General features: G+C 26.6%; 4 protein-coding genes and 1 non-coding gene across 9 annotated transcripts in view; 4 read left to right on the top strand and 1 right to left on the bottom strand.

Annotated features, from left to right (window-relative positions):
• Positions 1-1,807, bottom strand: part of LOC117168680 (histone-lysine N-methyltransferase trithorax) — a 57,886-nt gene extending 56,079 nt beyond the window's left edge. Inside the window, exons 1-2 of the mRNA XM_033354352.1 lie at positions 1,535-1,807; positions 1-95 (exon numbers count right to left, since the gene is read on the bottom strand). The exon at positions 1-95 is cut by the window's left edge and continues 712 nt beyond it. Coding sequence (XP_033210243.1) covers positions 1-95; positions 1,535-1,699 — 260 coding nt within the window. The 5' untranslated portion in view covers positions 1,700-1,807. The remainder of the gene's footprint in view (positions 96-1,534) is intronic.
• Positions 1,808-6,676: 4,869 nt separating this feature from the next.
• Positions 6,677-15,522, top strand: LOC117169206 (electron transfer flavoprotein-ubiquinone oxidoreductase, mitochondrial). 3 transcript variants are annotated; one of them, XM_033355453.1, is made up of 3 exons: positions 6,677-6,717; positions 7,153-7,215; positions 13,172-15,522. In XM_033355453.1, the coding sequence occupies exon 3, from the start codon at positions 13,224-13,226 to the stop codon at positions 15,021-15,023; it is 1,800 nt and encodes a 599-aa protein (XP_033211344.1). In that variant the 5' UTR covers positions 6,677-6,717; positions 7,153-7,215; positions 13,172-13,223; the 3' UTR covers positions 15,024-15,522. The 3 variants fall into 3 exon arrangements, with proteins under 3 accessions (XP_033211344.1, XP_033211345.1, XP_033211343.1); XM_033355454.1 differs by lacking the exon at positions 6,677-6,717 and adding an exon at positions 6,754-6,794; XM_033355452.1 differs by lacking the exon at positions 6,677-6,717 and having other exon boundaries at positions 6,987-7,215.
• Positions 15,523-19,819: 4,297 nt separating this feature from the next.
• LOC117169484 lies at positions 19,820-58,941 on the top strand. 3 transcript variants are annotated; one of them, XM_033355888.1, is made up of 10 exons: positions 19,820-20,014; positions 23,793-23,968; positions 26,863-27,044; positions 27,120-27,366; positions 31,294-31,492; positions 31,593-31,824; positions 39,481-39,625; positions 39,745-39,995; positions 45,117-45,519; positions 58,426-58,941. In XM_033355888.1, exons 2-10 carry the CDS (start codon positions 23,840-23,842, stop codon positions 58,723-58,725), a joined length of 2,088 nt encoding a protein of 695 aa, XP_033211779.1. In that variant the 5' UTR covers positions 19,820-20,014; positions 23,793-23,839; the 3' UTR covers positions 58,726-58,941. The 3 variants fall into 3 exon arrangements, with proteins under 3 accessions (XP_033211779.1, XP_033211777.1, XP_033211778.1); XM_033355886.1 differs by having other exon boundaries at positions 39,451-39,625; XM_033355887.1 differs by lacking the exon at positions 19,820-20,014 and adding an exon at positions 20,305-20,559 and having other exon boundaries at positions 39,451-39,625.
• Positions 58,942-62,892: 3,951 nt separating this feature from the next.
• Positions 62,893-62,965, top strand: Trnak-cuu. Its single transcript has one exon. It is a non-coding gene; the product is annotated as a tRNA-Lys (tRNA).
• Positions 62,966-70,729: 7,764 nt separating this feature from the next.
• Positions 70,730-72,089, top strand: part of LOC117169199 — a 74,158-nt gene continuing 72,798 nt past the window's right edge. Inside the window, exon 1 of the mRNA XM_033355440.1 lies at positions 70,730-71,081. The gene's annotated coding sequence lies outside the window, so the exon portion shown is untranslated. The remainder of the gene's footprint in view (positions 71,082-72,089) is intronic.

Here is a 72,089-nt window from a genome sequence, read left to right as displayed (position 1 = left end):
TTCGCAGCATTTTTTGCATCCTTCTGCTGTGTTTTTATGTACGACGCAGAAAGCTTAGCCTCTTTGCTGCTAAAACCGTGAAACGGTGGATGTTCCTGAAAAAAGAAAGGTTTATTTACTTCAGATAGAGTAGATTGAAATTTGTTTCCTTGTTAAAATAAAATTGAGGAGGCTCTTAGAAAGTGCATTTACAATTTACTTGGAAAATGTCGTAAAAAGAGAAACTGAAGAATTATGCAAATTTATTTAAAATGTTTAAATTAGCAATTCAAAACGGACAATATTGTTAAGAACATTAGTCATATTTCAATATCAATGTCCAATCTAAAATTAGAGTTAATATAAATATTATGATAAAATTTTATAAATTCCACGAAGTGTTTATCTGACTGCAAATACCTCAAAATTATGTTTTCCAGTTTGAACAATCTCGGAGACAAGCCTTTTTCACCTGCTTTTATTTTTACTTTAAGAAACATTAGATCATAAAAAAGCGATAAGCTTGGTTATATAATATAAAATATATTTGTGATACATAAGTCAAGATATTTGCTGTCAAAAGTTGCAATAGCAATCAGAAACAATTTGGGATTTTGCCATTTTCAGAGATGTGAGTGCCAAATTGCTCAATTTAGAAAACACAATAATCTGATATTCATGTGTAAAGAATTCAATGCAATTTAGATTTAATTACGAATGTCATAAATTAAAATATAAATAAACAATCATATAAAAACAAATCAGATTTAGTGATTAATTTTTTTTAAATCTGTATTGAATAAATTACAACATACATTTACGATACAATGTAATTTTCACCAACATTAATAACATTTAATTTTTTTTTCATAATTATTTATGTACTTTTAAAATTATAAAGATGATAACTGACTATATTTATCAAAACAAAATCCATATAAATTTTTACACTCCACACAATTTCACAAAAAACCTGCATCACCAAATTTTAAAAATACCGCTTTATTTTGAAAAAAAAAACAAAAACAATCCTCCAAAAGTGACAAATCACTTCAACAATAGAACCGATTTTGGCGCATTTCGTAACAATTATCAATCGCTTTCAACAAAGGCTGACAATAATTCCGGTAACGTAAACAATAAACAAAAAAGCCGACAGAGCTTTTTTTAGTAATAAAATCTAACAACATCAAATCCGATCCCTCGAAAAAGGCCTTGGAGGTTAGGAACCTTTTGGAACATAAATTTCCTTCGTAAAAATGGAAAAGGGCTTTAAAAATAAGTCTAACCCGACACCTTGGAGGTTCGAAGACAAAGTTTGAGAAATTGGAAAGGTCGGCGTCCAGATTTTTTTGTATAAGGTTAACCTTCGTCGTGAACCGAATAATCGAGTTTTTTCGCGATCGAATCGGCGCCGTATGCGTCCCTCTGACGCTCTTAAAACGCACAACACAAACAATCTTGAGCGACTTGAAAAAATTTGTTCCAAATTACCAAGAAGCATTCTTCCCGATTTGCGCGGTATGCGCGACATACAGAGAGAGGCGCGAATTACCTTTTCGTTGTCACCGAACGTCTCGTTGAACAGGGAAAGTCCGTAATAGATGTTCTCGGCGACGGTTACGGAATCACTTTGAGTCGCTTCTGGCCAAGCGAGAACCTTGATCCGCTTCCTGGTAACCGTCTTCGGCGGTTTCCCGGGAAATTTGGACCTTCCCATGTTCACTTTTTCTCAACGATCAACCTTCACCTCGCAACTAAATTGTGAATCCATTTTACGCGATTATGCTCGCCGAGGCACACGAACCGAACACGAACGAGCACTCAACTACTCTCTTCGACCCTTGTGTCGGCAGGCCAGGGTTGGCAGGTTATGGCGAACTTCACATTTCTTACGTAAAATGCGAAACTAGCGCAAAGAACGGAAAAAACCCACTACGCATTAATTATCGTACAAATCGGTACAAACTAGTACAAAATCACTTTTTTTTAACAACTAAACCTTAAAATTACAAAGTTAATATTGATAATTAGGAACTTCACTTAACCACCAGCTAATTTATGAATGTATTTGGAAATTTGTTTTTATATTAAAAAAATATTAAATGAAATAATAATTATTTATTGCCTGATTAGGCATACTCACTTCGTCACCAGTTAACTTTACTCTTTGTAGAGTGTTGAAGGTCGAAAATTTGACTATTTTCTAGAAAAATATTTTTTTTAATTAAGAAAACTATTCCATTTTTGGTATAAAATTTATCATTTTAAGTTGAAAATATATCTAATTAGTCGAAAATTCATATATTTTGAGGGAAATTAATCCTTGTGGTTCAGAATTCCTTTTTTTTGTGAATGATTTGATTGCAAATTTGTGTACTTTGTTGAAATTTCGTCCTTTTTGTATTAACTAAATTCGTTTGGTCAAAAATTGAACCGTTTGGTTGAAAACTAATATATTTTAGTTGAATATTCAACTGCTTTTGTTGAAAATTCATGTTTTTTCATCGAATTCAACTGTTTTAAATTTTTAATCAAAATCTTTTTGGATGAAATAACAACTATTATATTTTTCGTTGAAATTTCATCTTTTTGGTTGAAAGTTAATCTTCTCGGTTGAAAATTTAACTGTTTCTTTGAAAATGTATGTGCTTTAATAAAAATTGGTTCCTTTGGTCAAAAATACATTTTTTGGAGAAAATGTAACTGATGAAAATTTAAACATTCGGTTTTTGGTAAAAAATCAATCTTTTTTAATTAAAAAATTTAACTATTTGTTTAAAAATTCTTATTTAAGTAATTCATCTTTTAATTGTAAATTTAACTATTTGCTTGAAAATTTAACTGTTTTGAAAAAAGATAATTTTTTGGGCTTGAAAATTCAACATTTTGGATGAAATTTTTTTCTTTTTTGACTGAAAAATCATTCTACGTTAAAAATTCACCGCTTACTTTTTTAAATTCGTCTTTTTTATTTGAAAATTCATCTAGAAATTTCATCCTTTGTGACAAAACTGACAACTGTTTGGTTTAAAATGAATCTGTTTTGGCCAATTCAACTGTTTTTGAATTAAAATGAAAATATTTTCTTGGTTAAAACATGAACTGATATTGATATTTAAACAAACAAGAAATGTATTCTAAATGAAAAACTGTTGAATTCAACCACAAAAGAATAATTTTTCAACAAACAAAAAACGCTTATTGAACAAAATAGTTGAATTTTCAACCCAAAAAGATTTGGAAGTCAACAAAATAACAAAAATATTATCCAAACTGTTAAATCTTTAAGCCAAAAAGACGAATTTTTTGTTTGCAATCAACTGGATGAATTTTCTACCGAGAGGATTAATTTTCTATAAAAGAGACCAACTTTTAACAAAAAATTTATATTTTCGATCAAAGAGAATAATTTTCAAATTATACGATGAACCTTTAACTAGAATAGTTAAATTTTTAATTGAAAAAACTGATTTTTCAAAACAAACAAAATAAATTTTAAACAGAATACTTTGAAATGATAATTAAAAAATACTAAAAAAAGAATTTTTCAAACTAATTAATAAATCTTTAACTTAAACCGAATTATTTTCAACCCAAAAGTGGATTTTTAACCAAAAAATATAAAATTGAATTTTTGAATCAAATAAAAAAAACTAATTGTCAACAAAGGAGTTGGGTTTTTATCTAAAAATGACGATTTTCGACAAAAATTTTAATTCTTAACCAAATTGTTAATTTTTTAATCAACATAGATGAATTTTCTACCAAAATATTAGTTTATACGAAAAAGACGAATAGTCGACCAAAGAGATGAATTTTCAACTAAAGTGATGAATTCTCAACCAAACAATAAATGTAAAACAAAGTAGTTCAACTTTTAGCCTAAAATACGAATTTACTATTTTACTATTTAATTTACTATTTGCTAATTTACTAAGGCATTTAAATTTTCAAACAAAAAAACCGTTTATTTTCCACTGGACCCTTTTTTTTTATTTATATTAATACATAATTAAATATTTTAATTTGTTGATTTTCCTGCCTTAATACTTGAAACTTTGGAAAGTTTTCAAAGTTTCATGAAACATTTTATTTGTCCTAAGTTTCAAAAAAATTAACAACCCTACATCTATTATTGTGAAATAAAAAACAATTAGAACTATAGGACCTCATACGCATGCTCCGCGCACGTCTACGTTAATAAAATTCCATGAAATTAATTTTTAAATTATGATAATGATATAACAAATTAACGATTATATGTTTGATTGATCATTCAATCACAGTGAAAATACGGAAAAATAGATTGAAGATGAAAAATTATTCCAGAAAGTTATGAAAAAGCACAATATCATTCCATTAAAGATATCATTAGAGTATAGTGGAAGCAATTAAGTATATAGTGCGCCATAGGTATATATTTTCTTACAAAAATAAATTTGTTTAAAATGGTAAAATGGTTTTGATTTTAATGTTATAGTTCAGATAGGAAAATTGTACTTATTATTAAAAAGGTTATAGCTGTATTTCTGTTTTTGTGTAGGCTAAAACATACTCAGAATTTGCTTGTGAAAAATCTTTGAATAAATAATGTATATTATAAATTTGCAAAGTATCGTTGGAAAGTTATTGCAGATACGCTCTTTGTTGATTTCGTAAACAAATTAGGCATATTCATTGAAAAAATGGCCAAATTTTTATTTTAATTATGAAAATTGTTTAACTAACTAATGAATCTTGTAAATTTCAAAAGAATTATTTAAAAAATCGGAAATATAGTTTTACCTAATTCGGTGAAAAAATTGATCCTATTCGTTGAAAAATAGTCCAGCTCTGAATTGGTTTATGAAAATTATTTAAATAATGATCAATTTTTGTAAATATTCAAAGCAACATAAAAAATTGTAATCGGAAAGATATTCTTAGTTAATCTTGTAAAAAAATTAGCCTTTTCATTGCAAAATGACCAAACTCTTAGTTTGTTTATAAAAATGGTTTAAATAATTATTAATTAATGTGAATTTACAGAGCAACATAAAAAAGGGTAATAATCGGAAAGAAGTTCTTAGTTTACTCCGTCAAAAATTGTACCTATTTCTTGAAAAATATTCAAACCCTGAATATTTGTATGAAAATTGTTACGTAATTAATAATTATTGTAAATTTGCAACGTATCGTTGGAAAGAGTAATTGGAAATAATTTTTTTTATTTCGTAAACAAATTGAGCCTATTAGTCTAAAAATGACCAAATTCTTTATTTATTATAATTATTTAAATAACTAATAATTTTTGAATATTTGGAAGGCATCATAGGAAAAAGTTTTGAGAAGGATATTCTTAGCTGATTCTGTAAAAAAATTGAGCCCATTCGTTGAAAAATAGCCAAACACAGAATTTGTTTATGAAAATGGTTTAAGTAATCAATAATTATTGTAAATCGTTGACTCTGTTGATTCCGTAAGCAAATTGAGCCTATCCCTTGAAAAGAGCCAAACTCCTAGTTTGTTCATGAAAATTGTTTAAACAATGAATAAATCTTAGAAATTTGCGAAGCATCATAGAAAAAATTAATCGGATAGAGATTCTTAGTTATTTCTGTAAAAAATTGAGCCTATTCGAAATAAAAAACAATAAGTACTAGATGCGTAGAAGACAAGGTAAATTCTGTAAAAAAAACCATGTAACTAACTTCGATAATTTGACGTGCCCAACCCTGTTCGAACACATACAGAACTCACACTGCTCGTAACTTCGGAAGATTTCGGTACCTCTCGGATCTGCTCGACGGCGACAACGAAACGCGCGGATTGTTAAACGGGGGAAATAAAGAGTCATAGAAGCATGTATGGTGGATAAAAATCTGAGTGTACGACGCTCAGTGAAAGAAGTGGAAAGAAGTTTGCGGGTCGGTAGTCTCACCGGCATTGACTTGAGAAAATAACCTTGGACTTGAGGCCACTGCTTTGTCTCTCGAAAAATTGACCCCTTTAGAGTTTTTTTACGACTGATTTCACTCGATCTCAAGGTCATTATATATGAGATTTTAAAAGGAGGGGTGCAACCCTTATTTTAAAGTCTATATAGGGTGCTCGAGATGAGATGTTACGATAGGGAGAATTACATTCAAAACCTTTAACACGCCCCTACTGCTAACAAGGCGCAGGCAAACTCGTCATGTTTTTATTAATTCATGGCCACTGTCTACGCTTCTTTTTTTATTTCACAACAGACTTTTTTACTTTTGCATAAAAGCGTTCAATGAAAAATTGCCATTTAAATTGGCAAACCCAGATTGAAAGACAAAAATGTTTTATAAGTAAAAATAATCTTTTTATCGTATTAATTAATTTTATAATTGAATTCAATGTTTAATTGTTCATGAAGACAATATATTTTCTTAATTATTTATTTTTCTTAATTATTGATTTAATTAATTATTTTAAAAATTCGTATTTTATCGCATTCAAAAGTACTTTACATTTATTAAATAAATTTTTTGTTTAATTTTGATGAAGAATATGGCAGTGTCTAATACTGAGAATTTCTGTCAATTTTCAATTTCAAACAAAAATCTGATTTCAAAATCAAAATATTTACCTAAAGGTGTACATAGTTTTAGGTGCACGCATTTCTCATTTGAATTACGCGCTATTTATGAAGCTGTCGTACCTAACCTCAAACTTTTTAAATAAAGAAGGAACCGAGGGAATAGCAACTTAATTGAGAGCTAAAACGTATTTATATTAAATTATTAATAATAATCATGATTATACTAAGTAATGAGCTAACTCAATATACTGTTTTGACACAAGTAATTATATTTTATAATTTTAGTGTTGATGGTAAGTTTGAGAACACGTAAATTGAAATATATACGTAGATGACATACAACACATGCAAAAATGCATGCGACATAAAATGTAGAGTGTTTTACTTACACTATTACAATTTATAGTGTTCTCATTCATACTCTCGGCTCTGTCTCTTTTTATTTTTTTGAGTCTCGATTGAGGTGATCAAAGTTCAGTTCGTTGGGTTAATTTAGAATCACCAAATCTACTGTTAAGAACTAATTATTAATAAATTAAAAGGAATTTGAAAATTTTTGAATTCTGTTACTTTATCTCCTTTTTAAGTTAAAAGGTAAAAGATTATTTTTCTGTGCGTAGAGCCAAAAATCAAATTTGAAAGCCGTCAAACTCTCGTACCTGATGCTGGATACAAAAATTTCGGTAAGCAAATATTTTTTTCCGAATTAAGTACAAGGTTGTCGGATTAATATATTATCGCTTATTATCAAACTATGTATTTCTATAATAATAATAATGATATCGATGTTCTGTAAAACAGTTATCAATATTTTGGCAACTGAAATAAATTATCTTATCGTAATCGGAAAAACAACTATGAAATAAATTTCGACATTTCTTTCATTGTTTTGATTATATAAAGTAATCATTTTTACTGGCTGTAAATAATAATTAAGTAACACTATAAAGTGGTTAATTATCAAAGGTTTTTTCTGTTCAAAAAGTAGCCCAGTGGAACAAAGATTGGCACAGAGGTTGCATATGTTACGAAACGACAATTTTAAACAATTACAAATTGAGGGCAATTCAAATTTAATGCAATAAAACCCTATTTATTGAATATTTTCTAACAATAGAAAAACTTGAAGATTCGGGAGCAAAGTTCACATAGACATCGAAAAACAATTTTTACAAGAAAGTGAAACATTTCTACAAATGTAATTTTTTATTAAAACATGTACAAAAATTATCAATAAAATTCAGTTACATACAGGTAGATATTTTTTTTTTTATTTTCTTATAGAAAAATACAAAAATCCACAATACAGTATAAGTTTCCACAATTACAAAACTTGTATAACTTTTTATAAATATTTTCTGTACTATGTTGTAAAAATGTACATGGTAATACAGAATATTACAGGATTTTACATTTTCTAAGTTGGATGATTGACGTCATAAAAACAATACTAATTTTACGTAAACTATTGTAGAAAATTACAAATCTTTACAAAAAAAATTATTGTTGTTGGTTTGACTGCATTTTCAATATTTTCGCTATTTGTGGATAGCTATTAAAAAAACTTTTTTTTTGGTTCAAAATTGAACTATTTTGTTGCAATTTTTTATTCCTAATGTAATATTTCGAACTAAAAATTGAGCTATTCCATGTTTGGTTTAACATTTATCTTCCTTACCTAAAAATTCAGCTATTTGGTTGAAAATTAATTTATTTTGTTAAAAATTGATGTTTTTGAGTAGAATATTAATCTTTTTGGTGGAAAATTAATTTCTTTGATTGAAAATGAGATTTTTATTGAAAATTAATTTCTTTTTAAATAAAAATTTAACTATTCTATTCTTTTTCCAATATTCAATATAATTAATTTATGTAAAAATTTAATTATTAAACGTAATTTATTTTCAATTAAACAAATTAATGAAGCAACCAATTTTCTGCTAAGATGAACATTCATTTGTTTGGTTGAAATTTTTACTCTTTTGTTAAAACATTTAAATTAAAAATCTTTTTTTTTTTTTGAAGATTCATTATTTTATTTAAAAATTAATTTTTTTTCTTACAAATTTAAATATTTTGTTGATAATGAATTTTTGTGTGAAAATTCATTGTTTTTAACTAAAAATTTAACTATTCCATGTTTGGTTCAACATTTATCTACTTCGCTTGAAACTTCAGCTATTTCGTTCAAAATTTCTTAATTTTTTTTAAACTTCGTCTTTTGTGATAGAATATTAATCTTTTTTGGTGACTAATTTACCGTTTGTGATTTTTAATTCCTTTATTTCATTAAAAATTTGCCAGTTAGGTTGAAAATTCCTTTAAAAGTTCCAAATTTGGTTGAAAATTAATTTCTTCCATTGGAAATTAGATTTCTTAAATTAAAAATTAATTTTTTTAACTGTAAATTTAACTATTCCATATTTTGTCGAAAATTGATCGGTTCTGATAAACATTCAGCCCTTTTGTTGAAAATTCAACTATTGGGTTAAAAAATAATTTTTTTAGTTAAAGATTCATTATTTAAGCAAAGAAATAATTTCTTTACTTAAAAATTGAACTATTTGTTGAAATTTTTTTTATGTTGAAAATTCAATTATTTTGTTAGAAATTTTTTTTTTTATTGAAAATTAACTATTTTAACTGTAAATTTAATTCTTTGATTTTTTTCAAAATGTATGTTTTTGAGTGTGTATGACAATAAAGTTAATTTTGCTTAAATTTTTGTCAGTTTTAATCTGCACACAAATATGACATTCTTTGTCCATGCCTTCAAGTGAAATTAAAAATCTTAATTATTTGTGTGAATTTAGACCCATTTTTTTGTTCGAGTTTTTCAAAGTATCCAATCTCCATTGAGAAAAACCGACAACAATGCTTACGAGATTTTCTTGACACACCTATTTTTTAGAGGACATTTAGAAGTTTTGAAAAGATTACAAAATAATTTAAAACTTTAACAGATTTCAAAACATTTAAAATAAAATGTATATTTTTGAATATTTCGAATCAAAAATGTAGAAGCCTTTCAAGAATTTTGAAAGATTTCAACAGAGTATTTTTGATGAAACTTCCAAAAAACTAAAACTTTGGTTGTGTGTTGAAAATTAATTTATAAAGAATATTTAAAAGATTTCCAACATTTTTAAAAATGATTCTATAAGATGATAAGACAATTTTTTTCAATCTTGCAGGATTTACGAAAAATTGTAGAAAAAAATCGAGCTCCATGATAATAACAAAATTTTCATTAGGTTCCTGGAAAATTTTGTACTGATTTTTTAAAAGAAATTTTAAAGATAATATTTAGAAAGATAAAAATTTGCATGTATAAATGAATGTTTCTGGCTTAAAATTGTTTAAAATGATATAATTTTGAAAATTCATAAATTTTATGATTCTTTCTTCAATTTATAGCATTGGAAATGATAGCGTGGATTTCTATATTTTTGAATCTTTTAACTGCACAAAGTATAAAAGTTAAAAAAAAAAACATTTTACAGTGTAACGGCTTTTAATAACAAAATTTCAAAATGAAAAGTATTCAAAGCTTTCATTTTATACCCCTAAATTATTGAGCACTTGAATTAAAAAATTTTAAAACAATCGTTTTAAAATTAAAAAATTTAAAAGTATTCCTCTTTGTGTGCTTTAATTTGCAGTTCATTTAAAATAAATTTGAATAAAAAGATTGTTATCTTCAAACGTAAGGATTTTTGTGTTTCATAATGCTTATTCATTATTGTTTTTTTTTTAATATTCTACCATTATTTTAAAGTTCAAACATAGAATTTTTTTATGTAATAGCTAGCATGTGTATATCTAAACTTAAGATGATCTCATTGCAATATTCTAAATATTTGTAATTCTATGTCGAAAAAGAATGACTTTTTGTCTGCAAAACCTGTAAATTCCTGTAAATTCTTACAGTTGTAAATTGTTGTAGGAAATTTTAACCAAATTAAAATTTGTACAACAATATATAATAAGTACAAAAAAGCACAAAAATTGTCTGAATAATAGAAGAAAGTTGTACTTTCCTGTAATTTTGTTTGTAATATATTGCAATTATTTGTAGATTCCTGTTAAAATGGTTTTAATTTTTTTACTTTTTGTACACATTTTTGCCCCAGGGAGCCCTTTGAAAATTACAAATATTTATGGAAGAAAACAAAATTCGAAGTAAAAAGTAGAAAGTCGACTACGGAAAGTTTGTTTAAACCACGAAATTTTTTTCATTTATAATATTATTCAAATTTAATATCTTTCACAATATTTCACAGTAAATTTGAAATTTTAATTATAAATTGTGTTATTAATTTTATAAAAGATTCTATGATAAAATTGTTTAGCTTAGAATCAATTTAATTAAGATTCTGTTCCTTGAATATTAATGGTCAAGCAAAACAAAATATTGGTCAGGGAAAAATTCATCTTTTTGGCTTGCAAATTAAACTTTTTCGCAGAAAATTTACTTTTGGTAAATGTTAAAAGCTATAAATGTGATATATTGTACCATTTTCAGCAGTTCAAATAAAAAAATGCTCAATTCTAAACGTTCTAAATTTGGAAATGTTCTACTTTTAATATGTAAAATGGAATAATTTTCAATGGTAAATGCCTAGTGTAGTTCAAAATGCCAATTTTCAATGTTATACACGAATTTTAAATCAAATACATAGTAGAATTTTATATTTAAAAAGATAATTTTTCAGTCAAAAATGAAATTTTCAGTTTAAAAAATTAATTTTGTCGAATTTTTACAATTTTTAATTCCTAAGTTTTGAATTAAAATTTTTAAAAACTATAAGTTTATATTTTAACATTTTTCAGCAATTTAAATAAAAAAAGTTTCTAATTTAAAGGCTCTAAATTTGAAAATTGTCCATATTAATAGGTAAAATCCATTCATTCTGACTTTCTAATTTTTTTAATGTATGCAATTTTAAGTATTTCCCTTTAAAATTGTTTAATTTCAAATGCTTATTCAAGAACGAAAGCGCGCTTGCAATTTAATATGCTGCCATTTTTAACGCAATTAATTTGAAAGTTACTTTGTAGGATTTTTGTATTTTTGAGGTCACTTTTTTACCAAGAAAATTAATATAAGCAAATTTATTTATTCAGGCTTTTAGATCAAAATATTTAAAGTTTACAATATTGTACATTCAAAACTATAGAATTTTGGACATTACAAGGTTAAAATTAATAATTTAAGTAACCATTGGTTTTAATTATTTTTTCAACTATATAATACAATTATTTTCAAGCGATGCAGTTTTGAAAGATATAAAAGTAAAACCAAACAATTTTCAATGTTTCGGTATGAAATTATTCTGTTTTAAATACTTTCAATTCAAAGTTGTTTAATTTTAAACGATTCCAGTTCGAAACAATTCAATGTTGAAAGATTCAAGTTGAAAGCAGATTAAGTAAGACGTAAAGTGGTGCAATTTATAGTTTTGAAATATTTAAAAATGAGGAAGTCATGCAACTTAAAAAATGGTAACTGTAATAAATTTGAGAAATTTCATTATTTTTACTGAAATCACTGAAACTAATATCAGAAGTCAGAACGGTTAAAGGCTTCTTCTTTATTTCAAAAATATTAGTTACCAATCATTAATTTCATTTTGTTGTACAATTTCAAAATTTTAAAATTCATCCCTATGAATTTTATACATGAGTCATAATTTCTGAAGTGGGCACGCCATTTTTCATGAAGTCATGAAAATTAAAAAGTGTAGCGCAGTATTCAGTCATACATTCCAACATATTCCCTTCCAAAGTTCCTAGAAAATTCAATTGATTATTATTTATTTTTGGAATTAAATATTTTATGGAAATTTGTTTGAATAATCGATTACACCCAAATACGAGCAGAAAAAAATTTGAAAAAAATACAGACATAACTCACAATAAATGAACTTCAGAACAAAATAAAAAAACTACGTGAAAAGTTCATTTAAGTAATTTCTTAATAATTTTCTTATAAACAAATGCAATTTTTAGTCAATGTTCCATCTCAAATTGACATTTTTTTATATGGTATGTGGTAAATATAATTAACAACATAAAAATGCAAAAACGGTTATGTGATCTCAACGCTAAGTGCTAAAAAAATCAAATTTTCTTTGCGCGCCACATGGCCACCCGGAGCATGTAGAATTTGGTGGTTAATTTTCGTTGACGCGAACGAAAATTTTATTTTTTTTAGCACCTACCGTTAAGATCACAAAACCGTTCTTGCATTTTCATGATGTTAATTATATTTATTACGTACCTCATTAAACAAAATTTTAATTGTAGATAGAGCACTGAGTAAACATTGCATTTGATTATAAAAAAATAATAGAAAATTACTTAAATAAACTTTTTTCCATAGTTTTTTATTTTTTGTGAAGTTTATTTATTGTGAGTTATGCCTCTATTTTTTTCTGCTCGTAGTTTGGGTGTAATCGATTTTTGAAAAAAATTTCCATAAAATGTTTAACTTCAGGAATTTTGACTCATACATTATCAATGAAATACCATTTCATTTTATTTTGATGTGCTTTCAAACGTCAAATTAAAACCTTATATATCCTTCAAAATTCAATCAAAGCTTGAACTAAACTTATACAAAAATTGCTGCTTCAGAATTGAATCTCAAAGGTCTTTCCGCTTTGACCAAGAACCCACAGTCTCCAATATGTCGAGGGTCTACAAACTGTGCTCCCAAGTTTCAAAAAGGACCTACAGCACAACAACATTTCCGAAAATAACAACTCACTACACGGTTGTTCCAAGGGAAAACGATCCACGATGGAAGGAGGTCAACATGGAGAGATACGTCGACGAGACGGATATTCTCATCGTCGGAGGCGGACCAGCAGGAATGTCTGCAGCAATTCAGGCTCGGAAACTGGCTGAAAAACATGGCAAAGAATTACGAGTGACCCTCGTCGAGAAGTCGGCAACAATCGGAGGTCATATCCTCAGTGGTGCTTGTATCGACCCAATTGCTCTGAACGAACTTATTCCAGACTGGAAGGAACTTGGAGCGCCTTTAAAAACTCCCGTCTCCCAGGACAAGTTCGCTTATCTCACAAAAGGCGGACGGATACCTATCCCTGTGCTTAAAGGAATGCCGATGTACAACCACGGAAATTATGTAGTTCGTTTAGGCCACGTTGTTTCCTGGCTTGGCGAACAAGCCGAAGCAGCAGGAGTTGAAATGTATCCAGGTTACGCAGCAGCTGAAATTCTCTACCACGAGGATGGTTCCGTGAAAGGGATTGCTACCAACGACGTAGGAATTGCCAAGGATGGTTCTCCGAAAGAAACTTTCGAACGCGGAATGGAACTTCATGCTAAATGTACCATTTTTGCTGAAGGCTGTCACGGACACTTAGCTAAGCAGCTGATGAAGACCTTCAATCTGAGGGAGAATTGCGAACCCCAATCCTACGGAATTGGACTGAAAGAAGTTTGGGAAGTCGATCCATTGAAACACTCTCCTGGATTAATTGAACATACCGTTGGCTGGCCACTGGATAAAAACACATACGGAGGTTCATTCTTGTATCATTTGAACGAGGATACTCCACTGATTGCAATAGGATTTGTCGTGGGACTGGATTATCAGAATCCTTATTTAAGTCCTTTCAAAGAATTCCAGAGGTTCAAGGAGCATCCATCGATTAGACCGAAACTCGAAGGTGGAAAGAGGATTGCTTATGGAGCGAGAGCCCTCGTGGAAGGCGGCTTCCAATCAATTCCAAAATTGCAATTCCCAGGAGGTTGTTTGGTGGGATGCACGGCTGGATTTCTGAACGTTCCAAAAATCAAGGGAACTCATAACGCTATGAAGAGTGGCATGTTGGCTGCGGAAAGCGTTATTGACGCTATCATTAAATCCGAGACGGAAAGTTCATCTACAAAAGGACTTGTTCCTGAATCTTATACGGATAAGATTAAAAATAGCTGGATTTACAAGGAGCTCAAAGCTGTCAGGAACTTTAGACCGAGCTTCCATTCACCTCTTGGACTTTACGGAGGAGTTATGTACTCTGGAATATCGATGCTCTTAGGCGGCAGGGAACCCTGGACGTTTTCTCATGGGGGTCCGGATCATGCAAAATTGAAACCTGCGAAGGATTGCACTCCTATCGAATATCCAAAACCGGATAATGTTGTCACATTTGATCTCTTGTCATCTGTTGCTCTCACTGGAACAAATCATGAAGCTGATCAGCCTCCGCATCTCACTCTTATGGATGACAGTGTACCTGTGAAGAAAAATTTGGAGATCTACGATGGACCCGAAGGTCGATTTTGTCCAGCTGGTGTTTATGAATTTGTCCCTCTTGATGATGGTTCGGGTGAGAGGTTGCAGATTAATGCACAAAATTGCATTCATTGCAAGACTTGTGATATCAAAGATCCGAGTCAAAACATCAACTGGGTTGTTCCCGAAGGAGGCGGCGGTCCAGCTTACAACGGAATGTAAACCTATTTCTTCGAAGAAAATTTGGTTCCTTCCTTTGAAGGAAGAATTGAAATATCTTAATTGATTCAATCTTAATTGCTATTGCAAATTAAGTATAAAAATAATGAGAGTTTGTGCTTGTTTGTTGGGAGTACTCGCGATAAATTGAGATAAGAAAGAGACTCTAAAACAAGTGTAGTATTGGATTTTAGGATTTTGAAAAGAACGTTCAGTGAGCGAAGAAATTTATATAATTATAGAAGAACCTTATAGTTTTTTTTCTAAATTATTATACATAATTAGCAGATGGTTTAGCAAATGCTTAGGCACGCGGAAATACTTTAAATGAAGTAAAGTCTCTTTTATGCACTTTTCAGTGTGAAAATGCTTTTTTTTGTTAGTTCTTATGTACATATCTATATTTATCAGAAACAACATCATATTTTTTAATAACTTTTTTATACATATTTTTATAAAGTTGTTGTAACTATTATGTAATAGATTGTTTTGTAAATACAAATTATGTAAATATAATTAAATTTTTCCTTGTTTAAAAACCAAAATGGTTTATTCCGGGACGACAAAATTTACAATTTATCAAGCTTTGCAGCGAGTTACTTTTCAAATTTAAAATCTTAAAATTTCACAATTCTTTAGTATGTATAATTTATATATAAACCGTTATTTTCAGTTTTCAAATTTCTTTGCTTTCCTCCCCAGGTTTTTTTCGAAAATTTATTAAATATTTTATATATATTTTTTAGTATGTAGAAAATCAAAAAACATATTAAATATAATAATTTTAAATGTTTTATAAATTTTCGGAAACCTTTCTAAGTTTTGAAATATTTTTCATTTCTTCAAAACTTCTTAAATTCTTAAATATCTTTTTAACTGGCTTAGTTTTTTCTGGCAATATAAAAAAAATTTAATTGACTTAAATTTACTCGAATTTTTTTGTCAATTTGTTTATTTTACAAAATTGAAATCTTTTATGTTAAATCTTCTACATTCTCTTTCGAAATTTTAAGAAATCATTTGAAATGTGTTGAAATATTTGTGAATTTTCAATTCAAATTAAGTTTTTTAAATGCAAAATAATTTTTTAATTTCCCCGTGAATCTTAAGAAACTTCCTATTTGAATATTTTTATAACTTCTAAACCTTCTGAATATCTTTTAAACCGTTCTTTCCAAAAACTTAAAAAAAATTGCACAAATTGAACAAAATTGCGTTCAATTTTTTAAGATTCTTTCAAATTTTTGGATTTCTTCAAAAAAGTTCTTTTTATCCAAAAGTAAATTTTTAAAATTATTTTTGAATTGTTTATAGTCTTCTAAATACCTCTTAAACTTTCTCGATTTTTCTAAATTTTGTAATCTTACGATATTGCAAAAATTGACTTTAAAATCTCTTGCATTACTTTTCAGAATCTTATGAATAATTTAAAAAGTTTCAAAATCTTTTTTAATTTTCTTTTAGAATTCATTAAATAAAAATCAAATAATTTTTAAAATTCTCACGAATTTTAAAAACATTTTCTGATTTTCCTGAAACTTTTCAACATTCTCTAACAGCTTCTATACTTTTCCACGAATTTTTACAAATCTGCATTTTGCGTGAAGCTTTTTAAATCTCCAGTTTCTAATTAGTATTTTAAATTTTTAATTAAATTTCTAAATATCTTAAACTTATTTGAATTATTTCTAAAATTTGGCAATCTTAAAGAATTGAATGATTTTATTTAAAAATCTTCTACATTCTATTTCGTAGTAATAGGAAATCGTTTGAAATTTTTTAAAATCTATTCCAATTTCCTCTTAAGATTTATTTTGAAAATTCTTAGATTAATCTATTTTTTTCAGGTGAAACCATTCAAAATTAAATTTTGCTACACACTTTTTAAATACTACAAAATTAAAAAAAAAACTTGAAATCTTCCTGTTTGGTTTTTGTCGTCACATTTTCAAATATTCAAAACCTAAAATTAATCTTTTAAAAAAACATAATTAAAAATTTAATTTTTTACGCCCCATAAATGGTTGCCCAGTCATTTGATTAGTAATTTTTAATTTTATAGACAATTCAAATTTGTTTAAACATTTGTTTTTTGAGATAATTTTCGAAATGAACGTATTTTGTAGAGGTTATGAGTTCTTTGATCAATGATAACAATACAACCAAATATTTTATTAATTTTATAATTCTTTAAATTGTAAGTATTTGTTCAAGTATAAATTTTACGTAAAAAAAGCAGGAAAAACAGTTCATCTCACCAAATTTTCAAAATTTTTAAATATTTTTAGTACTAACTTGTTTTAAAGAGCAGCCGTACGTGTTTAAATAAATTTAAATTGTTTAAAAATTAGTATGTTGTTAAGCATTTTATTTATACCATTTTTCGAAAGATTTAAATATTTTTAGATGATCATTAATTTAAAATACTAATTTATATTAAATAAATATGAAAGTTAGTTAATAGTTAAAACACTATACGTGTTAATAAATTAATATTACAATTTATTTCCTTAGGCACACTTCTACTTTTAATTAATTATCAAACAAATTGAAATTGTTTAAGACATGTATATTATTTTACAGATTTTATGTGTTTTTTAGCGGTAGAGAGGAGAGAATCCGTTTTTTCAGTTCCATCGGCTCTCAAAATAAATAAAAAAAGGCCATAACGCCTTTTCCCCCTCTCTACTGATCAAAAATACACAAAATTATTAGAGTAAACAAAATTTTTAAACAATTTGAATTTGTTAAAATATTTAAGAGTAATTTTAGAAAACAAAGTAAATCCAAACCATATTTCAATCTTTCAAAAAATGGCAAAAATAAAGTATTTGAACAAAATAAAATATTTGAAAAATTCAAAATTTTTAAAAATTTACGAGTATTCTTAGAAAACAAACAAGTACTTAAAAATATTAAAATCTGTCAAAAATTTGGCGAGATAAAATGTTTCTCTTGCTTTTTTTAGGTGTACTGAATACTTGAATAAATATGTATTATTTAAATAATTATAAAATTAATCTAATAAATTATTTATTGTTATCATTGGCTAAAGAAAACTCATAAGGCCTGAAAAACACGTCCATTTCGCGACTTACCTCTAAAAACAAATGTTTAAACAAATTTAAATGGTCTAAAAAATTGAAAAGTGGCCTGATTCTCGTATCGGAGAGTAAATTTGACCTACGACACAACTCAGATCATTTCGAATTTGTCTATTTTTAATCATTTATTATTCTGATTTAAAAAATATAAATTTTTATAATTCAATCATAAAGTAGAACCGCAAAATTATTTAAAATTATAATTTTTCACTTATGGAACGTAAGAAAAATTAAATCAGGGGCAAAAACTTATTTTTAAAAATTCGAATAGAAATTTAGAAACTTTTTATTAATTTTGAAAGATTTTAGGAGATAATTTTATTTGAGATTTCTTGTTAAATTTTAAATGGTTTATGGATTTTAAAGATTAATTGTAGGTTTTGTATATTTAAAAATGTGTCAACAAAAAAAAACTGGAAAATTTTAGGAAATTTTTTTAATTTTTCATGATTTCAAAAATGTGTAGGAAAATTTCAATTTTGAAGGTTTCAAGAGAACACAAAAAAATTTAAGATTCATGGAAAAATTTCAAATGATTTTTTATCATGAAGAAATGAGCAAATTCAATAATTAAAAATTTAAAAATTTTAGAATTAATTCAAATAAATGGTCATGAAAAGTTATGAAAAGAATTGAAAATTTCAGAGATTTAAAAAATTGTCAGCAAAATGTATATTTTTGAAAAAAAATGTAAAAAAAGTTTAGAAGCTTTTTAAGAATGTTGAAACGTTTCAAGAGAATATAAAAAGGTTTTAAGATTCATAGTAAAATTTTAAACGACTACATATTTTTTTAGCTCTAAAGCATAGTTTAAAAAATTCTAAACATATTAAATGATTCATAGAATTCTTAATAGGAATGCAAGAGATTCTAAAATTTAAATCGTGCAATTTTGCAAGATTACTGAATCTTAGAAAAAGTTCGAGTAAGTTCAAAAAGTATTTAGAAGATTTAAAACAATTCAAAAATAATTTTAAAAAACCTTTTAAAAATTAAAAAAATTTAAATGCAGATATGGGAAAAATAAATTTTTTTAAGAATTTTGAAATGTTTCAAGAAAATTTTTTTTTAGATTCCTATGAAAATTTTAAATGCTTTTTTTATTTAAAAATATTAATTTTAAGCGAATACCTTAAAAAATTGTAAAAGATAACCTACATTTTCAAAGAAGAATCTGAAAGATTTTAAGCAATTTTGTTAAATTTCCAGAATTTTTAGACAGTTTTTGGAAAAATTTAATCATTTTAAAATGTATTTAGAAGTTCTGTAAATATTAAAAAAGAAAAGACTGTAAAATTTTTTTAAGCAAAATGTTTCATATTGGGAAGATAAAAAAATGAACAAAAAATTAATTAAATTTTTTATAGATTCTTTTTCGACAATTTTTATTTTGTGTTAAAAATTATTTTTCCAGTCAAATCGAAAAACTACACGCACGAATATGATAATGAATTCAAATTAAAGCGTTTGAATTCATTTGAAAATTTTGTTTTCACTTCAAACAAAAGTAATATTTTTTCGATATAATTTACTTAATAAAGAAGAAATATATTTACAATTTGTAATTTATATAATGTTCAATTTTTTTCTCATTTTTAATAATTGCGTTTAAAAAATTGTGGCGCTCTCGGCCCTCTTGCGGAAAATGTTGGAACTATCAATATCGTCTGCTACTGTTTCATGTGTTTCGTAAACGCGAGTCCGAGGTTCGGTCTTGATTTTTTAAAAATATTCTTAGCAGTCTTCATTTCACATAAAAACATGTAAATTTTGGATTATTTTACCGAGAAACTTCAATGCATAAGAGAGAGGTACTCTGCCGTATTCTTTCGAATCGAAACCAGTGAAATTGAATGTTTACCCTGACATAACCTCATATTTGTGAACATGGTAAGTTTTCTATTTATGTATCTTTTAAAGACTGCTCTTTTCTCCTCGTGTGTGTCCTTATTATTGAACGTTATTAAAGATGAGTATTTATTATCTGTTTTTCCTAAATATACACATTTCTTAAAAATTAAATTGCAAATTTACAATAAACAATGGAATGTCATCAAATGCATTTGACACGTGCTCGACGCTCGAGATTTAGAATTTGAAAAACTGAAAACATAAAGTAAACTTTTAAATCAAGTAGCATCTAGTCAGAATCAACAATGAATCTGGTAACTAGGTGACGAATAAAGCAGCGATCTGGCGGAGTCTTGGAGACACATCACTGCAGCATATAAGAAATTTAAAAACCCAATCCATTGCTCCAATTCCGCACATTTCCATCAATCCTACGAAACAAAAACTACACACTTTGGCTCAGTCTTTTTTTATGTGGATGCCACTTATAATTGTTCTTAATTTCTAATTCCTTTACGAAGATACATTATGTTCTCGGACAACCTCGTGAAATTCATGTAACTTCCGTTTTCCAGAATTCGAAGGTATTATGCTGTTCCTTTTCAATCTAAAATAACGTTTTATCTTCTTTTATTAAAAAAAAAAAACACACACCCACACAGAAAAGAACTCTTTCATGGAAAATATTCTTAGTTATTCACTAAAGGTTAAGTTGTTGAGTCAAAATTTGTTCTCTTAAATTAAAGAACTGGATTCATTCTCCAAGAAAATGACATGATACATTTCTGATAGATTTTACAGAAAAACTTTTGTGATTTTAAAACGTTGCATATGATTTTCAATTTGCGTAGTTCTTTAAAATTAGCAGATCGATTTTCTCATATACAAAATGTGATTCGCCGCATGTGACATAATCCGAAATCGTACTTTCAATATTTTTTCAATATTTAAAAAATAAAAGAAGTACATTTTCATAGTATTATCGGCAGAATTACATTGCACTAAAATTTGATTCGAATTTTCTAAAACATTTCATTTGCCACGTTTTAAAAGTAGTTATTTCAAACATAAATGTTGACTTTTTCAAATTATAACCCAGACTGTTTGTACTAAATTAATTTTGTAATTTTTTTTACAGTTTTGAGAAAAAACCGTCGAATTTCAGTAATACATTTTTTATTTTAAGCAATTACGTGTTATTTAAAGTTTTACCCTTTCATGATTTTTATTTTAAAAATTAAAAATAAAATGGTTGAGCCTTGAAAATTTTAATAAACAATTTGAAGTTTTTTAATTTCTAAAGGATTTAAATTTGCTTGGAATAATTGAAATTGTGAAGAGTTTAAATATAAAAAAAGTTTGAATATCACAGTTCATTTTTAATGTATTTCATATAAAATTACATTTGAATATTTTTTTAGAATATTTAAATTTTAATGGTTTTAAATTGAAAATTTTTCGTAAGAAAATTCTAAACAAACGCGCAATTTATAGGATAATTAGATGAAGGACTGATTAAAAATCTTTGCAATTTTAAGGTTTTCCCGTTTATTTCCCTAAGAGTTATTTATCTAAAAAAATTAGGAAATTCAATCCATATAAATATAAATTTTTTAAATTACAGTATTGATAAGTAAAAATAGTGGTCAAATTTTTTATATAACAAGAGAAAATTAACCTTAGGGAATGAGTTTGAATTAAAAAAATTAATTATTTAATTAATGCAATGACAAAATTAAAAAAAATCAACAACTTAACCTGTTGTAAAAATGAAGTTTTTGATTGATATTTGCAAATAAAGTTCCTTTTTCCACTTTCAAATACAAATTTTATTAGTATTAAAAACGCCTGGATTTGGCCAAATAAAATTTGACATTAATAAATCTTCACTTTTTATCCTTCGACGGAAACTAAATTTTTAATTAGTTATTTGAATTTGACAATATTGATTTCAGCGCGTTTTTCAAATTTTCCAATAGACTTCGCGGAAAAGCGAAAACAAAGCTTTCGAGATTTTCGTGGCACATCTATTTTTTAGAAAAAGACAAGTGGCAAAAGCGAGCTACGCGCGCTCATTCATGTTTTTCGAAATATCGAAAAAGATATTCAATTTTTGGTCCCTTACAACAGGGTGTCCCTTACAGCCCTACTCGGAAAACTTGGAATTGTCAGGGAATTTTTTTTTCAAATCTAGGAATTTTTTGAGAGCCTGCTCAAATTTTAAAAAAATTGTAATATAAAATCGCCTTAGGCTGAAAATTCATGTATTTTGTTAAAAATTCTTTTTTTTTGTACAAAATTCATCTTTTTTGTATGGAAATTCAACAGTTTGTTATCAATTTTTTTCTCTTTTCATTGAAAAATTTTCATTAATTAAAAATTCAACTCATGTCAAAAAGTCGCCTGTTTTGGTTGCATTGAACTGTTTTTATTAAAAATTAAAATATTTTTTACTTGCAATATCAAATATTACATCTTTCGTTTAGAATTCATCTTTTCGCAATGGAAACTTAATTACTTGCTTGAAATTTAAACTCTTTTAAAAACATTTTGTTGTTGTAAATGATTAATTATTTCATTTGAAAATGTATCTCCTTGGTCTAAATAAAAGATATTTTTTGAAAAATCGTTTTTTATTTTGGCTGAAAAATAATCCTCTTTACTAAAAATTATACTTTTGCATTGGAAACTTCAACTATTTTGTTGGAAGATATTTTCTCTTGAAAATTGATTTCATCAAACTGAATATGTAACTATTTTAGTTCAATATTCCATCATTTTAGTTAAAACTTCACCTCTTTAGTTGGACATCAATTTTTGTAACTAAAAAATTAACTGTTTAATTTTTTCTTAAAAATGTTTGAGTTAGAAATTCGTCTGTTTTAATAGAAATTAATCTTCTTGTTTGAAAATTAATCATTTCGGTTGAAAATTCAAATATTCTAGTCAAAGATTCACCATTTGAGTTAAAAACTCAGTTTTTTAGTTTGAAATTTAACTATTCCAAATAAAGATTCATCATTTTTATTAAAATATCGTCGCTTTGTTTGAAAATGTAACTATTGCCTTCAAAAATACTTTTGTTTGGATTGAAAATTTTTATTATTTTTTTACTTAAAAATGTAATTAGTGCAATTGAATATTCCATAATTTTAATTGAAAATGCACCTCTGGTTTAACATTGATTTTTTAAACTGAAAGATTTAATTATTCACTTTTTGATTGATAGTTTACCTTTTTTAATCGAAAATTGATGTATTTTCACGAAAATTTATCTTTTTGGCAGAATTTAATCTTCTTTATTGAGAATCCATCTTTTTGGTCAAAAATTCAAGTATTTCTGTGAAATATTCATCAGTTTAGTTGAAAATTCATCTTTTTGATTAAAAATAAAAGTACTTTATTAAAAATTAAACTCCTTTGTTAAAAGTTCACCTTTTTTAGTTGGAATTTCAACTATTTACGAGATCATCCACCTTTTATATGGTTAATGTGCAATTATTTTTTTAAGATTGTGGTTTGGATTTTTTTTAAATAACCACGACTGCTTAGATTTTATGTTATATTTCTTGAGCTAAACAAATTATATTTTGTATTTCAAAGTTTTATTTATTACATGTTTATTACATTTGTCATAATTCTGAAGTTTGCAGATTTTTTTTTTAAATAGGAAACAAAATCAAAGCTTGATTGATTCACAAACACGGGTTTCGCGACAACAAATCTTAAATTGTTTCGAGTAGTTTCGAGAATTATTCGAAAATAGCGCCATGCGCTTTTTAATGATTGGATTTTTAAATTGTGTTTTTCTGTTAAGGTGCTAGATGCTCGACTACGTAAAATCGATCGAGGAATCGGAAAACAATGAAGATGCTTACCGGAAAGCGGTTGCAGAGATTAGAAAAGAAAAAGAAGAAAATGGCAGCTTTATTAGAAATCACAAAATTAAATGACAAAGACAGAGAAGCCAAGGCACTTGCTATCAAACAAGCCGTAAGTTTTATTGTTGCTTCAAAATAACGTATATACCACAAATATTGATCAATTTCGACGTAAACAACATTAAGAGAAGCTGTTAAAATTTTTCCAGAGAGTTGTGGAACTTTATTTTTGGTTGAGTTTTTCAATTCTTTTATAAATAAACAAAAGTGATGAGAATAATGTCAATAGTAGGACAATTTTTACAATCGCTTACGTTTCATAGAGTAATAAATTATAAACAAATTATTTGTTGAAAGTTTTTTTCTATAATTTTCAATAATTTTAGTTTTTTTTAAACAGGTTTAAGCAGGTGCACTACTCAAGCATTTGTCGGAAGAAAAAAATCGTTTTTTTTCTATGTAAGTTCTTCTAATTAGAAATTTCATGATGCTTTGACCAAAATTCATAATTAGTTTATAAATTTGATATTTTTCTTTTGAACAAATTCATTATTCGGACATTTCTCGAAAGAAAAATTCGTTTTTTTCAAGGTCAAGACTTTTCAACACTTTTTTTTCATCAACACTAAAAATTAGTTGATAAATTATATGATTAAAAAAAAAATTGAATAAACAAATTAATTGGTAAAAATAAATTTGATGTGGGCAAATGCTTGAATAATGCATTTATTTTATTCATTTAAAAAAATCGTACCTTTTTTCTACTAAGTGTTAATGAAATTACCATGGGATTTGCAATTAAAAGGACTGATTGAAATTGAGAAAAACGAATGTTTCGTGCAACAAATGCCAGAATTTGTTCATTTGTTTATTTGCATTTGTTTATTAGTATTGGTTTAAAACATACAATTTTCCATTATAATATGTTTTTCCATCCAAATTTCTTACAATATAAATAAAAAACGTAAAATTATTGAAAATGAGAAAAAATACTTTCATCAAATTATTTGTTTATAACGATTTATTTGTTTATTACGTTTAATGGAAACTCTTTAACAAATATTAGTTTCTGAAAAGTAGGCGATTGCAATAATTTTCTTATTATTGACGAGTACAGGGAACGTCGAATTCGGTCACAAAATTTATTTAAATCACTTTAAATAACCGCCCAGAATAACAAATTTGACGTTTTAAAATTGTAATTTAAAATTGTGTTATTCCGTTTATATAAGATTTTACGTTAAAAGTATCACAATATTATGATTCTGGCCATTGACATAATATTCTTGTCAGTAATTTAATTGTCTTGTATTTCTATTTCCTTTTTTTTGCAGTTAAAAATTTCCTTATTTGATTGAAAATTTATATTTTGGTGTTGACAATTTGACTCAAATTTTTGTAGGTTGAAAATACAACAATTATTTTGAAAATTCGTCTTTTTGGTTTAAAAATTCATATTTTTAGTAGAAATTTTATCTTTTTTGAATAAAAATACCTGATTAGGTGAAAGTTGACCTTGTTTCTTAATTTTGTTGTTGTTAAAGGTTGAAAATTTAACCATTTTGTTGAAAAAGCTTTTAGGTTGTTAAAAATTAATTTATAAACTGAGAATGTAACTTGTCCGTTTTTTATTTTTATTTTTTTAGCTGAAAATTCCTCTTTTTCGAGTCTAAAATTCAACTGCTTTCAGATGGCTTTCGGCTTGAAAGTTCTACAATCTGTATGAACATTTTATCATTATTTTTATTATCATCTTAGCTGCAAATTATTCTGTTTTCTTTACTTAGTTTTTTTTAGTTGAAAATTCAACTGTTGGTTTGAAAATTCATATATTTGGATGAAAATTCATCTTGATAGGTTGAAAATTCAACTGTCTTGTTAAAAATGTAATTATTTTGTTGAAAATTAATCTCTTCGGTTGAATTATTTTTGGTTGAAATATCAACTATTACATTTGTCGTTGAGAATGCATCTGTTTATTGAAAATTCAACTTTATAGGATGAAAATTCAAGTGTCTTCAAAATAATTAATCGTTTCGATTTTAATATTTAAAAATTTCGTTGAAAATTAAACTGTTTTTTGTATTAAGTTTCCATCTTTTTTTATTAAGAAATTGACCATTTGATTGAAAATTCCACTATCTTGTTGAAAATTCGTCTCTTGATTTAAATTTCACCTATTTGGTTGTAAATGTAACTATTTGGTTAAAAATTTATTTTTTGATGCTCAAAATTCAACTATTTGGTTGAAAATTCATCTTCCTTGATTAAAAATTAACTGTTTTGTTGTACATTCATCTTTTCGAGTTTAAAAGTTAACTGGCTTCTGAAATATTCGATTTTTTGGCTGAAAATTCAACTATTTGGTTAAAAGTTCAAATATTTTTTTGAAAATTCGTCTCTTGATTTAAATTTCACCTATTTGGTTGTAAAGGTGATGGTTTGGTTAAAAATTTATTTTTTCGTTGAAAATTCATCTATATTGATTAAAAATTAACTGTTTTGTTCCAAGTTCATCTTTTCAGGTTTAAAATTGTACTTTTTTCAAAAATATTTGACTTTTTAGCTTGAAAATCTACCCGTATTAGGTTAAAATAGCAACTATTTTTGGTTGAATATGAATATTTTTTGTTTGAAAATTCGAGTATTTGGTTTAAAATTGAAGAATTTTATTGAAAAGTTATATTTTTTGGTCGAATATTTAACTGTCTTGTTCCAAATTCATTCTTTTGGATCGAAAAATCATGGTAAAAAAATTTTTTAATCATTGTAGAAAAGTCATTTTTTATTGAAATAAATAAGTGTTAAATTTTGAAATTTTAATCTGAACGCTGGCCTTTGAATATTTATGGTCAGAGAAAATGAGAAATTGTTTCGGGAAAAGTCAGGAAATTTGGAAACTGAAGTTTTTCGGCCACCCTGTTGTGTATTAGGATCAGAACTTGAAACTTTTTTTTTTTTAGAAAAATAAGCGTAAATTAATTGCAAATTTCGTCTTGTTTTTAGGAAATCAAAGCAAATATGTTGAACAATCACAATAAGTGTAATGGGATGACGAGTGGTCAGAGTCCAAATCGGAAAAGACCTTGCAGTGGGTCTCTAGATAATTCAAGTCCAGAGACTATAAAAGAGAAAGCTGTTGCAAAAAATGCTGAAGAGCCAGATCCACTCACAAACAAGAAACCTAGGTCTTTAAATTGAATGTACTTTAATTTAAGTTTATAGGTTGCAATTACTGAAGATTTTTCCTGATTAATTTTCAGATTAAGTGGCGAAGAGTACGCCTTATTGAAAGAAGAACTGAGAGAACGCAGACAAAGATTGAAATGCATACCCCGTCTTCGTCTCAAAGAAGTTGGAGAGAATGCTAGTTTAAAAAGCGATGGCAACAACAAAGACAGGATTCCAATATTTTTAAGTGATGTGCAACATCTTTTACTTTATTCGCTAATAGGCAATCGCTCTCCCTACTTACCATTCAGATGGTGTATCTTGGACAAAAATACAAGAGTGAGAAATACAAAAAAAGTTATAAATAAAAAATAAGGAATCGTCCATAAATTATGTTTAAAATTTGGATTAAATTTTTGTTTTGGTTAAAAAGTCTACTATTTGGTTGAACATTTAATTATTTTGTTAAAAATGCAACTATTTAGGTAAAAGTCAGCTTTTTTGGTAAACAAATTCAACAACTTTGTTGAAAGTTGAACTACTTTGTTAAAAATTTATTTTTTGATTTGAAGATTGATCTCTTGATGGAAAATTGAACTATTTCGTGGAAAATTTGTTTCTTTTTTTACTGAAAATTAACTTTCTTTTCACCTGAAAATTTAACTATTACATTTGCTGTGGAAAATTTATCTTTTTCAGTTAAAAATTCAAATATTTGTTTAAAATTGATCTTTTTCAGTTGATAATTTATGTATTTTGTTGAAAATTTGTGTTTTAGTAGAAAATTAATCTTCTCAGTTGAAAATTAATCTTTTTCGTTGAAAATTCAACTATTTTGTTGAATATTTGTATTTTTTAGAGTATTTAACTATTTTTGGTTTAAATTCAATTTTTAAAATAAAATATTTGTTACAAATCCATTTTTTGTAGAAAATTCCCCTTTTTGCCTTTGAAATTCAATTATTTGGTAGGAAATTAAAGTATATAGTGGAAACTTGGTAAAAAATTAATCTTTATGGTGAAAATTCATAGTGTTTGTTTAAACATTCAAGTGTTTTGTGGAACTTCTTTCTGTTTTGCTGAAAATTTGTCCTTTTGGGTAGAAAATTAATATTTAAAAAAATTCATCTTCTTGGCTGTGGATACAAACTTTTAATTTAAAAACTCATATGTTTTTCCTTCATTTTTTCTTTAAAATTAATTTTCAAACTGAAAATGTAACTATTCCATTTAGCTATTAAATTAATTGTTTATTGATTAAACTATTTTGTTAAAAAATCGTGTGTTTTTAGTTGAAGTCAACTGCTTTTTGTTTCAGATTGAAATCTTCTTTTGTTGAAAAATCAACTACTTGGATTAAAGTTAAACTTCTTTGACTACTTTGACGACTTTCTTTTTTTTAAGATTCACTATTTTAGTTCAAAATTCGTCCTTTTGGCGTGAAAATGAACGATTTCATCCAAAATTATTTTTTTTTATTAATGGTCATTTTAGTTGTATGTATTTACCTCTGGTTGAAAATATTAAAATATTATGTTGAAAAATCGTTGGGGGGGGGGGGCTGAGAATACATTCCTTCAAATACATACATTTCCTTCAAAAATTGATCATTGCTAGTTAAAAATTTAACTATTTAGTACAAAATTAATTTTTTTCTTAAATACGATTATTTGAAAAATAAACTCTGGCTTAAAATTATTTTTAAAAGAAGTATTTTTTGTTTGAAGACTCATCATTTTAGTTGGAAATCCATATTTTCGTTTGGAAAATTCAACATTGTGTAGCTAATTCGTCTTTTTGGATAGAAAATTTAAATATATCGTTAAAGTTCAACTATTTTTTTTTAATTCATCTCGTTAGCTTGCAACTGTTTGGGTTTAATTTAATCTGTCTTGGTTGAGGATTAAACTTTTTTTGGTGAAAATTTGTATTTTTTTTGTATGGTGAAGATTCATTATTTTAGTTGAAAATTCATATTTTTGGATCAAAACTTAAACTTTTTTTTAATAATTCCTCTTTTTGGCTTAAAATTCAACAATTTGGTAACAAGCTAATTTTTTATGAAAATGTTTCATTATTGTTAAAAATTTCTCTATTTGGTTGAAAATTTAACTACTGTCTTGAATTTTTTTTTGGCTGAGAATTAATTTTTTCAACTATAAATGTGTCCAAGATTAATTGTTTACCCAAAGATTTCACAGATTTTGCACATACTTCTGATAGTCTCAAAAGATTTCATAAAGATTTTACAATAATTCCAATAATTTTTCAGAGATTTCATAAAGATTTCACAAAGACTTCTATTATTTCACGAAAATTTTTAATAGTTCGCAAAGATTTTTAGAGAATTCGCAAAGGTTTTACAAAGATTTTACAAAAATTTTAATGATTTCCCAAAGGTTCTACAAGGATTTCAATAATTCCACAAACATTACCGAATGTTTAAAAAATATTTCGTAAAGATTTCAACAAGATTTAAAAGATTTCAATGATTTCCGAAAGATTTCACAAAAATGTGAATAATTTCACAAATATTACAAAATGTTTTGAATATTTTCGAACGATTTCTAAAGATTTGCAAAAATTGAAATTATTTTCCGAAGATTTCATAAAGATTTTACAGATTTAAAATACTTTGCAAAGATTTTGGATAGATTAAAAAGATTTCACAGATGCTTCTATTATTTTACGAAGACTTCTATTATTTCACAAAGATTTCAATTTGATTTAAAACTTTGAACTAAAATTTCAAATATCTTGCAAAGTTTTCAGATAAATTTCAAAGATTTCAACAATTTCACAATGATTTCAAATATTTCGCGAAGATTTTTAAAGTATTCGCAAATATATTAATGAATTCTCAAAGATTTCACAATTATTTAATATATTTCGGGAATATTTCAGATAGATTTCAAAGATTGAACAAAGATTTCAATGATTTCACAAAGATTTCAAATATTCGTAAATATTTTTAGAGATTTCTAAAAGATTTTTAAAGATTTCTCAAAGATTTTTAATGATTACCCAAATATTTGAAAATGATAAGAAATGTTTAGCAAAGATTTCAAATAGATTTCAAAGATTGAACAAAGATTTAAATGATTTCACAAATATTTCGCATATATTTTCAAAGATTTCCCAAGGATTTCACTATTTTCACTAACATTACCGAATATTGAAAAAATACTGCAAATATTTCGTAAAAATTTTTCAGGAATTCCTAAAGATTTAAAAAATATTTCAATGAATACCACAAGCGATTATTTTTCGAAGATTTCCAAAGATTTGAAAAAATTGTAATGATTTTTCGAAGATTTCATAAAGATTTCACAGATACTTCTATTATTTCACAAAGACTTTAAATTGATTTAAAACTTTGAACAAAAATTTCAAAGATTTCCAAAATTTAACTATGATTTGAAATATTTCGCAACGATTTTGATACATTTTTAAAGACTTCACAATTGTTTCATATATTTCGCAAACATTTCACATAGATTTTTAAGAGTGAACAAACATTTAAATGATTTAACAAATATTTTAAATATTCGCAAAGATTGCCAAAGATTTCTAAAAAAATTTTAATGATTACCCAAATATTTCAAAATGATTAATAATATTTATCAAAGATTTCAGATAGATTTCAAAGATTGAATAAAGATTTAAATGATTTCACAAATATTTTTAAAGATTTCTCAAAGATTCAAATGATTTTCCAAAAATTTCAAAGATTTCAATGATTTCCCAAAAATTTCAATATTTTCACAAACATTACCGAATATTGAAAAAATATTGCAAATATTTCCTAAAGATTTTTAAGGGATTCCCAAAGATTTCAAAAATATAATATTTCAATGATGTCCGAAATATTTCACAAAGATGTAAATAATTTCACAAACATTACCAAATATGTCAAAAATATTTTAAGTATAAACTGAACTGATTTCCGAAAGTTTTCAATTATTTCACAATGATTTCAAATAAATTACAAAGAGATAAATATTTCAAATACTTCTCAAAGATTTACATAGTTTTACAAATAATTAAAATAATTATAATTAAAAGATTTCAGAAAGATTTCTATTATCCGATGAATTTAATCATTCGATTTCTCTAGGAAGGGCATTGTTCCCTGTGCCCCCTAGGGCTCCGCCGCCTCTGAATAAATGTTGTCAAATATCCCAAAATTGGTAACGTAGTTTATGGATGAAACCCCTAGTTTCAATACATTTGTTTTTATTATTTTATCTTCTTTGTTTGATTTAGTTAACACACACAGTGGTCCTTGTAGTGGAAGGTCTTTCTCTTTATCACTTTATGGCATACGAATCGATGTTTCCACACATAACGTCGAATTTAGAACACCAATTGGAGGTCGTTACGCCTGCAGCTTATGGAGGTTCTATCGTTGAGGAACTCGTCGCTGTGCCCCTCACAGGAACCCAGAGTCTCAAATTAATTCAACGTAATTAAGCAAAACAAAAAACTTTAATATTTTCTGCTAAAATGATTGAAAAATAATTGCGAAATAGTTGTTGAAAATGGCATAAATTCTTTGTTTTCAGAATTTGGTTCTCTTGAAGCAGCAATGCAGAGTACAGGAGACCTAGTTAAATTATTGAAAGCAGTTTTTCCAATGAATCCACCATTGGGAGCTGATGGGAAAGCTTTGTCGAGAGAAATGATGTCACAATTGCCACCGCAGGATACATTCTCTCGGACCCAACTTCTTCTCTCGCCTTGGCAACTTGTGGAAGAACAATATCCACTGCCACTTCATGGTGTATTAGCAAATGAGTAAGTGAGAAAAGAAGTATTTATTTCTGAAAGATGATTTGCGTCGATTTTAAGGGACGTTCATAAAGTACGTTTCGAATTTTGGGCTTAGTTTATCCCTTTCCCATCCACTTTCACTCCTCTTTCCCATTAAAAAAGGAGCCCAAAGTCCTCTGTAAACAGGGGACATAGAGAGATTTTTCAAGAAAATAGAGAATATAATACGGGAATACTAAAAATGAATGTAGATACCGTGTTGAATTTAATCCATTAACGTCTAAACGGACGATTTTTTAATGCTTTTTTCAACCGCGATTTTAAATGTGAATCCGATTGTAAAAAAAAAAAATGGACACAAGTAATATTCGATGTAAAATTTTCTGAACTTTTGGTTGGTGTTGTTAGAATTAAAAAAAAAATCATGTTAACAAAGTTATATTTGTTTATTTAACAAAAAAACACGAAATTTTGAATGACAAACATTTTTCATTTCATATTTTTACACAGAAACCGCCATTGGATTTTTATAATTTGTGAATTTTTTGCGTCCATGGAAGCTAACCTTAAAAATGTATGTATAGATTTTTTCAAATTCAAGATGGAAGCATCTAATATGGCTGCTTAAAGCCCAAATTTTTGTGCTTAATTCGATATTTTCCTTATTTTTTTATTGAAAATTTTTTTTTGTGATGAATATTATTATCAAATTGCGTATACAAGGATTTCTTGGTCGCTAGTTACGAATCTGTTATCAGTTTTCACAAATTCAAGATGGCGGGTCCAATATGGCGGTCAAAAATTTCAAAAATGGTTCAATTACTATGAAATTCAGTTTACAGGGTTTTTTGTAGGTCGCTGATTACAAATCCATTATCTGTTACATAAAAGTTTTATGTAAAAAGTTTTTTTACAAACAAAATTGTAACCAAACGAATGAACTGTTGTATTTTATTTTAGGAAGTAACTGTTATAATTTACATATGGATCAAAATAATTTTTGAATCAGAAATAAAAATAATGTAAAAGATGAAAATTTACATCTAACCTATATGACTTGCACAAGAAAAATTACTCAGGATAAGTACACAAATAGGCTCATATTCTTCTTATAAATATGTTTTGACAAAAATGGTATATTCTGTGTAATAGTACATTCAATATGACACAGTATACAATAGTGCATTCAGTAATAAGCTACCCGGAAATTCTTATATACCAGATTTCATCAATACTGAACAATTTTGAACGGCATATTCAATCCGCTATGTTGAATTTGTAAAAACAGATAATGGATTCGTAATCAGCGACCTAAAAAAACCCCTGTAAACCGAGTTTCATAGTAATTGAACAATTTTTGAAATTTTTGGCAGCCATATTGGATGCGCCTTCTTGAATTAGTGAAAACTGATCATGGATTCGTAATCAGCGACCCAAAAAAACTCCTGTATACTGAATTTCATAGAAATTGAACAAGTTTCGAAAGTTATGGCCGCCATATTGGAACCTCCATTTTGAATTTGTGAAAACTGATAACAGATTCGTCACCAGAGACCCAAAAAACCCCTGTATACGCAATTTATACATGGATTTTGAAATTAAGGTTCCATGGACGCAAAAAATTCATAAATTTTAAGAATCCAACGACGGTTTCTGCGTAAAAATATGAAATGAAAAATGTTTGTCATTCGAAATTTCGTGTTTTTTGTTAAATAAACAAATAAAACTTTGTTAATATGATTTTTTTTCAAAATTCTGACAACACCAATCGAAAGTTCAGAAAATTTTACATCGAATATTACTTGTCTCAATTTTTTTACAATCGGATTCACATTTAAAATCGCGATTGAAAAAAGCATAAAAAAATCGTCCGTTTAGGCGTTAATGGGTCAATATGAAATGATTTTAATTCCTATGTGATTTCATGTAGAAATTTATTCCATTTTCAATAAAATAATTGAATATTCAACCAAAAAAGATTTTCTATAAAAATAGATTAATTTTCAACAACAAATTAATTTTTAATCAAATACTTGCACGAACAACCAGATTGTTGGCAATGTATGCTAAAGATACGAATTTTCAACAAAATAGTTTAACTTTTAACGATATAATTAAATTCTCAAGCCAAAAAAAAAAAATTCGTTTACAAAACAGTTAATCTTTCTAACAAATATTTAAATTTTCATGAAAATTAGTTAAATTTTCAACCAAAAATTTGTATTTTTGATTTAAAAAGTTAAAAATACGAATTTTGTACCAAAAAAGTTGAATTTTCGCTTTACTTTAAACCAAGGAGTTTATATTTCAACCGAAAAGAATTTTCTATCAAATAGTTAATTTTTAATATAATATAGTTAAATTTTAAAGAAAAAATATGAATTTTCAACATAAAAGTGCATTTTTAAGTAAATAATTAAATTTTCTACCAAATTGTTGAGTTTTAAAGCCAAAAAGACCACTTTTCTACAGGAAGTTGAATTTTTGAATCAAAAATATAATTTTTCAACTAAAATGATGAATTTTCAGAAAAAAAATATATTTTTAAAAAGTAGCTTTACTTTAAGCTAAGGTGTTTATCTTTCTTTCTAAACAGATTTTAATTTGAAATAAAAAAAAACGGTTGAATTCCATTAAATAAGACAAGTTTTCACAAAATTTGTTGAATTCATAACCGAAACAGAATAATTTATAACCGAACAGTTGAATTTTTGACCAAAAGAATCTGTTTTCAACCAAATAGTTAAAATTTCAAGCGAAAGATACGAATTTTCAACAAAATAGATTAACTTTTATCGATATAGTTAAATTATGAAGCCAAACAGGCGAATGAACTACAAAACAGTATAATTTCAAACGCAAAAATATGATTTTTGAACAGAAAAGTGAATTTTTTTACAAAATAGTTAATTCTGTATGAAAAAAAGTTTAATTTCGTACCAAAAATGTGAATTTTCACACAAAAAATTCATTTTCAACCAAATAGAATAATAACTGCCAAATTCTTGAACTTTTAGTCCAACAAGAGGATTTTTCTACAAAAGAGTTGAATTTTCTACTCAAAAGTTTGAATTTTCAACTAACATGATGAACTTCCACCCAGACCAAGAAAAAATGGATTTTTGTAAAAGTGGTTTAAACTAAGGAGCTTATTTTTCAACCGAAAAAGTTTTTTAATTTTAATTAACAAACAGTTGAATTCCACCAAAAATACAAATTAAAAAAAGTTGAATTCTTAACCGAAACATATTAATTTACAAATAAAAATTGCATTTTAAAACAAAATTTATTTATCCTTTTCAACAAGAATGATAGATTATAAAAAAAATTATTTCGTACAAAATTGTTAATTTTTAAGCCAAAAGGACGAATTTCCTTTAAAATAATTGAATTTTCAACTAAAATTATGAATCGACCAAAACCGATTAATTTATCACCAAATATTTTTAACTAAAAAGGATGCCTTCGACCAAAAATATTAAGTTTCTAAAAAAAATTGGCAACAAAATAAATTAATTTTCAACCAAATAGTTGAATTTTCAACTAGAAAAGTTCAATTCTCACTTAACAATATCAATTTTCAACCAAAAATTGAATGATTGGATTTTTAGTTGAAATTTTAATTCTCAATCAAAAATAAAAATGAATTCGCAAGAAAAGAGATAAATTTTCAATAAAATGATACACTAAAGTGATGGATCTTAAAAAAAAAGAATCTATAACGAAATAGTTTAACTTTCAACAAAGTAATTGAATTTTCTCACCAAAAAAGTGGAAATACTAACAAAATAGTTGCATTTTCAACAAAATAATTAAATTTTCAACCAAACAGTAGAATTTTTATCCAAACGAGATAATTTCAGAACCAAAAATCAGGGTGACCGTTGGACCGGGAAACCAGGAAAACCGGGAAATTTTCAGACACTTTTTGAGAACATGCGTAATTCGAAAATATTTTAATTAAACACTTTGTGTTTCAGATTTTTAGTTGTAAGCGTATCTTTTTAATTTAAAGAATTTCAAAATGCAGTCTTTAAGATTTAAAGAAGTAAAAAGTAAAAGCGTTTGAAGTTAAAAATTTGAGATAATAAACATTTTTATTTTATCAACTGTAAATATAAATAAATAAAATATTTTTTTCATGGATCTTTACTTTGAGTATTAAAATTATAAATTCGTTCAAAGTTGAAGTATTTCCAGATTTAAACTTTAACTTTATAAAGTATTTTCAACTTAAAAAATAACTTCAAAATAATATATTCATAGTTACAGGTTTTATTAATTAAAAAATATTGTTTTAATATAAAATATTCAATTTTCAACCCATTTAACTAAATTTTCTTTAATTGAGACAAAGAATATTTATTTAATATTTAGCAATATTTGACTGTTCATTTGAGGCGAGTAAGTCTAAACCAAATATTTAAAAGTGTACAATTTGAAACGGAATTCTTTGAAATAGAAAGCCTTGAATCGTTAAAATTTCGAAGTACTTTTAAACCTTGAATCTTACCATTTTAATTTTTCTTGTTTAGAAAATTTTAATTTATATGTTAAATTGTCGAATTTTCATGTATAAATAACGATTGAACACTTATTATTCGTAGAGAAATTTTAAGTAATTTGAAAATGAAAATAATTTTTCACTTTGATGAAATATTTTAAGAGCATATTTGAAAAGACTTTAAAAGATGTTAAAATTGCCAAAAAGAATCTGGAAGATTTTAAAGAATTTTACTTAAGTTTACAGAATTTTCTAAAAATTGAATCTGAATCTTTGAATTCCACATAATTTATAAAAATTCGAAATTTTACAGTTCATCTGCATTTAGTTTAAAATTGTTCAATTGAAAATTGTTAGTACCTTCCATTTTATATGTTTTTATTTTGTATGCGCATTTGAATACGACATTTTTCAATTTAAAGACTTTTAAACTTCAATTTTAAAAGTTTAAAATTCAAGAGTCCCACTTTGAGTGCTTAAATTTTTAGTTTATTTTTTATTTCTTCAAATGGAAAAATGCTTGGCTTAGGGTTCGATTTAAAAAATTGTATTGACCGTGAACAACATTTGTGAACAGGGAAATGACCGGGAATTATTTTCGATAAAAACGGCCATGCTGAAAAATATAACAGTATACTTTTATTGGTTTCTATCAAATCAGTTCACATTTAATAAACAAAAAAAAATGAGAAAAAGAACAAGTTTCTTGATAACAAGGAAAATAGGAAGAATGATTAAAAAATGGATAAAGAGGAGAATCGGGGAAAGAGTATAAAATCTGAAAGTGATTTTTAAAAACTTTTAAGTAATTTAACAAAAGTCGCAAAATTTATCATAAGAAAACGTACTTAATTTTATCTAAGTGCGTAACGTTGCTTGAATCAGAAAGAATAGGTACGATTTTAAAGATGCATTTTAATTCGTGCATAAAAGTGTTGTAACGATTTTTTTGTGGGGTTTTAAAGTATTTATTGGAATTAAAAATAATTATTTATCGGGGGAAAAAAAGGATTTTAGATGGAATTTACATATTATCCAGTGAAAAATCACACTTTTTGACAGAAATATTCTTGTGAAAAAATAAAACAATTATTGTTTTGTTTATTGTGATTTTCAAAATAGTATAAACTTAAATGGATTTATTTTTAAGTAAAAATGCGTTGAAACTCACATGAAATAATGAAATAATTGTTTTTTTTAAAGCCTATTTTACAAAAATGTGTTTTTTACTGTATAAGATGGAAATTCTGTCTAAAGCTATTTGTTTTTGATGAAGAATTGACAATTCAATTATTGAAAATTGAATAAAATGAAAATTTTCAACTGTAATTTTTTTTAGGAAATTGAATTTCTCGCTGTTGAAAATTTAAGAAAATTTTATTTTCACCTGTTGAAAATAAAAAAAAATGAAAATTGAATTTTCAACAGGTTGAAATTCAATTGTTGAAAATTGAAGAAAATGGAATTTTTTACTGCTCAAAATTCAATGATCAATATTATTTTATTTTCAACAGTTGAAAATTTAATTATTGAAAATTGAATAAAATTAACAATTGGATTTTCAACTGTAACTTTTTCTTTAGAAAATTAAATTTACAAACTTTTGAAAATTTAAGAACATTTTATTTTCAACTGCTGAAAATGGAAGAAAATTTGTAATTGAATTTTCGATAGATGAAAATTCAATTGTTGACAATTGAAGAAAATTAAAAATTGAATTTTCAACAGTAATTTTTCTTTAGAAAATTAAATTTACAACTGTTGAACATTTTTGAAAATGGAGGAAAATTGATAATTGCATTTTCAATGTATGAAAATTCAATTGTTGAAATTTAAGAAAATATTTTTTTCAACTGTACAAAATGGAACAAAATTGAAAATTGAATTTTCAACAGGTAAAAATTCAATTGTTGAAAATTGAATAAAATTGAATTTAAACTTCTCAAAATTCAGCGATCAGGTTTATTTTATTTTCAGCAGTTAAAAATTGAATAAAATTAACAATTGAATTTTTAACTATAATTTTTTCTTTAGAAAATTAAATTTACAATCTGTTGAAAATTTAAGAAAATTTTATTTTCAACTGCTGAAAATTGGTAATTGAATTTTCGATAGATGAAAATTCAATTGTTGACAATTGAAGAAAAATTAGAATTAAATTTTCAACTGTAATTTTTCCTTAGAAAATTAAATTTGCAACTGTTGAAAATTTATGAAAATGGAGGAAAATTGATAATTGTATTTTCAATAGATGAAAATTCAATAAAATTAAAGTTTCAATTTGCAACTGTAATTTTTTGTAGGAAATTGAATTTACAACTGCTGTACATTTAAGAAAATATTATTTTTAACTTTTGAAAATGGAACAAAATTGAAAATTGAATTTTCAATAGGTAAAAATTCAATTGTTGAAAATTGAATAATATTAACTTAAAACTGCTCAAAATTCAATGATTAATTTTATTTTATTTTCAACAGTTGAAAATTGAATAAAATTAACAATTGAATTTTCATTAGATGAAAATTCAAGTATTTAAAAATAAAGAAAATTTAAAATTGAAGAAACTTGAAATTTCAACAGATGAAAATTCAATTATTGCAAAGTCAAGAAAAATGAATTTTCAAGATTATATTAAAAATACAAGAAAATTGATAATTGAATTTACTATAGATGAAAATTCAATGTTTGAAAATTGAGGTAAATTTTAAATATAAGAAATTTAATATTCAACCGATGAAAAATCAATTGTTGGTAAAACCTACTTTACAAAAATGAGTTTTTTTTACTGTGTAAGATGGAATTCTATCTAAAACTATTTGTTTTTGATAAAGATTTTTTTGCAGTATTCAATTATTGTTTTATACTTCACAAAACAATCGCAAAAACACTCTAATGCAAAAATGAAAATACATATTTAAAATTGTACTTACTCTTTCTAGTTCCAGTTTTTGGCACCAGGTGGCGAAATGGTAGACCACCATTCCCAATAGGAAATTTTTTATCAAAATTTTTATTTTTTGTTCTTCTGATCACCCCCCGCCCCCTTCAAATTGGTAACGCATTTTTGGACGGCCTCTTATTTAAATTTGATGTTTCAATGTAAATAGATTATCCGTCGATTTTTATTTGATGTTTTGGTTTTCAGACATGAGAAAGTTTCTGATCCCTTTTGTAGGTATCGTGATTACGTACTGACGAAGGATTTGTACGTAGAGGCTACTGCAAAATCTCCTATGTTTGGTGTAGATTGTGAAATGTGCAAAACAAGCAGCGGATCCTCGGAACTGACTAGAATATCTGTCGTTGACGAAAAGCTGAACGTAAGTTTGTAATGAATCGATAAAACTTGTAGTGAGAAGTTGGTAATCATTATTTTTAAGGAGATTCCCTGATCATTGATCAAATTATAAGAATAGAAAATTTCACTTCCTGATCGCAGACTGTTTACAACACTTTCGTAAAACCTGAGAATAAAATTACGGATTACCTGACCCGATATAGTGGAATCACGGAAGAAAAATTAAGGGATGTGACAACAACTTTGGCTGACGTTCAGCAAGCTTTGAGGACTCTACTTCCCCCAGATGCGATCCTTGTTGGGCAAAGTTTGCACTTCGATCTTCATGCTCTGAAAATGATGCATCCTTATATTATTGACACGGGTGTCATCTTCAATATTAGTGGCGTCAGGTAAAGTAAAAGAAATATAATTTATTACTAATGATTTATGCAGGATTTATAGTATTTTCTTATGTGGATTTAATTTGAAATTCGTCCTTTTTTGTTCAGAGTCGAACTCTTGTTGAAAATTGGTCTTTTTTTAAATGAATTAAAGTATTTTTTTATTTAAAATTTAAAACTTTTTTTAGTTAAATTCAACTGCTTTTTATTTTTAATTGGAAGTTAATTTCCTTATTTTAGAACTCAACTATTTGGAGGAAAGTTTTTTTACAATACATTTTTTTTACTAAAACTTTTAATGTCTGTTTGAAAATTCATGTATTTTGTTTAAAAAACAGTCCTTTCTTTTTGGTTGATTAAAACGTTTTTGGCTTTAATTCAACTGTTTTTGTTTTAAAATTACAATTGTGTTTTGTTTAATGATCAACTAATACAATTTTCGTTAAGAATTCATCCTTGTTTGTTTGCAAATTCAAGTACTTAGTGGAAAGTTAAACTCCCTTGTTAAAAATTATTATTATTTTTTTTTTTTTTTGAATAATTGTAATTTTAATTGGAAATTAATTTCTTTGATTGAAAACTCAACTATTTTATTGCAAATTATTTTTTTGCTGCATTTTTTCGAAAGCGAGCTTCATTTTTTAAAATTATAATTTAAAATTGTATACATTTTTTTATTTGTAACATTAGCTTTACATTACTGGATTGAACTATTTTCCTGCAAATTCGTCTTTTTTCTTTCTTTTTGGTCTTGAATCTTCGTCCTTTTCGTTGAATTCAAATGCTGTTGATTTAAAATTAAAACCTTTTTTTGGATGAATTCATCTGTTTTTTATTTAGAATTAAAACCTTTTTTTATTTTAAATATCAACTAGTAAATTTTTGGTTCAGAATTTATCTTTGTTAGATGAAAATTCAAGTACTTAGTTGAAAGTTAAACTCTTTTGTTAAAAATTAATTTTTGTTCTTCAAGATTCATCATTTTAATTGAAAATTTAACTATTTTGTTGAAAGTTCGTTTTTTTTTGGTTAAAAATGAATTTTTTTCACAGAAAATTGGAATATTCTATTTTCGATTCCGAATTGATCTTTTTAGTGAAAAATTCAAGTATTTTGTTGAAAATTCGTCCTTTGTGGTTGAAAATTAAGCTCGTGTTAAAAATTCGCCTTTTTTGTTTAAAAATCAGGTTGTACATTTTTCATTGAATATCCTTGTTTTGTTTAAATTTAATTTTTTACTGAAAATTTGACAATTCCAGTTGAAACTTGAGTTATTTTGTTGAAAAAAAAATTTTTTGGTCCACGCTTAATTTTCTTAAATAAAAATTTAACTACCTATTCTAGTTGAATATTTCATTACTTTAGTTTGAAATTCATCTTTTTGGTTAAGGCCATGTGAGTGTAACCTCAAAACTGTTTTCTCATTTTTCTCAAATCTAATGAGAAGAACTAAAAAAAGTTTGTCTGGTTCTAAAATTTATTTTTATGAAAAAAGCCACAATAAAAAATTGGTATATTTGGAAAAATTTAGGACTAGGCAAACTTTTCTTGGTGCCTCTTATTTAATTTTCCAACTTTTAAACTCGATATGGCGTTCCGTGTGAACGTAAGTTGGGTTTGAAAAAAATGAAAAAAAAAACTTGTTGAGTTTACGCTCACATGGCCTTAAGCATGAATTTGTCAACTGCAAATTTATATATTTTATTTTTCGTTGAAAATTCGTATTTTTTTTTGAAAAATTAATCTTTTTGGTTGAAAATTTTTAACTATCCCAGTTTAAGATTAATTATTTTAATTAAAATTTCATCACTTGGTTTGACAATTGTACTATTTTGTGGAAAATCTGGTTTTTTTTATTGTTCAAAATTTAATTCTTCCATTTTTGTTTCAACATGTATTTTTTATGCGTTGAAAATTCATGTATTTTGTTGAAACTTTGTCTTTTTTTTTGGTAGAAATTATTCTATTTCGCTGAAAATTCATCTTTTAGGTTAAAAATTCAACTATTTAGGTTCAAGATCATCGTTTCAGTTGAAAACCGATCAGTTTGGTGGGAAATTAATTTTTTTTTAAACTAAAAACAACTGACATTTTTGGTTGTAAACTGATATTTTTTTTAGTTTACTAGACTATTATATGAGCGCGCATGCGCGCGCTTACTTTTTTACTCATTTTTATTATTTGACCAATTTCCTAACAACAATATATTTGTTAAAATTTTCTGAGCACTTATATTCTTGTTGAAATTAGATTCTGAAAAAATGAATTCAGTGTATCCATGCAACGTAAAACTTACGAGTATTATTATTAGGGAGTGTTAAAAAACTTTATAGACGTTTAGTAAATAAAAATAATTTTTTTAGATGAAGTGCAGATATGCACTTCATTAATATTTTTTTAGTCACACTAATTTTTAAATGACTGACAAGGAAAGAAGTATTAGCAGTTGTTTAGAATTATATAAATATAAATTTTTGTTATTTTCACGAGACAATTAGGAAAGATTTTTAAACATTTCACATGTGTCAAAAACTTAATGTTGAAGATTTAAAAAATATGTATTTTATTGTACAGGAGTTTACCAATTATTAGGTAGATTCGAGCCTTTTCAAAAGATATTTAGGACTTTTAGAATTTCGGAAGAAATAATAAATATTCGATAAATTTTCGGAAATGCTTCCAAGGTTTAAAATATTTTAAATCTATGCAAAGCCTCTTAAATTCCTAAAAATATTTTTAAATAAATCGAGTTTTTCTTGAAATTTTGAAAAATTATTTAAAATGTAAAAAGTTTACCTCAAAATCTTCCAAAATTTCCTACATTTGTAGCAAGTTATAAAAGATTTTTAAATATTTCAGATGCGTCAGCAAAAAATATAGATTTAATAAAAATATATTTTACAGGATTTTACAAAATAATAGGAAAAATTCGAGCCCTTTTAAAATATATTTATGAATTCTAGAAGTTTTGCAGGATTAAAATATATTTTATGAATGTTCGGAAATGCTTGAAATTTATAAAATATTTTTATCAGACTGGAATGTTTCTTAAATTTTTGAAAAGTTATTTAAAATGTAAAAAATGTTCTCAAAATATCCATAATTTTCGTAGGAACTTGAATCAAATTGATTTATTTACTTAAGACCTTTCAAAGATATTTTAATTAAGGGAATGTGATACTTTACCATATAAGTATTCAGTTTTCCACATTTTTTGTCCACATTTTTTAATTTTTCATAAAAACATTAGTGTCCAGACGTTCGCGTTTTTTACGTATGGGTTTCTTTTGTTTAAAAACTTTCACAAAAGTATGCATTTTTTTTAAATCTTCTGCAGTTTAGAAATTTTCTTTATTCTTCTTAAATCTTCGCAATATTTATGGAATTTGATGGTTTAATTTAATTTTTATTTTTCAATGTTACCAAATTAAAACATTTTAGTTTAAAATCATCTAATCTTTTTCAAAATTAAAGGAAATATTTGAAGAAGTTTTAAAATCTTTTTGAATTTTCTCCTAAACATCATTTTTCAAATTAAAAAATCGAAAGAAATTATTTTAGGGACCTGAAAAATGTTGTTCATTCCCCTTAATTTTTACAAAAGTCCTAAAATATCTTATAAGTTTTCATTCTTTTTGAACCGTTTTAAAACTTCTAAATATCTCTTAAATTTACTGAAATTTGTTCTAAAATTATATATTATGGCAAGATGTTGCTTAACAACATTTTTAACTATTTTTTTTGTAATTTTATGAAATAATTCGAAACGTTTTGTAATCTTTTTTGATGTGCTCTTATAACTCATTAGTAAAAAATTGTTTGAAATTTTCACATGAATCTTAACTATATATTTTTTATATTTTAATTAATTATTTTTAATATTATTCAATTATTTAATTAATCGATGGTGCTAATATGTTTAAGAATATCTTATAATATAATTTCTCAAAGCTTCCTTAATTAAATATATTAATGGAATCCCTAGAAAGTACAAAAAAAAATTTATAATAAACTCGAAAAACTGTATACATATTCCGAGCCGATTATGAAAAAAATTCAAAACATTTGAATGGATCCGTACTATGAAAAATTATATCTGGAAGAAATTTAAGATAGAGTTTAAAAATTTTTTTAAGCAATTAATACGTTTTTTTAGATAAAATATATTTAGAGGCTCTGCAAGCCCCATGAAGTTTAACACGTATTTCCCATAAGAAAAAAAGACGTTTTTATTTTATTCAGGATCGTGAATATTAGATGAATCAAGTTTCAACTCAAAATTTCTTTTCACAATTCTTTATGGAATTCAAATGAATAATTATTTTTTAAATATCACCCCCATAAGCCTGTGTATAGGGTTTAAAAAATCCCATAAGTGAAAAATTGGGTTTTTTTGAGTTTTTGAAGCTAAATAGAATTTTTTGCGATTTTTCGAATACAGGTAGTTTAAAATACATAAAATACTACTCTTCAATAATAATATGATGTTTTCATAAATTGTTTAAACCATTTTTGTTGTTTTTAGCACATTTCTTTTATAATAAAGTTACAAAGTCGCGGTTTTCCGAAATTTTTCTATTTATTTTCAACTTTTTATTTAGATCAAGGCAAAAATCAATTAAGTTTGACAGAAATAATTGTTAAAGCAATTTATTATTATTTATACTAATATTCTCTTAGAATAATGCTATAAAGTTGCAGTTTTTTCTAAACAAATTTCACTTTTCGCCAAATTTTCAATTAGGTTGAGGTAATAATGAATTCAATTTGAAAAATCTTATTGTTTAAATAATTTAATTATGATTCTTAATAATTTTTTGAATAATATTTGAAAGTTGCGGTTTTTTTTCTGAAAATGTCCACTTTTTGTTCACTTTTCATAAACATAATTGTTGAAACAGTGTATTATGGTTTGGAACTATCTTCTTTGAAAGTAATGTTTGAAAGTTGCGGGATTTTTTGAAATTTTTCGATTTAATTGACGTTTTCATTAGAACGAAATAATAAATATGATTATTTTAAACAAAAAGACTCTCAGTAACTACTCTAAGGGAAATTTACATTCAATATGATCCACATCGAAAATTTAAAGAATATGAAAAATATCAGTTTTATTATCTTTGATGGCAGATCTCGAAAAACCAAGTTGCAGACTTTATCGAGAGAATTTTTGAGCGAGAGAATTCAGGAAGGAAAGCAAGGACACGATTCCATTGAAGATGCAGCTGCCTCGTTGAAGCTGACACAGCTAAAATTGAAACACAGTATAGAGTTTGGAGATGCGGTTCTGGCCGGTCAAAGAAAGATAGAGGAGTGGAAGTACGAGGCTGAGTTGAAGAAATCGAAGGAGGAGAAATTAGCGGAAAAGGCTAAGATTCGCAATTATGGAATGTCGCTTTTCAGTCACGTAACGAAGGACAAGAAAACTGCTGCCATAATTGGCTGTGATGGAGTAATGAATGAGTATGCACAGTACTTAAAGACCTCCAGTCTTAGTATTATGAATGATAGCGAATTTGACAAGGACGATCAGGTAATTTATTGCATTTACTACTTACTAAATTACGAAATATCATATAGTGGTGCAGGGCTAGCCTCGATTAAGGGCTTACACAATTTTATAAAATGGTGTTTATGATATCAATAATAAAGTACAGAGAATACTTTTTCAAATGCGCAGCATTTCTTCGTCGGCGCTTTTTCTAAAGGTATCCACGGTCGGAAACCTAATTCCCGCAACTTTGGACCTGGATCAAAAAATGAAAGTTTTTTCCATTCTATTGGAAATGGTTAAACTGCGATATGCCACCTAGTGACAAAAATTCGAACTAGAAAGAATAGGTATGATTTTAAAGTTGTACATTAATTTTTGCATAAAAGTGTTTTAACGATTTTTGTTGTCGAGTTTAAAGTATTTGTTGGATACTAAAAGTAAGTCATTATCGGAAACAAAGGGGTGCACATGGAATTTACATCTTATAAGGTGGAGAAACATATTTTTTCTAGATAAATGCCTGTCCAACTGTGATTTCCATACTTTAAAAAAATACATTTTCTGTTGATCAACTGTGAATATAAATTAATAATGATTTTTAAAATTAAACTGTTCTTTAAGATTTAAAAAGTGAATAATGATTAATTTTACAAGACGATTCGAAATCAGTTCTGAATTTTAGAATTTCCAGTTTTTAACGTTAAAAATTATGTAAACTATTTCGATTGTAAAGTCATTAGTTAAACAAATGTAAACGCCCGATTGAAACTTTATAAACTATTTTCAATTTTAAAATAACTTCAAAATACTATATTCATAAACAAAGGATTTTATTAATTTTCAAATATTATTTTACTCTAAAATATTCAATTTTTAAACCATTCAATTTGAAATTTTTTAATTAAAAAAAAAAAAAGAATTACTAAATATTTAGAAATAGCAGACTGTTTATTTAAAATCAGTAATTGTAGTTAAATGGCGGTGTACATGCACCGCCAAACTAGGTTTTGGCAGTTTTCGAAAAAAAATTAAAAGATTTTTAAGAATTTGAAATGGCTTCAGAAGAATAAAAAACATTTCCTATGAAAATTAATCATGATTTTTATTTTGAAAAGATAATTTTGAGTGACTATTCAAAAAGATGTAGAAAGATTTACAAAATTATGAAAAATGAATGTGGAAGATTTTAAGGAAATTTGTTTAATTTTGCAGAATTTAAAAAGAAATTTAGAAAAAATTGGATTCAGTTTAAAGGATATTTAGAAATTCTGAAATAATTTCAAAAATAATCAAAAAAATAAAATTTTTAAGCATTTTAAGGATTTTTTTAACCATTTAAAATGTAAATAATTTAACTATTAATTTAAGAAGTGTTCAGTTCATTAAAAAAATGTAATCGTTCAACTTTTATTTTTTGTGGCTTAAAATTGATATAAATGATATAATTTTGAAAACAAATTTAATTAATTGATTGATTCTTCAATTTAGACTTTAGAGCATTGACAATGATAGCGTGGAATTATATATTGAGAACTGAATCTGTATCTTTGAACTCTACAATTTATAAAAGTAACAAAAATTTATTTTGCAGTTTAACTGCATTTAATTAAAAATTGTTCAGTTTAAAAATGTTAGCAGCTTCCATTTACAATTGTAAATTATTTTTAAAGTTTGAAATTCACAAGAGTTCCACTTTGAGTGCTTTCATTTGCAGCTCAGTTTTTATTAATTCAAATGGAAAAATTCTTTTTAGAGTTCGATTTTTTAAATTTCTTTCACAGTGAAAAATGTTTGCGAACCAGGACCGGAAATTTTTTTCTTGGATTAAAACGATCACCCTAAATCGTGTATTATTCGTATTGTTCACATAATATGGATAAAATTTGTCACTACTTATAGTAATTAAAGTTTATTTAAACTTAAATTCATGGAAACTAACATGAAATAGTGAAATAATTTTTTTAAAACCTATTTGACAAACATGTGTCTTTTTCATTGTATAATTTGGAAATTCTATCTAAAACTATTTATTTGTTATAAATAATTGTTTTTAGTATTCAATCATTGCTTTATGCTTCACAAAGCTATCGTAAAACACTTTGATGCAAAAATTAATGTACAACTTTAAAATTGTACCTACTCTTTCTAGCTCCAGTTTTAGGCACCAGGTGGCGAAATGGTAAATCACGATTCCCAATAGAACAACAACAGCAAGATACGTACGTAGGATTTTTATCTCGATTTATTGACTTTCCGCGACATGGTACACTGCCGTGTATAAGTTTTTGGCCACCTCTTTTTTATGACTGAATAAATTCTCTTAATTTCACTTTAAAAGGTTGATTGTTTTCGAAATTCTGTATAAAATAAGCCCAGGGTGAAGCCAGTTTGTCTAGTTTTTAAGTAGATATTGCAAAAATATTGTAAATTTCAATATTTTCTTAAATTTTCAAAAACTTCCGAAATAGTCAACATTTTCAATGTTCTTGGGCTCATTTGGTAGCTTTTTTTCACCATATCACAACAGATTATAAGTATAAATCGTAAAAATTTTCTTTTCGAATTGCAAGAACTTGAAGTCGTAACAAATAAAGTTGGAAAAATTGCAATATTATTTTTTGTTACAAAAATATTTTCGTACCTTATATGAAACATATAATTATGAAGTTTCTATATAATTTCCTCAAAATATATATTTATTTAACTTTTATTCTGATTTGCCTACACATAAGATGTTTTCAAATTTTTCCGAATTTTTTATTACATCTTCAAGTTCTTGCAATTGAAAAATGTTGATTATTTCGGAAGTTATTGAAAATGTAAGAAAAAATTTAAATTTACACTATTTTTATATATCTACTTAAAAACTAGACAAATTAGCGTAACCCTGGGCTTATTTTATACAAAATTTCGAAAAAAATCAACCTTTTAAAGAGACATTTTCCTAGCTCTGGTATAATTAAAATTAGGAGAATTTATTCTGTCATAAAAAAAGAGGTGGCCTAAAACTTTTGCACGGCAGTTTAGACTTTTGAAAAAAAGTTAAAAGTTGCATGAAAAAATCGTTATGAAATTGTGTATAAAAAAAAACGTTGAATATAAAAAAAAATCCTACTTACGTAGCTGGAGAAAGCAATTTTGAATATATTTTTAAAATTTCGGATCGATCGGCAGCATAATTGAAAATTTGGTCATTTAGACATTTTTTCTGCCATCCATCTTTTGATATATTATTTTTAAGACCCTAACACATTTTTTAAGCAAAAACAATTTCGGTTTTTTGAAAATTCGACAGTGATTTAACCCCTTAAGTTCAACCCAAAAGTACTTGGACATCCAGTTTTTCGTGTGCAAGTGGTTCGGAGATACCCCCCGGTTATTTTTAGAAAAGAAAGAAAAAAATTGTACCTTGCGTTTTTCAGAAAAAAGATTTTTTCTTTTTTAACAATTAAAAATCTAATTTTTATCGAAAACGACGCAAAATGTGAAAAGCAGTTTAGAGTTCAAAATTGTGTAACTTCCTGAAATCTATTAAATTGTACCCTGTCCAGATATACAAGGTATACTTTTTAAAAACAATTTTTGTTCAAATATACAAGATCTAAATCTGGCAAGGGTAAATTTTTATACATTTTGAGAAGCGGAATAATGTTGAACTATAAATTGCTATTTCAACTTTGTTTTGTGTTCAGAAAAATGAGATTTTCAATCGGTAAAAATGAGATTTCTTCATTTATAGAGATAAAAACCTATTCTTCTCTACTTTGAAGCTCAGAAACCTTAATAATCTCATGGAACGTATTCTTTACATAGTCAGTGAACTAAAAGCAAACGTTTTTAAAAACAAATGATATAATTCGTTGAACTAAATGCTATTTTAGTCCATTTCTATCAATTTTTTCCATATTTTTGGAACAATTTATTCAATAAAACAAGATATACAGGATGGGTCATTTTAATCGACGCACCCGAATTTCTCGAATTCTAAGAGGTAAGACAAAAAAATGTTTTGGACAAAACTTGTTCAGGATAAAGGGCGCCATTTATCTGTGCAATTATTTTTGGCCTTGAACTTGATATCCAAAGTCATTTGAAGGTCAAAGTGTTTTTTAAAAAATGGAAACCCCTATTTTGGACATCGGATTCGAAAAGAGCGGGAAATTTTACGTCCGAAATGCTAATACATTTTTTTATGACCTTGAGAAGGTCATTACATGGTTAATTGCTAAAAAAACTGTGGTTTTGATATGCGATTGCATTTTCTGATAGAATAATTGTAGTGAATGTACCTTTATGCGGAATATTCAACTCCAACGTGATAACGACCTTGAAAATGTTGAACTCGATCTTATTTTTCAAGGTCATTTGTAGGTCAGAGAGAGTTTTTTGCGGAAAACTTTGTTTTTGACAACCCTCTATAAAGGATTGAAAATTTTAACGTCAGCCTTGATCCTTTAATTATTGTCATTGTTGTTTTGATCTTATATTAAATTTTTACTTTTATAATGGCTAACTATCCTATCAGAAAACGCAATCGAATATCGCAACCACAGTTTGTTTAGCATTTAACCCTGAAATGATCTTCTGAACTTCATAAAAAAATTTTAAATACTATTTCGGACGTAAAATTTTACACTCTTTTCGAATCTGGTGTCAAAAATAGGGTTTCCCGTTAAAAAACACACTTTGACCTTAAAATGACCTTGAAAATGAAGTTCAAGGTCAAAAATAATTGCACAGATAAATGACCCACTTTGTCCTGAACAACTTTAGTTTAAAACATTTTTTTTTATTACCTCATAGAAACCGAGAAATTCAGGTGCGTTGATTAAAATGGCCCACCCTGTATATCTTGTTTTATTTAATAAATTTTGCCAAAAATATAGAAAAAATTGAATATGTTCCATGAAAATTATTAAGGTTCCTGAGTTAAAAGTAACTGAAATTTTTTTCGATTTGGTTTTAAAGAATGTTCTCAAAGCAACTACGGCTTTGACGATTACATTCTCATTACGAAACTCGCGCTTCGCACTCTTTACTTTGTGTCAGTTTCAAAAATGTTATCAAGATAATTATTAAATCTTGTTTAAATCTACTAAAAACAACGTTTTAAACTTACGGATCTGTTAAAAACAAAAATGGTATTTTTTTGAAAATGATCCAACTTTTTGAACTTTTGTATGATTAAGAAATTTCATGAGAATAGTTTCGAAATACATATATTTTATATCCAGTAGAAATTTGGATTGATATTTCTTAACCTATACAACATTTCCCTCCCCCCCTTTTTTGAGATTTTTCAAAATGTTGAAAAGTATATAACTTTTTCAATTTTCTATCGAATTTAAAAATGTCTTTATGATAATTTGCAAGTCTTTGCCGTGTACCAGAAAATTTGGCAAACATTTCTAAAACTCATAAAATTTTTTTTTGAAATTTTGAAAAAGCTTGAACTTTTTGAATTTTTGTCGAATTGAAAAACTTAGCTAAGATAGTTTCTAAATATATTTGATGTCTAGGGAAGAAATTAAATGCAATTTCCTAATCTATCAGAAATATTTTTTTTTTCTATTTTTTTAAAAATTTTCAAAATCATATAACTTTTCTAATTTTGATCGAAATAAAACATTTTATTTTGATAATTTTCAATTTTTCTACCCTTCTATAAGAAACTTTGACAAAAATTTCTAAAATTTTTTTAAAAATTTCAAATTTTGAAAATGCTCTAAATTTGTTAATTTTTGTTGTAAATGTCTGCTTAACGAACTTAAGCTTCATTTTGAAACTTTTTTTATTTTTACAAATATTAATATTATATGTTTTTTTTTTATTTGTTCAAATACACGAGATAAATATCTGGTGAGGGTATCATTTTAATGATCTCAGGAAGGGGGACGAATTTGAATATTGATATTCAACTAAAAAAGTTAAAAAAAAAATAAACTCTTGAAGTTCGTCAAACTAAATGCTATTTTAGTCGCTTTAATAAAATTTTCATACTTTTTAAAAAGAATTTTTGTTAAAATATACAAGATCTACATCTAGCAAGTGTAAATTTTTATAGATTTTGAGAAGAAGAACAATGTTGAATTATGAATCGCTATCCCTAATTTGCTTTGTTTGCAGAAAAGTGAGATTTTCAATCGGCAACAATGATATTTTTGCAATTTTTGAGATAAAAATCAATTTTTCTCTACTTTGAAGATCAGGTACCTTAATAATCTCATGGAACATATTCTTCACAAAATCAGTGAACCAAAAACAAACCTTTTTAAAAATAAAATTTGACAGTTCGTTAAATTAAATTTTATTTTAGTCGATTTTTATCGATTTTTTCTATATATTTGGAAAAATTTATTAAATAAAACAAGCTATATATCTGGAAAGGGCATAATTTAATATATTTCAGGAAGCTTAACAATTTCAACTCCTAAACTGATATTCATATTTCGCGTCATTTTCGAGGAAAATGGAATTTTTAATTGTTAGAAATAAAAAAATCTTTTTCTCAAAAAAGAACTCGTGTTCTTTCTCAACCTTAAAAACCTGGAAATCTCCTTGAATTTCTCACAAGAAATTTGAATTTTTGTTTTCTTTTAAAACAGTTTTCGAAGGGTTACAGCTCGGTTTTTAAGTATACGCCAGATTTCAAAATGTTACCAGTTAATTAAAAATATTTCAAAATACTTTGAAGCTTTTATAATATTTGAAAGGATTTTGAACATTTCAAAAATATTTTACGGATTTCAAAGACATAAAAAGGATTCATGGGTTGAAAACGGCGTGTAGACAAGATTTCAAAAACTGCAAAACATTTCAAAGATTTTAAACAATCACAAAAGGTTATAGATGATTTCAAAATATTTAAAAAAGATTTCAAACATTTTAATGATTTTAAATGGATACAAAAAATGTCACAAATATTTCAAAGAATTCATCAAGCATTCAAAAGGTTTCAATAAAATTGAGTTTTCAAACGAACACAAAAGACTTCACAAGCAAAGGTTAAAGAAAGATTTTACAAGATTTCAAAGATTTCACAAATATTTGATCATTTTCAGAAGATTTGAAGGATTTTAAAGATTTGAAAAAGGGCAAACCAGATTTCTGAGATTTAAGGGTATTTAAAAAGTTCTAATTTTGTAATAAAATTTCAACTTTTTTCATGATTTTGCATTAATACAAAATATTTCAAAAAATATTTCAAAGATTTCATAAAAATGTCATAAGAGATGTCAAAATAATACAAGAGTTTAAAAGATTTCAAAATATTTCAAAGATTTTGAATAATTACAAAAATTTTCGAACATTTCAAAATATTTGACAAATATTTCAATTATTTCAAATAAATAAAAAAGATTTCACAAATACTTCAAAGATTAAATCAAAATTTCATAAGAGATGTCAAAAGAATACAAGAGTTGAAAATATTTCGAAATATTTCAAAGATTTTAAATAATTTCAAAATTTTTAGAATATTTCACAAATATTTTAATGATTTCAAATTAATAAAAAATATTTCAGAAAGATTCTACAAATATTTCAAAGATGTCACCAAAATTTAATAGAGATGTCAAAAAAATATTGGGTAAAATAATAATTTTGAAGCTAACAGTTGTAGTTATAATAAAACGTATTGAATGTCCAGTAACAGAGACAAGTTCTTCAAAAAGTAACTACAGATTTAATCAAATGATAAAATTTCCAAGTTAAAAAGACTAATTTTTTTAAGACAGTTGAATTTTTAACAATAATGTTACTTGTGAACCAAGAAAGATCAATTTTCAACCTAGGAGGATGACTTTCCGCCATAAAAGATTAATTTTCAATCTGAAAGGATGAATTTTTAACAAAATAGTTGAATTTTCAACCACAAATGATCAATTTAACAACATAATTAAATCTTTTTTAAAATATTAGATTTTGACCAAAACAGTTAAATTTTCAGCATACAAAGATTCATTAAAATTCAATCAAGTATTTTATTTTTCCTGGCACAAAGACACATTTTTTAGAGGGCAGTTAAATCTCTATCTAAAAAGTTCATTTTTAACCAAGAGAGATTATTTTTCTACTTCGAAAAATGAATTTTCAACGGAAGCGTAAAGTTTTTAGGCTAAAAAGTTGACTGTTTTACACAACCGTGGACTTTTAAATCGTAAAAGATGATTTAAAAAAAGATCATTTTCAATCAAGAAAGATGAATTTTTAATAAAATAGTACAATTCACAGCCAAAAAGTTTAACTTTTAACAAACAAGAATAATGTTCTGCCCAAAAAATACGACTTTTTAACCACATATATGATTTAGCTACCAAGCAGTTAAATTATGAATAAAAAAGTTGAATTTTTAACAAACAAGATTATTTTTCTACTCAAAAATACGACTTTTAAACAAAATACATGAATTTAAATCAAACAGTTGCATTTTTAACTTACATTTTCTATCAAAAAGGATGAATTAACGACTCATCCAATATATGGGATAAAGTTTTAACCAAACATGGTACGGTTAAATTTTCAGATAAAATAAAATTTTTCAACAAAAAAAAAACGATTTTTTAACAAACTTGTCAGGTTGTCAACTAAAAAGTTGCATTCTCGACCAAGATGATTGATCTTCTACCAAAAAAGATGAATTTTTAACAAAATACATGAATCTTCAACCAAATTATATAATTTTAAATCCGAAAAGGTGAATGATCTAGAAAGAAGTTTAATTTTCAATGGGAATATATGATTTTGTCAACCAAAAAGTTCATTTTTCAACCAAAGAGTTCAATTTTCTATCAAATTGTTGAATATTTAAGCCAAAAATAGGAATTTTCTATAAATCAGTAGAATTTTTTACATAAAAGTTCATTTAAAAGCAAATAGGTATATTTTCAACTATAATTATGAATCCTTAATACGAAAAATTAATTGGGTTACTAAGTAGTACACAACTTTTAAGTCAAATAATCGATTAAAAAAAATTAATTCTCAACGAAGTATGTAACAGTTTACATTTCAATCAAACGATTGCATTTTTAATCAAAAAGGATAAATTTTCAACCAAATACATGAGTTTTCAACCAAGAAGTTAATTTTTCGACTAAAAAAGATCAATTTTTAACCAAATAGTTCAACTATCTACTGGAAAAAGATACATTTTTACCAAAAATAGAATAGTTTAATTGCCAGTTTAAAAAATGTATTTTCAACCCAACTTGAAACGAATTTTCATAAAAATAGTTTAATTTTCAATCATACAGATGAGACTTCAACTGAAAAATTTTTTTAACAAAGTAGAAGTAGTTGCAGTAGTAGTAGAATTAATAAGTAGTTGAACTTTTGATAAAAAAGATGATTTTTTAAGATTGTTTAATCAGAAAGCATTTTTTGTTTAAAATTAATTTTTTAACTGAAAATGTAATTTCCATTTTTTTAAGATTGATCTTTTTTAGTTGAAAATTCTCCTTTTTTTTGTAAAAAAATAGTTTTCTTTGTTTAAAATGACATGTTTTTTAGGTAAAAATGCATCAGTTTCGTGGAAAATAATTTTTTTTCTGAAGTCATATTTTTGTTTGATAATTCAATTTTCGTAGAGAAAATACGTCTTTTGGCTTGAAGTTTCAGCAATTTAGATAAACTTTTTCTTTCTTTCTTTCTTGAGTGACAGATTTTTGTTTGTTCAAAATTCGTCTTTTTGGTAATAATTTAAAAAATAAATAAATATCTTTTTTTATTGAAATATAAGCTATGACACGTTTTTGTTGGGAATTTGTCTTTTCAGTTAAAATTTTTAAATTTAAATCTGAAATACTGTTTTATTCCGTTTATATACGCTGTTGTCCCTTTTGGTTCCACTTTAGCCCATAGAGTTTATTACACTCAAATTAGAAGATTACAAAAAATCATTGATGAACATGAAAATTTTTGGTCTCTTCAGGTTGTAAATTCAAGTACATTTATTGATTTATTTATTTTTTAAACTTATACTTTGATGTTGAAAAGTCAAACTGCATTCTTTTATATAAAAATCGAACTACTTCCTTTTTAATTTGTCCGTTTAATTTAAAAACTCATCTAGTTTTGTAGAAATTGCATTTATCTGTGTTAAATATTCAACTTTATTTTTGTAATATTCTTCTTTTTAGTTAGAAAACTCATTTCTTGTAGTAAAATGTTGATATTTTTTGTTTATGAAGGCCTTTGTTTGATTGAGATTAATCTCGTTTGGTGGAAAAGTATACTATTTTGTTAAAAATTCGTTATTTTTATTTTAAAATTAATTTATTTTAACTAAAAATTTATTCGTCTTTTTGGGTAGAAAAATAATCTTGGTTGAAAATTAATTTTTTTCAGTTCAAAATTAATTGGTTCCGAGAAAAATTTAACTAGTTTGTAGAAAATTCGTTGTGTTTTGGTTGGAACTTTATCTTTTTAGATAAAAATTCAATTTTGTAGTTGAAATTTGATTTGGTTGTAAATTTAAATATCCTTAGTTGAAAAGTCGCTTTTTTTGAAAAATTTATTTTTAAACTTAAAACTTAACTATATTATTTATGTTTGCACTTGGTAGAAGATTATTCTTCTTGGCGTAAATTTCACATAAATATTTATATTCAACTAGTTGGTGGAAAATTAAACTATTTTATTGAACTGAAAATTTACATTTTTATTGAAAATTCTGATTTCCGAGTAAAAAATTAGAATATTTTGTATAAACCCCGTCATTAGCCCTGAAAGTATTTTTAAAAAGATTTAAACAGATTTCCAAAATTGTAAGACTTTCAACAATAATTCAAAAGTTGAAAAGATTTCAAATAATAAAAAATAAAATTATATACGAAAAATTCATTAAGATTCCTATGAAAACTAAAAAATGGGTTTTATCTTAGAAAATTAATTTTATGAGAATAAATATTCTCTCTTGATTTCTGAAGATTTACAAGATTCTAAACAAAAATTAGAAACTTTTAAGGGATTATTTTTTATTTTGCATGATTGATTAAGGAGTAAAGATTTTTAAAGTTTGAAGATGATGAAACAATTTTTTAAAGATTTTTGGGAAAATTTTTAATTATATTTTTGTTTTAAAATTTATTTTTTACAAAATACTTAAAAAGGGTTAAAAATAAAAACAAATTTGGAAGTATAAAAAAAAGAATTGTTTAACAAAATATATAGTTTAAAAAATTTTTAAATAAGATTTTGACGGTTTTAAATGATTTTTTAAGATCTTTAGATAGTTAAAAAAATATGCTTAAGATTCCTGTAAAAAATATTAACGATTTTTCTTCAAAAAAATATTTACTAAGATTTCAAAACAAATTTTGATGTATAAATAACAATTGAACAATTATTCATTTTTGATAATTTAAAATAAAGATAATTTAATTTCTAGTTTAAAAAGTGTTAATTAAAAAAATTGTAATCTATCAAGTTTTAATTCTTTTCACTGAAATTGCTTAAGATTATATAATTTAAAAAAATTTAATTAGTTGATTCAGTATTTAAATTAGAGTATTGAAAATTATAGCGTGGACTTTTTTTTAACCTTCGATCTGCACAATTTATGAAAGTTATAATTTTTTATTTTGTAGTTTACTGATATTTATTTTAAAATTGGAAAATTATGTTTTGTTTTTTGTCATTTAATTTAAAGGATATATTTAAAAAGATTTGAAAAGATTTCCAAAATTGTCAGAAAATAATCCGGCAGATTTTAACGTATTATTTTAATTTTGCAGTATTTATTAAAAGTTTTAGAGAAAACTCGAATGATATGAAAAATTGTTTAGAAGTTTCAAAAGAATTAAAAAAATGATAACAAATTTAAAAAGATTCCATGCAATTTGAAAGAAAATTTATAAGGTTTTTGAAGATTTTGAAATCAAATTTTGAAACTTTTTAAGCATCTTGAAAGGCTGAAAAAGAAGAAATAAATTTGGCTAAAATTCAGATAAAAAACATTCATATTATTATATTTTACCGATTATCACCAAAGATATATTATTTTTCGCAAGTTTTGCAATAATTGAAAAATTAAGGTTAATACAACACTGAAAATACGTAAAATTAAGATATTTTGTTACAAACACTATCTACAATTATAGTTATTCTTAACTTTTGAATTATTTTTGTGATTAAACGTCATTCTTATATAATTATGTACATCAAATCAGCCTAATTGTACAATATTTAAAAATTCAAATTCATAAGGTTAATATATTTTAAAATGAAAACTTTAAAAAAAGTGAATAATATGTAAGATGTTTCAAATTAAAAACATTGATAGTATAATAATCTTAAATTTATAGATGATGTTCACAGACGAATGATTGCAGATTCATACATCAAAAATTGCAGTCAGATCGTACTTTTAAAACTTTAAAAATGGTAAAATTTGCGATATTTTCAATGTTCACTTTAAAGGTCTTCTAAATAGAAAAAATATAAATTCTAAGCTTTCCAAATTAGAGTAATATATAGACATTCTATAAAGGATCATTGCAAATGGATCCAAACTTTAGGCGAGTAGGGGAAAGAGTAGGACTGTAATTGTGGTGAAAGTCTCGGTTGCAGATTTTCCAAGTTTAACACGATATTTACCCCGCAAATCTCCCACCATGCATCCTGCCTGTAAAGCACTCGATTAGTCCGTCTGGGCTATAGAAAGTCAGTCTGACTACTTATGGAACTTTCAGAGCGTTTCGGAAGCCTAACAAAAAGGATTTACTTCCTGCGCAATATTTACGCCGCAAATCGCCCACCATCCATCCTGTCCGTAAATCACTCGATTTGTCCGTCTGGGCTATAGAGTGTCAGTCTGACTACTTATGCAACTTTCAGAGCGTTTCGGAAGCCTAACAAAGAGGGTTTACTTCCTGCGCAATATTTACGCCGCAAATCCTCGGCGGCGATTGTTCGATTAATCTAAATCACGAATATTTGTTGTAGGTTCGTCTGGTGGTTTCAGAGGGAAATAAAAACGCAGTGAATCGAGCTTCTCAAATTGCAATGGAACATGCGCTCACAATCTGCCACGTGAGAATAAGTGAAGAGCAATTAAAAAATGAAAAAGTGGAAAAAACTTTTCGAGCGGTGAACAAGTGGGTGCATAAGCTTTATCAACATACTGCAGTCCATGGACTTGTGTGCGTCGTTTTTGGTGGACAGAGTAATGCTGCGAATGGGGCTTGTTTTTTGAATGTGAAAAAAAATGTCGACCCGTTGCACAATAGTGTCGGCCGAGCATAGAATTCGCAAATCAAGATCTGCAATTTATTAGGATTGTCAGAAATAAACTTTTTTATCAAAAGAATTTTTTGTAATTAGCAACATTGTTCACAAATATCTTCAGAAAACTGTTGAAACTGGTGCCAAGGAAAATGCAGAGCGTCTTGTTTGAATTATTATGTTTGCTAGCAATGTACAAACAATCGTGTTGTTAATAAACATTTTTATACTGTTTAACACACGAGTTTATCTATTTGATTGAATGATTTTTATTTTGGAATTTAATCGTACTTTCATGTTAGGATATGTGAGAAAGATAAATATTTTACAAATTATTTACAGAAGTAATTATTTATTTACGTATTTTAAGATGATTAGCGGTGAAATTTAGCCCATTTTCATTATTATACTGATTTTAAAAATGTTGAAATAATAAATAAAATCCTAGCTAAAAAAGTGCTGTTATTGATTTTCATGATTTTTTATTGGTAAAGGAGAAAATTCGAATTGAAAATGATTTTTTGATCTTACGAAATAATTCTGTTCTTAATATTTTGCTACTGCGCCATAATTTGTAAACTTCTTCACATTTTCAAAGAGATAAGAGAAATTAAATTATGGGCAGAAACTTATTTTGAAGAATTTGAACGAAAATCTAGAAACTGTTTAATAATTTTGTAAGATTTGAGATTGGATTTTCTATAAGATTTCTGGGAAAATGTTAAATTATTTAGGTTTTATTTTAAAGGAAAAATGGTACGTTTTAAAGATTTCAAAATGTATCGAAAAAGAATTTGGAAGAATTTATGGCAATTTTTTTTTAATTTTGCAGGATTTAAAAAAAATGTAGAAAAACTTAATTTTTAAAAGTGTCAAGAGAATGAAACAAAAAAACTCTTAAAATTTCTGTAGATTTTTGAAAATGAAAAAAATTTTGAGTCCTTAAAGAATGTTGAACGGTTTCAAGGGAATAAAAAACTGTTCTTAAGATTGATGTAAACGTTTCAAGTGATTTTTTATTGTTTAAATCAATTTCAAGAAAAAATTGAAAACGATTTCAAAACATTTTAAATCATTTCCGAAAATGTTGAAACAGAGTGCGACAAATTTTACAGTAAAACTTTTCAAATTTGCAATATTACAAAAAAGTAAAAAATTTAAGTATGTTTTTGAAAGATTTAAGAACTTGAAAAAAAGCTTTTAAGGAATTTTCAAAGGTTTAAGGGCATGTGTTTATGCATTATTTTGAGGTTACGTCATTTTTCATCTCTGCCTTTCCGATAATTCGAAAATTATTGATGAAATAAACTTTTTTAATTGCCTGCAAACAAGGTTAGTTCCGGGAGATTAGTTACTATGTTTATTTGTAAGTCTAACGTTTTCGGCCAAAAATATTGTGTAGTTTGGAAGTAACAATCGGGAGAATTGTAACATACATAACCTCGAAATATACACACGTTGTTACACTGTAAAAAATTTTTACTGTAATTTTACCACGTTGAATGTGGGCTCGATTATTACTAACACGTAAGGTTGGGTATTCACGAAAATCGGGAATATTTCAATCCGCCTTGTGATTTTACATTTAGGTTATGTGAAATCGCCACTCGATGTTGTAAATTTACATATGATTGTGAATTTATAGGTTATGGTAATTTTCCCAGATTAAGTGTATAAAATTTCCAGGTTGCGGAATTTTTTCCTTACATTTGACAATATTACAGGACAGTTCAAAAAATTCTTTTTTTATTTCAAATTTTTTTCTTCGCTAGATTTTGTTACTTTCGTTCAAAGTAAATATGAGAAGTTCGATGTAAAGGCAAGTTTAACGATTTTAAAATATTGAAAAAGAAATAAACATGATTATAACTGTCCAAGTTTATTGCAATGTTGAAAAGACGAATGCGGTAATATAACCTCAAAACAGAGACAACAATGGAATAACTTGGACAAGTACGATTATGCTGTTTTTTTCAATATGTTAAAATCGCTGCACTTACCTTGACATACCCTTCTTCTGTTTTGAACGAAACTAACAAGTGCTCGTTTGAAAAAACATATCTTTAATCACGATTGCTGAAGATTTATGATGCAGAATTCTGAGGCTTGTTGCTTATACCAAAGATATGGTAAAATATCTTTGCTTATACCATCTCTGGCAGACCTAGAGTTCTCTCGGCGGGAGATTTAAAGTGCAATTTAAAATAAAATATTAATCAAGAACCATTGTTAACAATGTAGGTCATTTTAATTCTTAAACGTGTGAAATTAAAAATTTTTTTAAACTAATTTAACAAGTAACATAATTGTCATTCAACATAGCGTAGAACATTTTTTAGTTGAAACTATTTTATTTTCAATTAAAAAAAAAATATTTTTACTTCAATCTGTATTGAAAAAATATTTAAAATGTAAACAATATATTTATTTTAAATATTTAATTCAGAAAAAAATTTTAATTAACTTGTAATTTTTTTCCATTTTCCACATGCTTGAGACTTGTGATTTTACATAGTGTTGGAATTCTCTGCATGCGCATTGGATAATTTCCATTTATTTTTGATAATTTTACGTTTACATTCTGACATGTTACATATCGTATTGGATTTTCAAAAACTGTTGCGATTTTACTATTTTGGGAAAATCCCAACGTTGAATGTGGGCTCGATTATTACCAACGTTCAACGTAGGTTTATTACAGAATTTAGGTTATGTCACGATATGTAGCGTTGTAATTTTATAAGCATGTGTAGAATCCCTAATCTCAATGTGGAAAAGTGATCACGCTCAAACTGGTAATACTACCGAAAATTTTATTCGTAAAATTACAAATGCTTGTGAATGTCGTTTTCATTTTTTACAGTGTAGCAAAATCAAAATTTTTTTGAAAAATAAACACAAGAAAAGTGTGCGGGAACGTCCGTTAGCATGTTCGCTATCATTTCCCAGATTTTGACAACAAAATATTTCTTACCCTAGGAAAAATGCCGGGGGAATCTAACACTGAAAAAATCGATACTAATTCCTAAGCTTTTTTTTTCTTTATATCGTTAGGAAAAATTCAAATCATTTTTGATTTTGAAAAATTAACTTTAAAACAATGTTTAAAATGATTTCGAAAGATTTCCAAAACTGTCAAGGAAGAATCTAAAAGAGACCCGTAGAACATTTTAGGAAAAGTTTTGAAAAGATTTAAAAAGGAATTCTTTCAAGATTCATGGCAAATTTAAAAATGAGTGTTTATTTTTAAAAAGGAATTTGAAGAGAAAATTGAATTACAGATTTCTTTTTCTGTATTGATCTTTCAAGGTTTCAAACAAAAAATTTAGAATCTTCAAACAAATTTCCTTTAAAATTTTGAGAAAATTAGAATTAATTTTTTGTTTTGAAAAATGAATTAAAAAAAATTTTTTGAACCATTTTGTAGAGATTTCTAAAAAGGGCAAAAATTTGGAATATTTTTAGGTCATTTTTTAAATTTCGAATGAATTATCAAAATTTTAGTCAGTTTAAAAGGTATTTAGGAACTAAGGATGTTTTGAAGAGATTGAAAGTGTTTTAAAAGTTGGAATGACTTCCGGAAAAATATTTATTACTTTCTTCCAAACTTCTGAAAGTCCAAAATATCTTTTTAACTGACTCGAATTTTTCCTAGTACATATTTTGTTAAAACTCAGAATCTAATAGTTTTAACTTAAATTGAGGCGTTCAAAAACTTTTAAGAAATAAATAGTTCGAAATTTTTATTTGACATTGAAGTTATTTCCCCCTCAAATTGTAGATGTAATATAAATTATATATAATTACAAGCAAACAAAAATTTAGATAAAATGATAAAATTATAAATCTTTTGATAATAATATATATGTAATATTATATCTGGATAATGTTAAATTAAAAAAGAAAAAATAATAAATATGAAAAAAATATTAATAATTAAATAATAATATTCGTGATATCTTATAATATACAATATTTAATTTACTTAACAGAATTTCGTGCATACATCAATTTTAAATATTTACTGAAAAATATTCTTAAAAGCGTATACAAGATAAAAAATAATAATAATGTTTGTAATTTATAATTAATAATTTAAATATTGAATTTGAAGGGAATTAAGGGATGTTCAATTCTGCAACTGAGCCGATAACTTTATATAGTAATTTCACAACGTGACGTATAACTGCCCGGCTAGCTCAGTCGGTAGAGCATGAGACTCTTAATCTCAGGGTCGTGGGTTCGAGCCCCACGTTGGGCGTTTTTTTTTATTTTTATATTCTATACATCATCATTGATCTGCTTATTTCGTTATGGTATTATCAATTATTAGTAGATAATTACATTTTTTAACTGATTATTCGGATATTAATAAACATGGCAAAATATCTCAATTACATCAGTTAAAGAAAAAAATCAACTGTGCAAACTGAGCGATTGGTACAATAACACCTTTAACAAATGGATTAAAAGATTAGTGTATTTATAAAATTAACGAATTGTTTCATATAAGCGTTGAAAAGTGAAATTATTATATTCTAAAAACTTCAATTACAAATGTTGAACATTTGTAGATTTTTTAAATATTATCCATATAAGTCTGTTTTATAGAGCTCCAAAAAACTCCATGACTGAAAAATTAGGTTTTGCGAGTTTTTAACGATGTTTATATAAATTGTTTAAAAAATTAATTATTGTTTGTAGCATTTTTCTCGTAGCATAGAGCTAGAAAGGTAGAAAGTCGGGGTTTTTCAGGATTTTTCAATTTATTATCAACTTTTCATTCAGAGTGAATCAATAATAAATTAAATTAAATGTGAATAATTGTTCGAACGATTTATATTATTCGTCACAATATTATCTTAAAACAATGCTAGAAAAATGAAGTTTATTCTATAATTTTCCACTCTTTATCTATTTATGAATTAGTATAAGTTAATATTGATAAAATTTAGCGAAAATAGTTGTTTAAACTAATTATTATTGTTTATAGCTATCATCTTCTATGCCTATAGTAATACTAGATACTTGCGGTTTTTTCTGAATTTTTTTACTTTTTGTGCCCTTTTCCCTTAGTGTAAAACTACGGCATATAATTTAACATAAGTTTGTGCTTTATTCAAAGAGTACTTTGGAAAGCACGTCTTTCTTGTATGGAATTCTGATCTAAATAAACCAGAGATTACACATTCACACCAGCCCTCTTAGGGGCGACAACATTTGACTTGTTCGGCCCTGCCTTTGGTTCTGCTTCACTTCTAAGAAACAAGAGCCGTCATTCAGCCACTCAAACCGCCCTCAAAATATAATGATTAGTTTTTGAATTACACCACACATTCTTTGAAATAAACCAACACGCCTCCTCAAAAAATAATTCAATTATATACAAATAACTTCAGTAAATGACATCTTAACAAGATAATGCCTTTCCTTATACTATACTTAGAAAAAAATCAAGTAAGACAAGACGTCTACGCACCTTCCAAGTACTTCCTGGGAGTATACATGTGGCGTAACATGTATTACTAAGGATTAGGGAAACCTAGAAAAAACCCAATTAGACCATTACCAATATTACAGAAATTAAAAAAAAAAACTCTTTTTACAATATATACACAAATTACAATCGCAGTAATTTTTCTTTTTACTCCAAACCCATTCCATTTCTAAATTCCAGGAATTTTACTGCTGGCAATGGTTTAGTAAAAATATCTGCAAGTTGATTGCCTGTAGAGATATAATTTAAATTATTATATTCTTCTCAACTTGTTCTCTCGAGAAATGATATTTAATGTCAATATGCTTTGATCTTTTATGACAAGTCGGATTATTAGCAATGCTTTTGCAACCATTATTGTCTGCATAAATTATTATTAGTTTTTCAATATTTACATTTATACTAGTTGCTAAAGCTTTGAGCTACATTGCTTCTCTTACAGCTTCAAAAAGAGCCATATAATCTGCCTCAGTAGATGAAGCTGCTACCGATAATTGTCTTTTTGTACACCAGCATATTGTACAACGCTCGAATAAAAGAAATAAATACCCCGTTGTACTTTTTATATCCTTTTCCTCATTTCCACCCCAATCACAATCAACATAACCAATCAGAAGATCATTATAATTGCCTTGAATATAAGTCAATTTAATATCTATTGAACCTTTGAGATACCTAAGCACCCTTTTTAAACATTTCCATAATTCTTTATTACTTTTTGTCAAATATCTACTCAAAATATTAATAGCAGTGCTTAGATCAGGTCGCGTATATAGCATCACACACATTAAACATCCAATAAGATATCGACAAGGAGCATCATATTTCTCATCGGAGTTCAAAGCTGTGTAATTTAATTTATTTTCAAGAGGCATACTGACAGCTTTGCAATCAGACATATTAAATTTAATTAAAATTGTTTTTATATATAGACTCTGATTCAAGGTTATTTTATTTTCATTTCTATTAACTCTAATTCCCAAAAACAGTTTAATATCTTTTAAATCTGTCATATAAAATTTATCCTTCAAATAGTTTTTAATACCATTTATTGTGTCCATATTAGCAGTGGAAATTACAAGATCATCCTCATAAAGTACTACATAGATGTTTTTAGATTCATGGCCTCTAGCTAAAATGTAAATACAACGGTCAACGGCAGAATTTTTAAAACCTTTTTCAAGAAGTACTTTTTCGAACATTTCATACCGACACCTTGCTGCTTGTTTTAACCCATATATTGCTTTATTCAATTTACAAACTTGATTAGTTTTGCATTGAACTCCTTCGGGAACCCTCATATAAATTTCCTAATTTAATATTCCAGTTAGAAAAGCAGTTTTTACGTCCATATGATGAACTAAAAAATTTAATTGATTTGCAAAAGCTATTATAAATCTAAAACTTGAAATTCTAGCAACTGGAGCAAAGGTTCCATTGTACTTCGCCAAATACTCTTGACTAAAGCCACGGGCAAAAACCCGAGCATTATATTTCAATGGGTTTCCAAATTCGTCATTTTTGATAGTAAATACTCATTTGCAATCGACAAAGTTTTTATTTACAGGCTTTGATACTAATGTCCAAGTTTTATTCAATAATAGTGAATTAATTTCATCTTTAATAGCTTGCTCCCATGAACTCAATTTTCACTCATTTTAATTTCATGATAAGCAGTAGGGATTTTATAAACTATTGACTGAGCGCTCATGAGATAATCATCTAGTGTGTTATCTTCATTATAAAATTTTCGAGGTTGATGCCTGATTCTATCACTTCTTCTAGGCTTAGAAAATTTGTCTGCTTTACAATCACATTCTTGAGATAATGACTCTCTGTGCATATCTGTTTCATTTAAAGATTTATTAGATTCCTGATCTAATTTTGCTATCTTATTAGGTATCCTTTAAACCCTCCCTTTTGACATATCTGATTTCTCACTATCAGATTTATTAGAATGTACTACTGATTTTAACCTTACCTCAGGTACATCATATGCATCAGTTTCATTGTGAGAGTTTTCAGAGTTAACCCCTCCAGATTTCATCTTCTGTCTAGATTCTAAGAAATTTGTCTCATCAAAAATAACATCTCTCACTATAACAGATTTCTCATTTCACACATCCCACCCTTTGCAGCCATTCGATTCATACCCTACTAGAATACTTTTCCAAGATTTTTCTTCAAATTTAGTTTTTCTAGTTTTATTATGGACAAAAGAAGGAAAACCGAAAACCTTTAAATACTTTAATTGAGGTTTTTTATCATGCCACAATTCATATTGTGTTTTATTTACGCTCAAAGCTTTAATTGGCGTAAATTAATCAAATAAGTAGCAGTAAGAACAGCCTCACCCCAGAAATATTTGTCTAGGCTCGCAATAGAAATCATTAAACGAGCTTTTTCAGTTAACGTTCTAACCATTCGCTCTGATATACCATTTAATTGAGGAGTTCGTGGAAATGTCAAATAATAGCCTATAACTTTATGCACACAGTAATCCACAGTAAATGAGCTTCACTTTTTGCAATGAAATCTTTAAAAACTAAAAATACATCCGATTTATATGTAATCAGGTATGCAACACAATAATGAGTGAACTCATCAACGAACAATACGAAATAATTTTTATTGTCATTTGTTGTAGGAGTGACTGGACCACAGACTTCAGAATGAATAATAAAAAGTGGTCTTTTTGCATAGCTTTTATCTTTAAACTTTTCGAAAGGTAATCGAGCCTGTTTCCTTTGTAGGTACGCTTCACATATATTATCATTAGGTGTAGCTTTTTCAATGTGACCTATATCATTGATCATCTGCTTATTTTTCAACTCTATGAATTTACTTTTTCTAATATGACCCAACCGCTGATGCCACGAATTATAAGTATCTCTTTCAGTACTGGGTACTTGCACATTAGAGTTCAAATTATTCAGAGACTTACCAATGATTATAATATTACCACCTTTTCTTATTTCCACACCCTTTTAATCAAAGGTGATTGGCATCCCTTCCTGTTGCATTTTTCTTACAGAAAGTAGATGATGAGGAATCTCAGGACTGTACAGAAGATCCTTTAGAACGCCCTTGACGCCCTTGTTGCTTATAACGTGGATGCTGCTCTTTTTTGTCGCTGTGATAAAAGTTCCGTTCTTCGCCACGAAAATTTTTATTGGAAGCTTTAACTCAATAAATTCGCTGAATAATTCTTCCTTGTTGATAAGGTGATCAGATGCACCAGAATCTAGAATACAAATTTCCTTGTCTCCATTATTAGATTGATAATCTCCAGTCATGAAGGCGAAACCAGAAGTATTGGCTGTATTTGAAGTCGATGGTTGAGACATTTGAACAGCTTGAACTGTTCTTTGTCTTTCGTATTGTAGTCCTCTTTTATAGTGGTAACATTCCTTCTTGAAGTTTCATTTTCTACCACAATGGTGACAGGTTAAGTTCGAAGATTTCTTCTTAAATTTTCTCTTAAAGAATCGTTCTTTATTTTGTCCTTTTTGTGGATTCTTCTGTGATTTTACTCATTCGACATTTATACTTTCCGTATGTAGCATTTTGGTACTGGTGTCATTGCATTCACTGAAAATCTTCACTTCGTGATCGAAAAGTCTTGTTTTGACAATAGCGAGAGTTAAATTATCTTCTGAAAAGGCTGCTATTGCAGTTATCACACCATCATAGAATGATGGAAGCGTTAACAGAAAATGTGAAACTTTGTCAGTTTCTTCTCATTTTGAACCGGCACTAAATAGTTCAGTTATTAAGTCATCGAAAGTTTGAAAATTCTTTATTAAAGGTGCATCACCATGTAATTTTATTCCAAGCAATTTCTTTCGAAGAGCCAATTGAGTGGCGAGACTTTTTCGTTCATATATAATATCTAAACATTGAAACATTTCCTTCGCAGTGCTTTCTGCTTTTGCAAACCCAAGGAAAGAGTCAGATAAATATTCAATTATCACACTTTTCGCAACTCGATCAGCTTTCTTCCACTCATCAATTTGCTTATCCAGGGTTGCATCGTCGATCACTTTAAGCACATCTGGTTCAATTAACAAGGCGCGTAATCTAAATTTCCACACACTGTACCTCTCACCGTCAAAAGCTTTAATGTTTCTTTTAACTTTTAAGTTTCCTATTTTTAGTTCACAGTTTTATCACTATAGACACAGTTTACCTGGTACACAGTTCACACATAAGACACAGGGGACTTAACGCGTATTCTGGGCCCATAAACTATAGGAAATTAGGTTATGGAAATAAAACTACAGCATATAATATAACAATTGTTATTTAGAGTTTTAGCTTTTGCTTTCTCTTTAAGTGAAGGTTACAATTCTTATTTTATACTAATGATCAAGGCCTCATTTTATTCTTCGAAGGATTCTTTATCATTCTAGTTGGGTGGTGTCAATTAAAATTTACACTATGATTGTTTATACCAATAATAACAGTATGATTTCTAAATTAATTTTCTAAATAAAATCCACCCAAATAGAAATTGAGAGAATCCTTCTAAAAATAAAATGAGGCTTTGATCATTAGGATTAAACAAGATTTATAACCCGTAAATAACTACTGTTGAATAATAATTTTAACTTGAATTATTTTTTTCTAAAGTATGCTTAGAACAATCCTTTAAGATTTATAGAAATTAATAATAGATCTATTTTTGTCGATTTTATAAATCATTTCAAAGATAGGTAACTTTCGAGATTGATTTACGTAGTGTACGTCCTTAACAAGCATTATTGTTTATAACTATCTTCCCTCAGAACAATATTTGGCAGTTGCTCTTTTTTTTTGAAATCTTGAGTTTTTCATTAATTTCATTAATTTTTGAGTTAATTTAAACAGAAAGGCTATCTCACAGCAGAAATCAAAATAAAGGATGAAATAGTTAGAAGTATGTAGGTGGAAGTAGTTCTGTAAATGACTTGTAAAAATTTTGCTTATCATTACAAGATAAAATTTATTGCAAAGCGTAAAAGAAAATTTTGAAATTGCACATATTTTATTGTCAGCCCCCCCCCCCTAATCCTGGAGAAAATACAATGTTCATTTATTATTTGTTTATAAGTAAAAAGCCAAAGCAAAGTAAAAGGTTTCAGAAAAAACACATCTTTCTAGCAAATATCTAAGAAAAGGTAGTTATAATCACTAATAATTTGTTTAAACAATTAGGTTTTTTGAATTGAATTAATTATTACCTCTCTCTGAGTGAAGAGTAGTCAAAATGTTGAATATTTGAGAAAAATTCTGGTCGTACAAATGTTTACAAGAAATTACAGCAATTATATAACTTTAACTTTTTGTTAAAACATGAACTTTTTTGTAAACAAATGCAATAGGTTTAAAAAAGAAAGACAATTCAATACAAATACCTAGATTTTTCATATATTTTCTTGTAGAAAAGTAAAAAAAACAATGAAGTATATGTTTCTACAATTCAAACATTTGTACAACTGTTTATCAATATTTTTCTTCTTCTTTGGAACATTGAGTGCTGGACTTAATAAAAACACTTAATTTTACGTAAATTATGGTAGAAAATTACAAATCATTACAAAAAAAAATACAAGACTTTGCCAAAGTTGAAATATTGTAAAACTGTAATTCAAATTATGTTGTAAATACTGGAAGTTTATTGTAGAAATTTACACATTTAGACAAAAAAACACTTTTACAAGCGACGTTTTTAGAATCCGCATTAACGTTTCTACTTGTACTTTACTGACAACGTTTGATTAAAAATTAATATATTTTTTCATCAAGGTTCCTAGAACAAGTAAAAGTAATTTTTTTCTTAAAAAATTAATTAAATTTGTTTAATCTTGCAGGATTTTCGAAAATTGGTGGGAAAATCCGAGCTCCAAGATAATAACAAAATTTTTATTATATTCCTGAAAAATTTTTCAATGATTTTTTTTCTATCCAATAAACTTAGATCATTTTTAAAATTTATAAATTTATTTATTCATTCTTCAATTGATAGCATTGGAAATGATAGCGTTGATTTCTATTGTTTTAAATGCTTCAACTGTATAATGTATAAGAGATAAAAATTAAAAATGTTGCAGTTTAACGGCTTTTATTGACAAATAGTGTTTTGACTTGCAATTAAGTTTTTATGACTTTAAATGAAAAGATGTTATCTTCATTATTTTCTTTTATTATTCTACCATTCCTTTAAAGTTAAAACATAGAAATGATCTCTTTACAATATTCTGAATACAGTCGAATCTGGATTGAGTATTTCCGGGAATTGACAACGTCCCGCTGGCATCATTGAGAGACATTTCGGGGGGGGGGGGGTTGCGGTGATCATTCAGGCGTGACAAAAAAGGAGCGCCGTGGTAAGGCGATGTACTCTAACGACTTATCTCTGTAACTACGCCATGAAGTTGCGAAAGTTCACTCAAAGAGGGAGGTACACGCGAATAAGCACGATGGCGAACTAACGTCGAGCCAAATGAAGCTGAAGGGACTGCACAGATTATTTCGTGCGATTGAATGAGTAAAATGAGCCTGCCTGTGACTTTAACAACAGCGCAACCTGACATGCGAATATATATCGCGCAGCAGTATCTCGAAGTTATTGAAGCAATTTTAATGAAAAAGAGCAGTGAATATCGAACAAAGAAGAAGAAGAATTATTGGATAAACAGAGAGAATCGAAACGAAACGACCCGTCATTGGAGCACAATCGGATCGTATCTGCCTATCTCACATGGTAGAAAGAGAAGTCTAGTCGGATTCAAGCATTGGAGTCCCACTGTAGTTTTTTATAAACTTTAATCGTCAAGTGTTGACGTAAGAATTGTGAAAACTGTGTTTTTAGTAGACAATTAATCTAATATATATAAAAGTAAGTAATTTTTGTTAACTAACACAGAAGTGTGTGCTTCCCACTTTAAATGTTTTTTTACGAAGTGTTTCGCTTATGCATACATAGTTGCATAAAAGTTAGTGATCTTAGATGTTTGTTCACGCTTGACTGCTCGCCTGAGTGACAATCGCAGACCCCCCGGACCCCGCGCTGTTCCTGTTATATCTACCTACGGCGCGGCGTCAATTCTCGGAAGGGCTATAAAAGGGAGGGCTGTTGAAGGGTTTCACTGTAATTATGTTTGCTGAATTAAATTAATTATTAACTCTCTCTAATTGGAAAGGTAAAAATAAGCTAAAAATTGTTTATTCAATTTATATAAACATCTAATTATCAGTACAAAATAATATTTGAAGTATTATAAACAATTTTTATTAAAAATACGCAGAAAATCATAATTAGAGCCATTACTGATATGCATAAAAATAAAAAAATGTCCAATGCATGTTTAGACTTCCATAATGTATACTAGGGTTGTTCAAATTTTTTTCTTCAAATTTTCATGCATATCACTCAGAAATTGGTTTGAATCCCCAAAAAAATAATTTCATGTTTTTGATTTTGAAAAAAATGATATTAGGAGGTGGTGCAAGCCCCGTCGAGTTTATAACACGCTTTTTAAATTTTAATACGATGTTTAAATACATTTCGTAAACAATTTATTATTGTTTTTAGAAATTTGCTCTTAGAATAGAGATAGAAAGGTGCGATTTTATCAAAAAATGGAACATTTTGTTGCATTTTGGATTAAAATAGGGCAAGATTAAGTTAATATCAACAAAACATAAATTTTTAAACAATTTATTATTATTGTTAATCATATTCTGTCTGAATAATGCTAGAAATTGCTCGAGAAATTGAGATATTTTTCTTAAATATTCAACTTTTAGTCTACTTTTCACTTGGAGTGAGACAATATTTAATTCCATTTGGCAAAAATAATTGTTGAAACAAATTATAATTGTTTATAGCTTTATTCTTCTATAT

The sequence above is a fragment of the Belonocnema kinseyi genome, chromosome 3 (genome assembly GCF_010883055.1).
Source record: "Belonocnema kinseyi isolate 2016_QV_RU_SX_M_011 chromosome 3, B_treatae_v1, whole genome shotgun sequence".
Classification (NCBI taxonomy): domain Eukaryota; kingdom Metazoa; phylum Arthropoda; class Insecta; order Hymenoptera; family Cynipidae; genus Belonocnema; species Belonocnema kinseyi.
This window is presented reverse-complemented; position numbering and strand designations above follow the sequence as displayed.

Coding starts and splice junctions, on each gene's coding strand:
- LOC117169206 (XM_033355453.1), top strand. CDS start 13,224: ATGTCGAGGGTCTACAAACTGTGCTCCCAAGTTTCAAAAAGGACCTAC.
- LOC117169484 (XM_033355886.1), top strand. CDS start 23,840: ATGAAGATGCTTACCGGAAAGCGGTTGCAGAGATTAGAAAAGAAAAAG. Junction 23,969..26,862: donor CACTTGCTATCAAACAAGCC/GTAAGTTTTATT, acceptor TCTTGTTTTTAG/GAAATCAAAGCAAATATGTT. Junction 39,626..39,744: donor TCGTTGACGAAAAGCTGAAC/GTAAGTTTGTAA, acceptor TCCTGATCGCAG/ACTGTTTACAACACTTTCGT.